Genomic DNA, 71,298 nt, shown 5'->3' with positions numbered 1-71,298 from the left:
TGTCATGAGTCATAGCAAAGGTTCTGCCAGAAGCAGTGTCAGGAGTCAGGCCATGGGTCAGGACTGGAGTCAGTCAGTGATCCATGCCATGGGTAAATTTGGACTCAGGGAACGGTGTCAAGGACCAAGGTGGAGTCAGATATCAGGATCAAGGGTCAAACCAGAGTCAGGTAATTATGCCAGGGTCAAGCTGCACTCAGGGTCCAGTCCAGCAGCAGATCAGGAGTTCACTCAGTTGCTCAGACAACTTCCTGACTCCTTCTGGCTTAAGCAGTACATCCAAATGTTTGCTCCAATTAGGAGCTTCTTAGGTGGCGCCTCTGCTGGGCCAGAGTTCTACTTGCCCCCTCCCAAACTGGTTCCCGATTGCTGCTGGGTTGCAGCTGTGGTCTGGCACTTGTAGATCCAGGTTCAAGACCCTCCATCCTTCACTTCCTGACACTTTAGTATCCCTTGTGATTACTAGGGAGAGGATTTTCTTACAGCTTTCCATTTGGCCACAATAGCTCTTCAAGGGATGTTTCCATATTAGACATGGTTAGGACACCATGTTATCAATGGCCTCTGAGGCTCCATTTACACAGCTTGTGGCAGGGAGCCTCTGAGCCCAGGACAACAGACTTGAGCTCATGGGGCTTATGCTACTGCACTAATAATAGCTGTGCAGACACTACAGCTAGGGCTGAAGCTCGGGCTCTGAAACCTAGGGCAGGAGTAGGGTGGACTTCAGAGCCTGAGCTCCAGCCAGAGCTGCAGTGTAGAAGCACAGATTACACAGCCCGTTTTTAGTGCTTTACTGCATGTCACGTGAGCTTGAGTCTGTCAACCTGGGCCTGGAGGTTCACTGCTGATGGCTGTGTAGATGTGCCCTGAGAATTCAGGTCCCAAGCAGCAGGAGGCACTACACTGACAGAGATGTCAAGGGAGAAAAGTAATCAAATGATCCAAAAATGCAGTAAATGACTGCAGACTGCAACCGACAGTGCTGCCCAGGGTATGGTCAGCTCAGTTTGGGGGAAGTTTTGTGAAAGCCACAAGGGGTAGAATTTAATTCATTCATTCAAATGCATCTCAGATTCTACAGATGATGGTGTTGTCCTTCTCCAGGGAGAGAAATTTTCTCTCTCTCTCTCTCTCACAGACACACACAATTCCACGATCATGAAGAAACACAAGCTCACATTCACCTAGCCACAATGAAATCTACCAACAAACAAACCTCCTACTCCCATGAAACAACAGGTGAAAAACTGTGGCCACCTACCAGATACTCCTGGCTTCTCTTTTCTTCACTCACTTTAAATCCCTGGAGCTTTTGTCGCTCTTCCCTCAGAGTCTTCAAATGGGCCCAGATTTTTTGCTGAATAAACAGAGATGATTTGCTGGTTTCATTTTAAAGGTGGTGTGTGTGTGTGTGTGTGTGTGTAGCGTGTTCTTTTCACCCAAAACACAAGATTCTGTAGATGACTATCAGTTCTACTAGAGCTGTGTGTGATTGAGTGCACCCCGTATATGCACCCTTTGCATGATTGTAATAATCTTTGTACAAAAATGCCTTCTGAGGTATCATTTGAAAACTAACTCACTGGTCAATATCATGGTAGAATCTATGTCACAACACTGTAAAGTTGTGAGATCCCTCCCGTATGATGTTAAACTCACATAGCCCCAATTAGGCTCAATTGGTCAAGCAGGTCTTAAACAAAGGGATGTGTGGTTACCTCAATTTGCATACAAACTGTAAACAAAGTCCTCAGATAGCGGGAGTGAAAAGAAAGGAGACAAAGAAAATCTGCATCTCAACACTCCCAGATGAGACAAAGCAGCATGAAGCATCTCCTTCTATCCACCTAAGAAGACAAAAGAAATAGCTGTTGGGCTTTGCGGGAGGGATCCTGAACTGAAAAGGTTGGTCAATTGGAAGGACACGGTACAGACTTTACTTTGAATCAAGTATAGTTTGTTAAGTTAGGCACTAGGAAGCATTTTATCTTTATTTTTCTTGTAACCATTTCTGACTTTTATGCCTCATTACTTGCACTCAAGATCCTGTCTTCTTCTATAATAAACTTCTTTTATTCTTTAATTGAAACTAATCCAATGTTGTTAAATTAAACCGTCTGAGTAACTCTATTTAATGTGAAAAGTTATTGTGTATTGTTCGCTCAAAGGGACAATGGACTTTGTATATCTGGACTGTCCAGGGGAGGGCTTCATAGTAAGAGACCTACATTTTGGGGGGAAATCCTAGACTGGGAGTGTTTTGGGGACACCCTTCAGTGGTAACCAAAGCAGGTGAGAGCCAGACTGTGGCTGGCTGGCTGCAGATACACACATACACTCAGGGGCACCTGCGTGCTGATAGGCTGGCTGTGAGCAGCCCACCTAACACAGCAAGGCATTGTAAGGCACCCAAGGGTGCAGGACAGGAGTGACACAACACCTCATTGGTTGGGATTGCACCCCAGAATGTCATAGTATGACATCAAAGACACCAAGGAAATGACACATTACTCATGGAGACTGGGAGTGTTTTATATTCAGACTGTTTGGAATGTTTTAGTCCAGTTTCTCAGTTGAGTTAAACCAGCAGGAAACTGGTTTCACCCGGTGGTGGGTCAATAAACCTGTTTTTGAGGCAGTTTAGCAAACAAAGTGATACAAGTCCCAGCAGTCACCAGGGTTAGAAATATGGTCTGGGATTCTCAAAGGATCGCAACTCCCATTGAATTTCAGCCCTGAACCTCTGCGGATTGCACTAGTTGGACAGAAGTGGCCTGGGCACATGTGGAAACCCCATGAGATGGCTTGATTTGTGTTAAGGACAGCTGAGGTTTACCTTAGTGCTGTCATAAACCCTTTTGGTGGCAATGCCTTCTGGGTAGCTACCCCACAGTCCATAGCAAAGGTTCCAGAAGATGTGGATTCTGGGAGATTTCAAAAGGCTGCATGAGGGGACCAGTGGAACCCCTTTGGCTGGTCCTTGACCACATACACAACAAAACAGTTCAGACTGACACTGGTCAGCACCACCCAGTGGTTAGTTTTGCTGCAATGCACTCTAATCCAAATGGTATTTGGCATGGACCTCTGCTGTCTGGAGCCCTTCTCTGTGTGATGCCTGGTGCTTGGGTCCACCCAGACAACTACTGTAGTGGAGGATGGCATCTGAGTTTAACCAGTCATGGAGCCACATGAGAATTCAGAATCCCATGGGAAACCCCAGCTCCCTGCTGGGCTTGGGGCCTTTATCAAGGAATCTTTTCCTCTTAATCGGCAGGCCTCCTCACTGCTCAGTGCTGCTGGGGTAGCATGCCCTAGGGGTTAGGATGCCGGATTAGACCTTAGGAGACTTGGGTTCTCTTCAACTGAGTTGCTGGGTGACCATAGGCAAGATACTTCTTCTCCTTGTGCCTCTGTTTTTCCTCCTACCCTTTGTCTGTTATGTCTGTAAACTGTTCAGTGCAGAGATTGTTTCTCCCTATGTTTTGTGCAGGCCCTAGCAGAATGGAGGTCAGATCTCATTTTGGGTCTGTACAGGCTGCTGGGATGCAAACATAATAATAAATACCTCACTAAAAATCAGTAATAACAACAACAGCTCATAACTTCCCCTTCTCCAGTCTGAAGGCGACACTCTCACATAGAGTGGCCTGCAGCTCAAGTGATTTAAACTTCACTGATCATTTAACCGCTTCTGTTCTGTAGAAAGATTTGTTATTTCACCAGTGGGAGTTGGTTTGGAAAAGGATTAAGCTTCTCAGGTAAAAATTTCCCACATCAGACAAATTTAAAATCTTCATTTTTTGTCTTTCTTCACAGAGTGGAGTATCATTTATTTTTGGAGCATCTTTCATGCAATGAAGGCTATACACAACTGAATGATGCAGTTGCATCTGTGTCAGGGAACTTGTGATAACATTAAATTGTAATTAAAATCCAAATGTATTACTCATTGGATTGGACAGCAATTTCCTACCTTGTACTCCTGGGCATTCTCCTCTATGGGAACCACAGCGTGAGCTCTGTGGGCCCAGGATCTGTTGCACACAGGGCCAGCCTTAGCAAGAGCGGGGCCCGATTCCTGGAGGCGGGGCAAGCCCCGCCCCCAGGAATCGGGCCCTGCTCGGGCTGGGGTCGCGGGGTTTGGGTCTGGGCCGGAGCCGCTGGGGCCGGGGCCAGGCCGGAGTTGCTCGGCCTGGGGCCAAGCCGGCACGCCGGGCCTGAGCCAGAGCCACCGGGGCCTGAGCCAGAGCCGCCGGGGCCTGAGCCAGAGGTGTTTGGGCCGGGCCGGCGCCCCGGGGCCCGAGCCGGGGCCGGGGGTGCTCGGCCGGGGCTGGAGCCGTGGGGCTGTGCTGGGGGTGCTCGGCAGGAACTGAGGCCGCTGTCCCGTGCCGGGCTGGAGCCAGAGCCGCCAGGGCCACTCGGCCAGGGCTGGACTGGGCCGCGCTATGCCGCGCCTCCCAGGAGCCCTCCTTGCGCCCCCCCTTACCTGTTGCTGCCACCACCTGCCCCTTTTCAGACTTCCCGCGAACATCTGATTCGCGGGAAGCAGGGGAGGGGGAGGAACAGGGGGCAGAGCATTCAGGGGAGGGGAGGAGGGGGAAGTGAGCTGGGGGCGGAGTGGAGAGCTGCGGGGCCCTCTTAGGTGCGGGGCCCAATTCAGCCGAATCGGCTGAATCGGCTTAAAGCCGGCCCTGGTTGCACATCACACAGATGGGGGTTTGATCCTCTTCACAGAACAGTTTCAGAGCCTTCTTGTTTTCCCCATACATTGTGTACCCTTCCTGCTCCTTTTCCTCCCTGTGAACTCAGCCATTTGGCTATTTTTAGGACATTTGCCAACTGCCTGCTGGGCCTGAGGTTTCTCTGTTGTACAGTTTCTCTGCACTGAGGGCAGGAGATGGCTGTATTGGATCCCTCTCAGAACTGGCTGATGCTGGCTCAGCAGAAATTGTGCCCACACTGCAGAGTGACAGGTTCTGTGAAATACTCCAGACAGATGGGACAAGTAGCTTCATCCTGGAGACTTTCCACAGGGTTCTTTGTGGCCATAACTCCTTCTGAACAGTGTAACAAGGTAAGTTTCAATTTCACCTGAGCTTAGAAATACGCCCCTCCTGCATCTACAACTGCGTGTTTCCCTTCCTGGAACTGACTCATGCTGTTTGCTGAGCTGGAATGATCCCATTTTAATTCCAGCCCTGGAGGTTTTTGAGAAAGTTGTATCACTAGGGATCCGGCCCTGCAATCAGCCCTGTTTGCTTGTGTGGAGGGTCACTGGAGTTTTTACTTGGGCATCAGTGTCTGCCAGCTGTGGAACAGGCAGGGTCTGGGAGCCGTTGCCTCATCACTTTTAAAAGTGGTGTGCAATTTTTCTCGCTGCTGTTTTTGTCATCACGGAAGGTTGATTCTTCTTTATCGTTTCTCTCCTTTTCAAGTGAACTATTTTTCATTGTCATTACTCTCCTTTTCATGTGAGCCATGTCCTTTATCATCACTCTCTTTTACCCCACCAGGAAAACTGGACGATTCTCCATCACTTTCCTCACATTTTCATTTCTTATCTTCTGGTAAATCTCCTAATTCCTTAGTAATAGGACTTCCATCATTTACGCTTCATTTCTCAATTTCTTCTGCCATGGGACAATCGCTACTGCCTAAAGCTGGTCTGTCTTGTTCTGTTTCAGATATTGTCCCATCAGATTTGCCCCATGCTGCAAATTAGATTGCAATTGAGCTTTTTGCTTCCTTTACCGAGCTCCTGAAGGCTTCTTTGGGGACATCTTTTATTTTCTAGGGTGAAAACAGACAGTGTTAGGGAGAGCAAAAGTCTATGTTCCGCAGTCTTAGAAAGTCATCATACATTATGTGTTAAATATGTGTTAGAGTTGTGAGCTGGGCACTTTATAGGCCATGGCGCAACGCCTGCTGCTGGGGAATTGGTGGTTTTATGGTTTCATGAAATAGAAATTTTTACACATTTATTTTTTTATTTTCTATGGCTTATTTAATTCACAGCATGGTTAAGACTTTATAATCTGTAGATTATGGTTTGTGGTGCAATAAACCGCAGGTGTTCCATATCATAAACATTTGTCACACGTTGTGATGGCTGGTCACACCCTGGCAAGTCTGGAGGTGAAGAGAGACAACCCAGGTCTCTCCCCAGCACAGCTGAACACGTCCTGCTGTACAGGGTTACAGCTGAACACGTCCTGCTGTACAGGGTTACATACAGCACATGACCCAGAGAACAGGATGAATAGTAGCAGTGAGATCCAGGCTCTCACCACAGTGACACACACACACACTCCTCATTGGTGCTGGGGTAATACAACCAGGTTTGGGAGCAAATCCCACAACCCTCTTCAAACATCACAGCTGGGAAATCAAAGGGAAACAACCAAAGAGAACATTTTATAGGCTTCATTTACTTTAAGTGTCAGGCTTAAAAGTATCTGAGAGGAAACGTTAGTAACCAGAACATATGGGGAAATGTCCACATATCTGAAGAATGGTTCACCTGAAAGGAACTAAAATGGCACCAAAGAATTACAGAGTTCCTGTTCATTGAAAATCAATGGGCGTGTGAGGGAAGAAGGTTAATGTGGCTCAGAGGGGGGTTAAGTAACCTGATAGGCTAGCCCAAGGGAGAGCTAGGCAATGACCTGCTAGTTCCATGATGTTCTATGGAATGGGGTGGGATGGGGGCTGTCAGGTTTCCTGTTCTTTTTCTACACACCTGCTCAGGTGTGTAGAGCTCACAGGAGTCTGAGTCTGGGGCCACCTCAGGCAACAACAAGGAGGACATTTTTGATTAGGAAGAGGAGGAGGAGAATGGGAGACAGGCTAGCGGTGGATCCATTCTTCTCAACAGCCAGGAGCTGTTTTTAACCCTGGAGCCCAGCTGGGTGCAGGACAGAGTGGTTACCAAGTGTGACGCTGGGGAAGGCACCTCTAGTGCGTACACATTTCCAATCAAAGTGTAGGGGTTACATGCTCTTAAACTTTATGTTTAACCTGAACAAAAAATTAGGTGCAGTGGATATCTGCTTCCCTTTGGCTGCTCCAGCAATCGAAAGGGTGCTCTGCAGAAAAGACTGTTTATGTGCACAGGGATGGCCTGGAGATCTCTATGAAACTTTCATGGAGGTACTCTGCAATCCTTTGCAGAAGGTTTCTGTGAAGGGCTGCCTTATTTCTTCCACCAGTCAGTGCTTGTTTCCTGGGACCAGAAATAGTGTTCTATCATGTTCAGCTGATGCGCAACTGCCAGCAGCAACCGGGAATTGTTTCATTCTATGGCTTACAGCAGGGCTGTTGTGTGACATCGCAATGTTCCATGCTGTGGCTCCCATCTTGGCTCTTGTGAGCAACAAGGGTGATGTCATGGTGGGAGTCTGCTATAGACCAGCAGACCAGGGAGATGAGGTGGACGAGGCTTTCTTCTGGCAACTAACAGAAGTTACTAGATCACTGGCCCTGGTTCTCATGGGGGACTTCAATCACCCCGATATCTGCTGTGAGAGCAATACAGCGGTGCACAGACAATCCAGGAAGTTTTTGAAAAGTGTAGGGGACAATTTCCTGGTGTAAGTGCTGGAGGAACCAACTAGGAGCAGAGCTCTTCTTGACCTGCTGCTCACAAACAGGGAAGAATTAGTAGGGGGAAGCAAAAGTGGATGGGAACCTGGCAGGCAGTGACCATGAGATGATCGAGTTCAGGATCCTGACACAAGGAAGAAAGGAGAGCAGCAAAATAGGGACCCTGGACTTCAGAAAAGCAGACTTTGACTGGGGTCTCCAGGCAATGGAAAGGGCTGGGATCAGCCCTATGGGAGCAGGGATTCTCATGTCTGTTTTCACTTAACCCATAAGATCAAGAGTCGCACGCAGAGGCCCTTGGAAAGACAATGGAAAGACTCAAGGGCTGTGAGTGAGACACCCCCATCCCAGAGCAGCAGGACCCACCGTTCCTGAACCCTATGGGCTCAGTGGGAAGGATCTCCCATGGAGGAGCCAGAAATCAGCGAGATCCCACAACAGTAAAATGCCCTTTGGACATTTGTGATGATCACATTGTATTGTGATATTTATTTTCTCTCTTCTGGTTGCATGTTTGCTCAGTTCTCCCCTCACTACCAATGACAGACCCCCATGCACCTATCTAGCCTCTCATCCCCTGTTCACCTGCCTATGCTCAGCGATCACTTTCCTCCCACTACCTTCCCTCCCCACCCCTCACCTTCCCTAGTGTACACTGAGGGCATGTCTACACTACAAAGTTAAGTTAGTTAATGTAAGTCGACATAAAGTCTCCGCATTAATTAAGTTGATTGTGCATGTCCACACCACACTCATTGTCTCTGTGGGGTGAGTCCTCACTGGCAGCGCTTGCACTGATGCACAGAGCAGTGCACCATGAGTAGCTATCCCACAGTCAACTAGTCACAGGGTGTTTTGGGAAGGGCTTTCAATGCCTCATGGGACCAAAACATTGTAACAGGGAGGAATGGGAACATGGCTTTGGTCTCCCATGATGCACTTTCTTCCCTCCTTTGATTTCAATGGCAAACAACCCATGTTTTTTCACACCTATTTCCGAAAGCCTGGTTTAGCCGCACATATGCCATAGCCCCATGTATGGACTCTGCTCAGTGTGCGCTCTTGTGAGCATTACAAAAACCATGCATCTTATCCTGCAGTATTTCCAGAATCATAGAATAGCAGGGTTGGAAGGGACCTCAGGAGGTCATCTAGTCCAACCACCTGCTCAAAGCAGGACCAATCCCCAACTAAATCATCCCAGCCAGGATTTCGTCAAGCCTGACCTTAAAAACCTCTAAGGAAGGAGATTCCACCACCTCCCTAGGTAACCTATTCCAGTGCTTCACCACCCTCCTAGGGAAAAAGTTTTTCCTAATATCCAAATGGGCTAGTCCTGTAGAAATTACCCATAGTTTCAGGTTGGCTTATACAGCCTGTGCCAAAATGCGTGCTGTCACGGCTTACATGCTCCATAGCCCAGCTAGCTAAATTATAACTAGTTTGGACATCTACTTGAGCTGCAGTCACACCCTGTGATTGCAGCATAGATGTACCCTTTGTCTTCACTATAGAGAGTTAGAGCAATTAAACAATATAACCAACATTTATTTTTCAGTCATAAATGGACATGGAGTTCTCTCTCCCTGCCTCTTTCTCTCTCCACTGTCACTGGGGTTTCTTCCATTTCCTGAAGTTTAAATTCTGTGAGCCATTCCATGGGGTTGTCTCTGAAATTTACATTTTCTGTATCCTTTAATGGGTTTTGAGATTGGTCAAACTGTGATTTGTGTGTTTCAGGAATTCACACACTGACTGCCCATGTACTGTACTGTCCTTGTGGTGGGATCTAGGGTATTTCTAAATCTGTCTCACCTCCAGGAATTCACTTACTGGCTTCTGATCCTTCCCCTCTATCTCACTGATCAGGTCACTGAGACAGGAAATCTCCCCAGAGAATTCAGTGACTTTTTCATTCTGTATCTTCATAATCTCCTTGTCCAGCTTTTCCAGCTGGACCAGCAGGAGTCGCTCTTGTTCCTCCAGGATCTGTTGCAGTTGCTGAAATTCAGATACAATCTTCTGTCTCTCATCTTGTGTCTTTTTCTGTAAGAAAAAAAAAATATAGAAAGGGCTAGTCAAGGATGTGAATAGAAACTGAGGTCCTTTCATGGAGATATCCTATCTCCTAGAACTGGAAGGGACCTTTAAAGGTCATCAAGTCCAGCCCCCTGCCTTCACTAGCAGGACCAAGTACTGATTTTGCCCTAGATCCCTAAGTGACCCTTTCAAGGATTGAACTCACAACCCTGGGTTTAGTAGGCCAATGGTTAAACCACTGAGCTATCCCTTATTAATGGAGGGTGAACTATGCAGGAGGGAGAATTTCTTTGCAAATTCTAAGACATCTAACACCTGCCTGTGACCTGTGGTTACTAGAAAGATAATTTTCTCACACCTTCCCATTTGGCCCCTATATCTCTTAAAAGGATATTCCCCATGTCTGACATGGTTAGGATATTGCATTACCAATGGCCTTTAAAAATGCAGATCCAAAGCAGCCAGAGTCAGGACTCAGCCCTAGAACTCAGTTACATTTTTTGCAGTAAACTTTTATGCAAGGAAAATGGAGATTTGTTGTGTCTGAAATATTTCATGAATTCCTGTAAATTTTCACCGAATGTTTTGCATAAATAAATTAATAAATACAACAGAGGGTCCTGTGGCACCTTTAAGACTAACAGAAGTATTGGGAGCATAAGCTTTCGTGGGTAAGAACCTCACGTCTTCAGATGCAAGTAATGGAAATTTCCAGAGGCAGGTATAAATGAGTATGGTGATAATGAGGTTAGTTCAATCAGGGAGGGTGAGGTGCTCTGCTAGCAGTTGAGGTGTGAATACCAAGGGAGGAGAAACTGCTTCTGTAGTTGGAAAGCCATTCACAGTCTTTGTTTAATCCTGATCTGATGGTGTCAAATTTGCAAATGAACTGGAGCTCAGCAGTTTCTCTTTGGAATCTGGTCCTGAAGTTTTTTTGCTGTAAGATGGCTACCTTTACATCTGCATCTGCTCCAACCCCTCAGACAGAGACCAACACCTACAAGATCTTCACCAAGCATTCTCAAAACTACGATACCCACACAAGGAAATAAAGAAACAAATCAACAGAGCCAGACGTGTACCCAGAAGCCTCCTGCTACAAGACAGGCCCAAAAAAGAAACCAACAGAACTCCACTGGCCATCACCTACAGTCCTCAGCTTAAACCTCTCCAACGCATCATCAGTGATCTACAACCCATCCTGGACAATGATCCCTCACTTTCACAGACCTTGGGAGGCAGGCCAATCCTTGCCCACAGACAACCCGCCAACCTTAAGCATATTCTCACCAGCAACCACGCACCGCACCATAACAACTCTATCTCAGGAACCAATCCATGCAACAAACCTCGATGCCAACTCTGCCCACATATCTACACCAGCAACACCATCACAGGACCTAACCAGATCAGCTACAACATCACCGGCTCATTCACCTGCACGTCCACCAATGTTATATATGCCATCATATGCCAGCAATGCCCCTCTGCTATGTACATTGGCCAAACTGGACAGTCACTACGCAAGAGGATAAATGGACACAAGTCAGATATCAGGAATGGCAATATACAAAAACCTGTAGGAGAACACTTCAACCTCCCTGGCCACACAATAGCAGATGTAAAGGTAGCCATCTTACAGCAAAAAAACTTCAGGACCAGATTCCAAAGAGAAACTGCTGAGCTCCAGTTCATTTGCAAATTTGACACCATCAGATCAGGATTAAACAAAGACTGTGAATGGCTTTCCAACTACAGAAGCAGTTTCTCCTCCCTTGGTGTTCACACCTCAACTGCTAGCAGAGCACCTCACCCTCCCTGATTGAACTAACCTCGTTATCTCCATATTGATTTATACCTGCCTCTGGAGATTTCCATTACTTGCATCTGAAGAAGTGAGGTTCTTACCAACGAAAGCTTATGCTCCCAATACTTCTGTTAGTCTTAAAGGTGCCACAGGACACTCTGTTGCTTTTTACAGATTCAGACTAACACGGCTACCCCTCTGATACTTAATAAATACAAAATCCTGAAAACAAATCAGGAAAATGTTTTTATTTTTCAATCTGAAATTCATTTTTGTTAAAAATAGTTCTCTTATCTCTACTCAACTTAAATCCAAGGAGCTTTTCTCTCTCTTTTCTCAGAATCTTCAGATAGATCTGGATCTATCCTGATTCGACAGAAATGATGGGATGGTTTGATTTTTATTTTTAGGTGTGAGAGTGCATCTCAGTTTAACCCCCCATGGAACAACATGGGAATTCACAGTCTCAAGAAGAAACTTCATCTCATTGCTGCGCTTGGAACGTTTCTCAAGGAGTCTTTCCCTTCTAACAGACTTCATCACTGCTAGGTGCTGCTAGGGCCACAACAGCATGGTCTCATGGTTTGGGCACTGGTGTGGGCCTTGAGAGACCTTTGTGCTATTTCCCACCCTGCCGCTGTCCTGCTTTGTGACCTTAGGCAATTAACTTCCCCACTCTGGGCCTCAGTTTCCCCTCCTGCTCTGCATTTTATTTCTCAGATTAGCCTATAAATTGGATTAGCCCTGCTCAGAGCAGGGATTATCCCGCACAGTGTTTCATGCAGGGTCCAGCAGAATCAAGGTCAGATCTCATCTGAGGTCTATAATGGCTACTGGGATGCAAATAACAACAATGATAATAAATGCTACAATACAAATCAGTAATGACAACACCAGTTTTTTAACCTGATGTTCTCCAGCCTGAAGGCAACACTCTTACATAGGCAGGCCTGCAGGTACTGTGATTTAAACCTCACTGATCATTTAACAGCATCTGTTCCATAGATTGTTCCCTTAATTTGCCAGAGGGGACTGTGTTTGAAAAGGATTCAGATTCTCAGGTAAAAGTTTCCCACATTAGAAATCTCTCAAGTCTTCATTGTTTGTGCTTCCTGCTACCCAGCCATCTTATTTACTGTTTATAGCATCTCCCATACAATGAAGGCCTTACAGAGCTGAACGATGCAGTCACACCTGTGACAGGAAACTTGCACCTATCATAAAAATTCAAAGTCGTTACTCATTGAACTTGATAGCAATTCCTACCTTGTACTCCTGGGCATCCTCCTCTATGGGAACCACTGTGTGAGCTCAGTGAGCCTGGAACAGATGGCAAACCACACAGATGGGGGTTCAATCCTCTTCACAGAACATTGTCAGAGTCTCCTGGTGTTCCACACACACCTTCTCCCCCCCTGATCCCTTTGCTGCCTGGAAACTCGGCCATTTGGCTATTTCTAGGACATTCACCAGCTGCCTGTTTGGCTTGAGGTTTTTCTGTTGTACAGCTTGTCTGCACTGAGGGCAGGTGATGCCTGTATCCGATTCTCCCCAGTACTGGGTGACGCAGGCTCTGCAGAAATTGTGCCCACACTCTAGAGTCACAGGTTCTGTGAAATACTCCAGACAGATGGGACAAGTAATTTCATCCTGGAGCCTTTCCACAGAGGACCCTGCAGCCATGGCTCCCTCTGGACAGTGTAATGGGGTAAGGTTCACTTTCCTGAGCTCAGCAATAAGCCCCACCTGTAGCAGCATCTGGGTGTTTCCCTTCCTTGAACTGACTTGTGCTGTTTGCTGAACTGGAACAAGCCCCCTGGTAACATTACAGCCCTGGAGGCTTTTGTGAAAACAATACCACTAAGCTAGGCTCTGGTCCTGCAACCAGCCCCATTTCCCTGGCAGCCAGGCCCAGGCAGGGAGCAGAGGGAGCAGGCCGCCACCTCCAGAGGCAGGCTCTCTACATAAAGGCAGTGACCCAGAGTGGCCAGCCTCACCTGTGAGAGGCTTCTCTGTCTTGCCCACTCCACTCCACATTTGGGCCCGGCTGCCAGGAAGAGAGGCTGAGCGAGCCAGGAACATGCCAGGGGCAGGCGCAGCAGGAGACGGACAGGGACCCCCACCGCAGGTAACTTTGGCAGGGAGAGCACAGCAGCCCTGGGCTGGGTGCAGGGTAGCTGGGGAAGGTGCTGGGAGAAGGTTCCCTCTGCTCAGCCTGAGTTAGGGACATTGCCCAACACTGTAGCATTTAATTTCACAAAGGGGAACTACACAAAAATGAGGTTAGTTAAACAGAAATTAAAAGGTACAGCGCCAAAAGTGAAATGCCTGCAAGCTGCATGGAAACTTTTTAAAGACACCATAATAAAGGCTCAACTTAAATTTATACCATAAATTAAAAAACATAGTAAGAGAACAGAAAAAGTGCCACCGTTGCTAAACAACATAGTAAAAGAAGCAGTCAGAGGCATTGTTTAAAAAGTGGAAGTTAGATTCTAGTGAGGAAAATAGAAAGGAGCATAAACTCTGGCAAATGAAGTGTAAAAATATAATTAGGAAAGCCAAAAAAAGGATTTGAAGAACAGCTAGCCGAAGACTCAAAAAGTAATAGCAATTTTTTTTTAAGTACATCAGAGGCAGGAAGTCTGCTAAACAACCAGTGGTGCCACTGGACGATTGAGGTGCTAAAGGAGCACTCAAGGACAATAAGGCCATTGTGGAGAAACTAAGGCCTTGGCTACACTTGCAGCTGTACAGCGCTGTGAGGTAAACCTGTCTTCATGCAGCTGAGTAGGGAAAAGCGCTGCAGTCTGTCCACACTGACAGCTGCCAGCGCAGTGGTGTGGCCACACTTGTAACATTTGCAGCTGTGTTGGGAGCGGTGCATTATGGGCAGCTATCCCAGCATTCATGTAGCTGCAACGTGCTTTTCAAAACGGGGCGGTGGGGTTGTTATACCAATAGAATAAAAACCAGCAGGATCTTATTAAGAGGGATAAGGCAAAGATGCCACATTTATTGTAAATATACTGATAAAGCAAAAGATAAAAGTAAACAACGTTGTTTGACTACTTATTTCTTATACATACACACATACATATATATATATATATAGAGAGAGAGAGAGAGAGAGATATTCATTCACACAATCATTCATTCAAGTTCTGTATAGGTGTTATAGTTACCAGCCTAGAAGTTGCTCATGCCAAGTTACTGGCCAGGTATCTTGGTCATGAGGATGGAGCCGAGTCTGTGTCAGGTGCACCTGATGCTCCTGGAGTCTGGCAGCAGAACCAGAGACTCAAAGTCATCAGTCTTTAGAGTCCATTCTTATAGGAATTAGTTCCTATGTTAGTCTATGGGAGCTGTTTCATCCTGCTGTTGCTGACTCAATCAGCAGATGGCACATTCCTGTCCAAAGTGGCACATTCCTGGTGGCTCCACACTGTCCAAAGTTTGTGTTTCTCATCCTTCCAGGTGATGGGGTGGGTCCCAGTTTACCCTCCGGGGGTTTCTGGTCATCCACGTGACACATTCTTCGGCCGATGGATACTCCTTTTCTAGGCTGGCACCTCCCTAACCATCCATGTATATCAAGCATTCATCAGCATACATTCCATCCCTTAACCATATTTTAATTTACTGTCTCCACTACTTTCAGAGTGTGTGCTAATTCATTTGAGACTCCCGGCCCTTTAATCACAGAGGGTGGGAGTCTGTCCTAGGAGCCATTGAATGAAGTGAAAGTCACTTAACAGCTTATAGTGTTTGTTTACATTGTATCAATTACTTCAAGAACAAAGTCAGTTAACTTGTTTGTAAGTTTTACATAGTAGTAAAATATCTTTCACAGGATAGATATAATCAATGGTTTCTACAGACAGTAGCTTACAAGTTTTAACAGAAGACCCAAGAGATTTTTGTACTTGGTGAAACTGTTGGATTTTAAAGTGTGGGGGCCAAATTATGAGGGGGTCACTGTCACTTGGGGGAATCACTGTTAGTACCTTCTTTAATATCCCTACAGGGTGGATTGTGACAGGGAGTGTGGGGGGAGAAAGCGTGCTTTTTGGAGCATGTCATCTCTCTATTTTGCAAGTTCCGAACTCCCGGCCCCCTGCTCATTCATTCACTCACTCAAAGCAAGCTGCAATCTGTTTGCTTTTCTCTGTGGTACGAGCTTTGAAACCGGCACTTCCGCATTCCTGCAGCCGGTCACAACAATGGAGAGGATTGGCCACTTGACAAGGTAATTAGTACAACGCTGCAAGCGTTTACACTCACACCCGGGAGTCGTGGCCACTCCGCTGCAGCTGTTATTCCTCTCAGAGATGTGGAGTAACTGCAGCGGTGTACCCAGGGAGATACAGAGCTATAAGTGCCCTGCCAGTGTGGATGGGGAGTGAGTTACAGCGCTGGGGGAGGCTTTACAGTGCTGTAACTTGCAAATGTAGCCAAGGCCTAAATGAATTCTTTGCATTGGTCTTCATGGCTGAGGATGTGAGGGAGATTCCCAAACCTGAACCATTCTTTTTAGGTGACAAATCTGAGGAACTGTCCCAGATTGAGGTGTCAATAGAGGAGGTTTTGGAACAAATTGATAAACTAAACAGTAATAAGTCACCAGGATCAGATGGTATTCACCCAAGAGTTCTGAAGGAACTCAAATGTGAAATTGCAGAACTACTAACTGTCATTTAAATCATTTAAATCAGCTTCTGTACCAAATGACTGGAGGATAGCTAATGTGATGCCGGCTCCAGAGGTGATCCCAGCAATTACAGGCCTCATGGAAAAATACAGGTACCAAGATGGAATTTAGTGTCATGTGGTCTGCTCACATGCCCTTGCATGTCTTGCTGAGTCATAGCAGCCATTACTCATAGGCTGGCTAAAATGTTCCCCGGTGAGGACAAACCTTTTCCATGGTCCATTGTCTTTGTTGATGAGCTATTTGCCCTGTCTAGCTTCTTCATTGCTGTACCCGAAAGGCTAATTGTGGGTGTTACCCAGAGTAAGCACATTTGAAATACAGACACATAGTTAATATTAATAACTTCAGATACAAAATGAAACATGCATACAAATAGAATAATCATATTCAGCAAATAATAACTTTTCCATAGACACCTCACATGACACATTTTGTACAAGATGCATCATGTCATAATCATATCATGATACCACTATGATGAATATGGGGTACTGTGTAACACTTGCATCCCATGCCTCTCCTGCTGAGGTGTCCATGGGTGCCCAAGAGTTCCAGGGAGAAACTGTGTTGTTGTGAGACCCCGCTAGCATGGAGGCACGTGCTTCCCAGCCCCCAGGAGCCAGCGGGCTTGGATGCCCTGGCCCAGGGAGGTGGTGTTGGAACATTCCTCCCAGAGGCAACACATGGGGTGGTGACGTGCCCCCCCCCCCCCAGTATCAGCAGGTATGTCGTCTCTGCAGGAGACTGTGTAAATGTGAGTCCTCCAGGGTCATAGAGATGAACCAAGAGACTGTATAGAGAGGAGTCCTCCAAGCTCTCTCATACACAGATAACTGAAGCTAGGGAAGCCCATTTTCTTCATTCCCAGTGGTATGTGTTCTGTACTCTAAGTGTAAGTGCTATAATTTGGGGGAAGAAAAATCTTTTTTTCACAGATATCGGAAGCTGGAAACCTGCTTTAAATGCATGCGCTACCAACACCTACAGAATCATTACTTTGTCTGTTTTGTATATTTAGATTTGAAGCTCTTTCCCTTAGGAGCTGTCTCTCATGATGTGTATGCTGAATACAATACCGAGCACAATAGGGCCTTACTTTTGGGTGTAGCCTCTAGCTGCTACTGTATTAATATTAATTTTTATCAATTTTGATATTAATAAGACAATTACTGTGTAGTCAGACAAGAATGAAATGGGGTAAATTGTGGTATGAGGAACAGGCCGAATATCAGCAGAGAAAAACTCCCCAGTCTAGCGATCTAAATTCCCAATCCTGCAAAATTTCACTGTATTACTGCCAAAGGCCCCATTGATTTCAATGGGCCTGAGATAGAATGAGGCAGAGAGTAAGGTTGTGACAACAGGGGTCTTGAGCTGAACCCATTCCAGAGATCAGAATATCTCTCTCTCTCTCTGTACATTTCCTGCTAATTCGCTTAGAGGCCAGTGGTCTGATTCTCCTCTCACAACAACTTCACATTGTTGTAGACAGTTCATGAGGTTCCAATGGGATTATTTGTGTTTTACATCAGGGTGAGGGAGAGGAGAATGACCCTGTGAACCCAGTCATACTACTCCTGATTTGTGCTGGGGTCAGGGAGAGGGGGACAAGATTTCAGCAAGTTTTAGCTCAAAGGGAAGTTTGACTAGCTTATTACAGGGCAGGGATACGGTTGTATGAGTGACCTCACTGTGCATTTCCATTCCACACCATGTTTGTATTGTTTTTAACTTTAACCTTAACTCTGGAGTTGGTAGCCATTTAATGCAAAACAAAGGACACTGAGAATTGGAGAAACTAAATTCTACTTTATTATTTCAAAGGAGGAACAAAGACAGACTCCCTTCCTCACCCACAGCCCAGCCCAGTTCAGTCCCAGCCCAACACATTGCTGGACCCGACTCCCTCATGCACCAGCACCAGCACCATTTACAAACTGGTTGGAAAGTGCAGAGAAGCCATGAGAGATGCAGGGACCCAGTCACAAAAGCAAACACTCCAAAAGCAGAAAACCCAAATTGCTGAGGTTGGAGGGATGCAGGTGGGGTGAGTGGGGCAGAGACAGCCTCTCTTGTCTCAACACAGGACACTGCAGTAGATTCAGTGTGGAGGGATGACCAACTGGGTTTAGGGCTCCTCATATCTCTCTGGCCTCAATGATTGGGGTCGGCCTGGCTTCAAGGCTGGCCAGGTCTGTTGACATCCCCAGCTCACTTCTTGCCTGCACTCCACTTCATCATCTCAGCAATCGGGAGATGCTGTCCCCCTGTCCCCATCATTCTTTGCGGGGTGTCATTCATGACCCTTTAGAGGTCAGGGGCAGCTTCACACGACACTCATATATTCTCGTCTCTTTCTGGCTCTGATACAGGGGGTTCACAGTTCTCAGCCTCGGTTGTCTGTCTCTGAAGAGCAAACCCAGCAGCTTCCCAGCTCTGATCATCCACCCCCCATCCTGACTGTTTCTCACATCACTGCAGGGATCAGGCAATAAACTTCTTTCCCTGTTTCAGTCTCTGTCTCTTGGAGTGTGAATCTTGCTCTCATCCTCAGTGTTTATGCTGAGAGATATTGATCATTGTCATTGTTCCAACACACAAAAGATCTCATGAAAAAAGGGTTAAGTTAAAATAAAATATTAAAAAAAAAAAAAAAGGCTCTTCTGGCAATGATCATTTGTCTCATGAAGTCATCAACAAATCTGAGCTACATCGTGTCAAATTAAACTAATATTTAAGTATGTAACCAAACGGCCTTCACAAAGAGAGAAAATCCCACAATACAGGATGGGATATAAAACACTTTCACATTCATAAAGTGAAACCTCAGAGAATCTTTTAAGACTCAAAATCAGGAAAATAAACGCACCCATGTTCTTCTGAAGTGGCTAAACCTGCTTTACTTTTCGCCTCATTATTTGGGTGTATTAGTTACAAAAGTTATAGTATCATTATGCTAAAGGAAAGAGAAAGAAAGACAAAAAATTCCCAAACTTCCCATCTGCAAATGATCTGGACTAGCCTAGAAAAATCCCAGAAGCAATTTTACCAATAGATGGAAACAGTGCTATAAGATTGGACAGGTCAAACTGTGCTTTGAGGGTCATTGGGATTTCCCTGCCCATTCCCGGGTCTGTGACACTTTCTTCTCCAGCCCTCAGGAATCTGATTTAGGATCATAGAAATCAAACTGTGATTCGTAAGCATGGAGAACCAAGGCCACTGTGGTAAGGTGAAGGGGTAGAATGGGGAGAGGATAAAACTCTCTATTGCTTGGACAGAGGTTAATGTGTCAAGGGTGGACTGATGGTGATGGGGAGGGAATCCCTGCAAGTCACCCCATCACCCTCCAATAGCACAGAAGCTAGAACAACATTTACTGTCACTGCTCTGATTTTTTAGCACCTAGTTAATTCTGGTCCATAAGGTAGAAAATGTACAAACAATAAATGGTTTTCACCTCGGCCTGCAGTAATGTGAGAATATCTGGGAATGAGACAATCCCCAAAAGGGGAACTCAGGGACAAGCCATCACTCTGCTAATGGGGGGATAAAATGCTCAGGGTCAGTTTATACTAGGAATCTGATGGAGGGTCACAGAGATTCACTGGCTAATCCTGACCACATTTCCTACCATAGAGAGAACCTCAGAGGCTGATGCTGTGGGGGCAGAAGTGGGATCTCTGGGCCTCCTACAAAAGGCCCCGTGGAAATCAGTCCCTCTCATTGGTGCTTCCTGAATGCAGAGGGGACAGGGAGAAGGTAAAGAGGGAATGAATGATCAGAGGCAGCACCTCTCCACCCCTGTGATCTCCCTCTCTTCTTATCCCATGATCCTCAAACACACGACAGTCCCAGAACCCAGCTTGCTCTGCTTCCTAGTTCCAGCAGATCCAACCATTCAATCCCCAGTTTCCTGCACACAATGATCCTCCTGGTCCCTCAATATTTGATCCCACAGAACCCAGCACTCTGGGGAATTTGGGGAGGGAAGAAGTCTTTCTGGACAGCCCCCTTCCAGGAAACAGCTCCAGGTAATTGGAGTAGCCCAGTCCAGGGGCTGGTGGAAGATGAGGGGGTGGGACAGGTGTCTAGAGGGAAAGTGGGGCCTGGCCCAAATGTCCTTCTCTTAATCTCCATGGAAGGGGGATCCCATCTAGGAAGGATGGGAGATGGGGAAACTTCAGCCAGGCCGAGGGAGTGTCTGGAGAAGTTTTTCTCTCTTCCTTCCCCTACCTGTGGCCCATCAGCTCTGCAACCAAGGCTGCAGCAGGGAGATGGGGCTGATTGGGGCTTCCCATCCTCTGCCTTGGGTTTGCTTAGACCAGTCTAATATGGTGTTAGCTACACTAGGAGAATTTTCCACACAGGGAACATCTCAGAGGTTTCTTCCCTGTGTGGATTTGCTGATGCCTGATACTATTGGAGCAACCAATTTCCCCCACAATTTCCCCCCACTTTCAAGGTCTCTCTGTTGTGTGGATCACTGATATGTGAACTCAGGTTGAATCTTTTCCCACAGTCAAGCTGTCACTCAGTAAGAGACTTAAGGTGGCAATCTTGCAACAGAAAAGCTTCAAAAACAGACTCCAACGAGAAACTGCTGAACTTGAATTAATATGCAAACTAGATACCATCAATTTAGGCTTGAATAGAGACTGGGAATGGCTGAGCCATCACACACATTGAATATATTTCCCCATGTTAAGTATCCTCACACCTTCCTGTCAAACTGCCTGAAATGGGCCATCCTGATTATCACTACAAAAGTTTTTTTCCCCCCTGCTAATAATTGCTCATCTTAATTAATTAGCCTCTTAGAGTTGGTATGGCAATTCCCACCTTTTCATGTTCTCTGTATGTGTATATATATATATCTCCTTACTGTGCATCCGATGAAGTGGGCTGTAGCCCATGAAAGCTTATGCTCAAATAAAATTGTTAGTCTCTAAGGTGCCACAAGTACTCCTGTTCTTTAAGCTATTTCTAGGGTCTCACCCTTGTGGATTCTCTGATGTTTAGTAAGTTCTGAGCGCCTACTGAAGCTTTTCCCACAGTCAAGGCATTTATGAAGGGTATAACCTGTGTGGATTCTCTGATGTATAATAAGGTTTGATCGCTGATTGAAACTTTTCCCACACTCCAAGCATTTATGGGGGGTCTCTCCTGTGTGGCTTGCCTGATGTCTAATAAGGTCTGTTCTCTCAGTGAAACATTTCCCACAGTGGAGGCATTTATCAGGTTTATCTCCAGTATGAATTTTCTGGTGTCTAATAAGGTGTGAACTCTGAATGAAACTTTTCCCACACTCAAGGCATTTATAGGGTCTCTCCTCCGTGTGTGTCCTCCAATGTCTAGTGAGGTATGAGCTGTGGCTAAAGTTTTTCCCACAGTCCAAGCACTTATGGGGTCTCTCTCCAGTGTGGGTTGTCTGATGTGTAACAAGGCTTGATTTCTGAATGAAACATTTCCCACAGTCCAGGCATTTATATGGCCTTTCTCCCGTGTGGATTCTCTGATGTTTAGTAAGATTTGATTTGTGACTGAAACTTTTTCCACAGTCCAAACATTTATAGGGCTTCTCTGCTGTGTGGATTCTCTGATGCACAATAAGGCCTGAATTGTGAGCAAAACTTTTCCCACAATCCAAGCATTTATGAGGTTTCTCTCCTGTGTGTATTGTCTGATGTGAAATAAGGTTTGTTCTCTGAATGAAACTTTTTCCACAGTCCAAGCACTTATGAGGTCTCTCTCCTGTGTGGATTGCTTGATGTGTAACAAGAGCTGATCTCTGTGTGAAACTTTTCCCACACTCCAAGCACCTATGGGGGCTCTCTCCTGTGTGGATTGTCTGATGTCTAATAAGGTTTGGTCTCTCAATGAAACTTTTCCTACAGTGGAGGCATTGATGAAGTTTATCTCCAGTATGAATTCTCTGATGTCTAATAAGGTGCGAGTTCCGAATGAAACTTTTCCCACACTCGAGACATTTATAGGGTCTCTCTCCCAAGTGGGTCCCCCAATGCCTAATGAGGTATGAGCTGTGGCTAAAGCTTTTCCCACAGTCTAAGCACTTATGGGGTTTTTCTCCAGTGTGGATTGTCTGATGTGTAACAAGGGTTGACTTCTGAATGAAACATTTCCCACAGTCTGGGCATTTATATGGTCTTTCTCCCGTGTGGATTCTCCGATGTTTAGTGAGATTTGAGCTGTTACTGAAGCTTTTCCCACAGTCCAAGCATATATAAGGTCTCTCTCCAGTGTGGGTCCTCCAGTGTGCAGTGAGGTATGAGCTGTGGCTAAAGCTCTTCCCGCACTCAAAGCATTTATGGGGTTTCTCTCCCATATGGATTGTCTGATGTGTAAGAAGGCGTGATCTCAGAATGAATTGTTTCCCACATTTGAGGTACTGGTTGGGTTTCTCTTTCTTGTGATTTGTCTGCTGGGCTGTGGTTTCCTCAGGATCCTTGCATCCTCCCACATATTTAATAGATTTAGCCACTTTCTTGGTAGGCTGGTTTCTGAATAGCCTCTCTGACAAGTGCTGATTTCCAGAGGCTTTTCCTTGTTCCAAGCACTGAGAGAAATTCCCTAAAGCTCTTCTCCCAAAGGTCCTCTGTGGTTCCACTTTCCCAGGAAATTCCTGATATTGATGATCCTCCTCTTTCTCACTCTCTCGCTTATCACCTGCTGGGAGAGAGACAGACAATCCAGGCAGAAGTCATTGTCTGTGGTGGGGAGAAAGAGGAACAGCACAAAGGGAAAATCCAACACAATAAATTTTCAAAGAATGTACAATTGGATTCTGCCTCCACATCCCATCCAAACACTCACAGGGAAGGAAACGCCTGCAGCTGGCAGGATGGGTGGAAAGCCATGAATGATATATACTGACTACAGCCCTGACCTGGGTGAGATGAGGCAGAACTGAGGTGCCTGCTGACACCACATTTTTGGGATTCTCAATGTTTTCCCTCAATCGCCAGATGGTTTCAGTATCAGTTTTACCAACTCCTTACCTATGTGGGTATCTCTCAGAATCTCCCTTTCCTGGCAGGCCTGGAGATCGGATACCCATGGCTCTTCCCATCGTTCCAGCCGGGTGATCAGGTCAGGTTTGGGAATGGGAAATCCTGCTCGGGGGTGAAAAGAGACAAGATCAGGGTGCATGGAAGATTGGTAGAGTATTTGTCACAAAGGACATTCCTGGAGTTGAACCTGTGCCTGTGCTATGCTGGGGGAACATGGAATCCAAGAGGATGGGAATGTGGTCACTGAGCCCCCTTGGGAAAGGCAGATGTCTGGGGAGGTGAGAGGAATTGTTACACCCTCACTAGGAGTTTGCAGGATCTGTGCACTCTGGGGGCCTTGCTGACACACACACAACTCTGGAGTTAAACCCCTGTCTATTTCTAAACCTGCAAAGCCCAGACCCCTCCTCATGGCTGGAGCTAGTCCCAAGAAGGGAGGTGAACAGGATGTGACACTGCACCGCATATTCTTCATAGCGATATTATTATAAGATAATTATAGCGTAATTATTATTCCTTTTTTGCAAGACGGGTCATGTAAGATGTTATTGGAAAAGTTATGATTTGCTGAATATGAATATCCAATTTGTATGCAAGTATAATTTTTGTATCTAAAGTTATGATTATTGCCTCAGGATCTGTAATTCAAATGGGCTTACTCTGGAAAACACCCACAGCCAGCCTTTCAGGTACAACAATGAAGAAGCCAGACGGGGCTGATGGTCCATCAGCAAAGACAATGGACTGTGGAATAGCTTAAGCTTTCTGTGGGCGTTTTGGCCAGTCAATTAGCAGTGGCTGCTATAACTCTACAAGGACATGTGACCAGACCACTTGTCTCTGGACTCCATTTTGGGATGTCAGTATTTTTCCACAAACCAGTCTGGGAACCAAGTTTTGAAACAAAGGGTTCCCACCGCATGCTAAAGCTATCCAAGGCAGGGAGTGAATTCATCTGTTGTTCTTCACTCCCCATACAAGAAGACTCCTGGAAACACCTGAGGAACAAAGACTGAACTGGGGGAAGTGCTGGATCCAGGCTGAAGGGATTTCTAGCCTGTGTATAAAGACCTGAGAAACCCAAGCTGTAAAGCTATCACAGCTTGTGCCTTAAGAATCTATAAGTCTGCCTGTACCATCAGTTAGGGTGAGAATCTGCTAACATATCCAATGTAAGCTTAGTTTGTGTTTTGTTTATTTGCTAGGTAACCTGCTTTGATCTGTTTGCTATCACTTATAATCACTTAAAGTCTATCTTTTGTAGCTAATACACTGGTTTTATGTTTTAATCTAAACCGAGTGTGCCTTTAAGTGAAGTGTCTGGGGAAAAAAATCTTAGCTTGATTTAACACAAGTTTCTTGCATTTCCTCCCCACACTGAGGGGGCAGGCGAACTCTATGACCTTACCCTGTGCAGCGTAATATGGTATAATTTTGGGTTCATACTCCAGAGGGGGTGCATGCCTGGGGAGCTGGGAGTTATCCTGGTTGTAGCATTCCTGTTGTTGGTTCATGCAGGGGCTGGACAGAGAGCCTGCATGTAACTGCAGCAGGGTGTGTCCCTGCCTGTGTGGATGCTGGTGGAAGTGTAGGACTGGGAGTGGGTTTGCAGCTTGTCACAGAAGCACAGTTTGAGAGGGAGCCCAAGCCTTGTGGGTCAGAGGGCTCAGTGGTACCCCAGTTCCAGGTGGCACTCCAGGGGGAACCAGTCACACAGGGATTCTGTGTGTGCCTTAGAAATAATACAGACAGAACAATACATGACTTCTGGCCCCTTGAAAGCTGAAGGGGTGGGGATGAGATAGAATGTCCATTAGGTTTTGACACCCCTATCTCATTGGAGGGTGTAAGGAGATGAAAGTCTCTCTCACACAGCAGCTGTGGATTATAGGGTTGGTTCACCTCCAGTCAGGGCCGGCTCTGGCTTTTTTGCCACCCCAAGCAAAAAAAACCAAAAAAACTGCGGGGTTGGGGGGAGCGCGGAGCGGCGAAGCAAAAAAAAAAAAAAACACACACACACAAAACACCTGCGGGGTGGCCGGAGTGGCAAAGCAGGAAAAAAGAAAAAAAGAAAACCCGTGGGGCGGCCGGAGCAGCAAAGCACACACACACACACACATAAAAAAAACACCTGCGGGGTGGCCGGAGCAGCAAAGCAGGAAAAAAAAAAAACCTGCGGGGCGGCCGGAGTGGCAAAGCACACACACAGACACACTACAGCCTTGGATACACTTGCAGATGTACAGCGCTGTGAGTTAAACCTGACATCGTGCAGCTGAGTAGGGAAAGCACTGCAGTCTGTCCACATGGACAGCTGCCCAGTGCACTGTCGTGGCCACATTTGCAGCAATTGCAGCGCTATTGGGAGCCGTGCATTATGGGCAGCTATCCCACAGAGCACCTTTTCCCATTCTGGCGCCGTGGGTTGTGGGAAGGGGGCGTAGGTGCGGGGGATTCTGGGTCCTGTCCCAATGCCCCGTGATGCATCGCTTCGCATCCCAGAAATCCCTTTGTTTCCGTCCACCTTTGGCGCCTTCTTTCAACGGTTTCTGTGCAGCGTGATCTGTCTGCGGGAAATGGAGTCCGAACTGTTGAGGCGTATGCTGACGACTCTCGCCAGCACGTCCCGTTTGGCTGTTGAACTATTCCTTAAGATCCAAAGTGACAGTGAGAGTGAGGGTGAGGAGTCAGACAATGATATCGAGCTGCGTAACGCGTGCGACATGAAATTGCTTGTGGCATTCACGGACACGCTCAGCACCGTGGAACGCCACTTTTGGGCTCGGGAAACAAGCACCGAGTGGTGGGATCACATCGTCATGGAAGTCTGCGATGACGAGCAGTGACTGCACAACTTTCGGATGAGAAAAGCCACTTTCATAGGACTGTGTCAGGAGCTTGCCCCGACCCTGCAGCGCAAGGACACGAGATTGAGAGCTCCCCTGCCAGTGGAGAAGTGGGTGGCTATTGCAATTTGGAAGCTGGCAACTCCAGACAGCTACCGGTCGGTCACAAACCAGTTTGGAGTGGGAAAGTCAACCGTTGGAATAGTGTTGATGCAAGTTTGCAAGGCCATTAATCGCATCCTACTCAGAAGAACCGTGACTCTGGGTAACGTGCAGGAAATAGTGGATGGCTTTGCACAAATGGCGTTCCCTAACTGTGGAGGGGCGATAGATGGTACGCACATTCCTATTCTGGCACCACCCCACCTAGAATCCGGGTACATTAATCGGAAGGGGTATTTCTCTATGGTTCTCCAGGTGCTTGTGGATCACCGTGGGCGTTTCATTGACATTAACACAGGCTGGCCCGGAAAGGTGCATGACGCACGCATCTTTCGGAACACTTGGCTGTTCAGGAAGATGCAGGCCGGGACTTTTTTCCCAGAGCGGAAGATCACGGTAGGGGAAGTTGAAATGCCCATTGTGATCCTTGGAGATCCCGCTTACCCATTAATGCTGTGGCTCATGAAACCCTACACAGGGAGCCTTGAAAGCAGCAAGGAATGGTTTAACTACAGCCTGAGCCGGTGCTGAATGACTGTGGAGTGTGCCTTTGGCCGTTTAAAGGCCCACTGGCGATCTCTGTAGGGGAAGCTGGACTTGGCCGAAAACAGCATCCCCGCGGTTATATCCGCGTGCTGTGCCCTCCATAATATTTGTGAAGGGAAGGGTGAAAGTTCACTCAGGCATGGACCTCTGAGGTTCAACACCTGGAGGCTGAATTTGCACAGCCAGAGAGCAGGGCTATTACAGGGGCCCAGTGCGGGGCTGCAAGGATTAGGGATGCCTTGAGGGAGCACTTTGAGGCTGAAACCCAGCAGTGATATCTGGTGCGCCGCACGGATGTGAAGCGCAGTAGTTCCAATCTTTAGGAATCAGTGTTTGCTAAGCAGACAAGCAGACTTGCAGTGCCTGTTTATTTCCTGGGCTAAGAGTCTTTTACTTTATGCAATAATAAAGAATGTTTTCAAAGCCAAAAAATCCATTTATTGAAAAGAAAAATATATTATTTATTGAAAAGAAACAAGGGGGTGGAGTGGGGAACAGTACAATCGCAGATTCGGGTATGTCCTGTCTGGTGTGCTGTGCAGGGAGTGCTGCACTTCAGGACAGCTATACTGCATGGTGATGGGGGTTGAGTGCAGAGGGTAAGGGTCGTGGTTTTCAGGGCTGGGTGGTGAAGATACTGGTGTTGGAGGCAGCAGGTGGTGTGAAGAACACGGAAGTTGGGGAAAGTGGGTTGGAGGTGACAGTGGGGCACAACGGAAAGAGTTTTGGGATAAGGGCTGTACGGTGGGGTGGCGTTTGTGTTTGCGGTACTGCTCCTCTTTCTGCATGGCTACCAGCTCCTGGATAGCGTCTGCTTGGCGCTCCAGGATGCTTAGGAGCCTATCAGTGCTTTACTGCTGGTGCGCGGTGCTTTGCTGCCGGTGCGCTGCATTTTCCTGGCGGATCCTGCTTTCTCTCTCCCTCCAGTTCTGTGCTTTCTCATTCTCTTTAATAGATTGCTGCATCACTTCTTGCAGCATGTCTTCTTTGCTTTTTTGCGGTCTCTTCCTGAGTCTTTGCAGTCTCTGAGCAGGCGATAAGAGGGATGGCTGAGGTCTCAAGGTTGATGCAGCTGTATAGGCAAAATGCAACATTTAACAGAGGCAGCATTGTTTATACCTGACAGAGTAATGATTCCCCCCGCACTTAAGGAGTAGACAAGAACACAGGGTCTACACAATAGCATAATTTTCCCATCCGAAACAGAGCACACATGTTCCACGGGAGCCTCAAAATGGTGAGTAAGGGGGACTGATTGTTTCAGGGCTGCACTGTCCTCTGGGTTTCTGTGCCTTGGGGAGAGCCAACAGCTTCAGGGGGCACCTACACTGAACACTGTCCCAACATTTTCCACAGGAGTTCGTCCTGGACGATATCTTGCTGCTGAGGGTGACCTGGGAAGCAAGGGAGGGTCTTCTACTGCAATGCGGCTTCCGCCCTGGCCCATATGCAGCTTGCCTGTGTGCAGCAATGGTCCCCTCGCCCCTCGCGGCACAGTGGCACGGACACGTTAGCCTGGCTGGGACAAGGACCACGGTGGCTCTCCCGATAAACCTGCACAAGCACATTGCACACATTCTGCATGAGACATTCGAGGAGATTATCAAGGCCGATTACCGCAATGTGATAAACCACATTAATGCACTATTCTGCATCTAGGCATGCATGCCTAATCCTCCTCTCCCAAAGAGCCCGCACCGAAAAAATTCCTTCCCGAAAAAAAAAAAACGCTTACCGGGAACCTGCTCTTTTGTTTCTCCTTCACCAAGTACCGGCCGCTGCGACTGGCTACCTTTCTCCTGGCTTGAGAAGAGCTCCTGGCTGCATGGCTCCAGGGATTCCAGGGTGTCTCCATCCGGCCCACCACCATCACTCCCGTTTTCCTCCTCCTCCTCTTCCTCCCCCCCCACCGGCTCTGAAGTGTCCATGGTGGTGCTCGGAGTGGAGGTGGGGTTAACCCCAAGTATTGCATCCAGCTCTTTGTAGAATCGGCAGGTCGCAGGGGGAGCACCAGAGTGGCCGTTTGCGTCGCGGGCTTTGCGGTAGGCACTCCGCAGCTCCTTCACTTTAATTCTGCACTGGAGGGCGTCCCGGTCATGGCCCCTTTCCATCATGTCCTTTGATACCTTTCCAAAGGTATCGTAATTCCTACGGCTGGAGCGCAGCTGGGACTGTACTGCTTCCTCCCCCCAAACACTGATGAGGTCCAGCAACTTGCCATTGCTCCATGCTGGGGCTCGCTTGGCGCGTGGAGGCATAGTCACCTGGAAAGATTCGCTGATAGCACTCCACGCCACGCTGGGCTGAGCAAACAGGAAGGGGATTTTTAAAATTCCCGGGGAATGTAATGGGTGGGTCACATGATTGGTTACCTGAGGCCAGGGCAGTAGCGTTTGAACGGATGACCAGAGTGGCTAGAACAGGCATTGTGGGATACTGCCGAATAATTCTGGAGGCCATTCACAGCGCATTGGGCGGCCACACTGGCGCTGCAGTGGCAGCGCAATACTTGCTATTCCTCTCGGAGAGGTGGAGTACATGCAGCGCTGCAACCACGGAGATACAGCGCTGCAAATGCCTTGCCAGTGTGGACGGGGAGTGAGTTACAGCGCTGGGGGACCCTTTCCAGCGCTGTAACTCGCAAGCGTAGCCAAGGCCAAAAACACCTGCAGGGCAGCCGGAGTGGTAAAGCGCGCACACACGCGCACACACACACAAAAAACACCTGTGGGGTGGCCGGAGCGGCAAAGCAGGGGGAAAAAAAAAAACCCTGCAGGGCGGCCGAAGCCAGGATGCAGGAAGACTCCCTGTGCTGCAGACATGCAGCGGAGTGCACGCCCGGTCTATCGGGGGGCGGGAGGGAGCGGGGGGGAGAGAGAGAAGTGGGGCAGCCAGGGCTTCAGCGGGGCGCTCGCCATGCGGCCCCTCCCACTGCGCCGCCTGCCTCCTACAGGGCGGCCAGAGCAGCAAACGAAAAAGAAAAAGAAAAAAAAAAAAAAAAAAAAAAAAAAAAAAGGGCAGCCGGAATGCCGCCCCTTGGAATCTGCCACCTCAAGCACGAGCTTGCTCAACTGGTGCCTGGAGCTGGCCCTTCCTCCAGTCTATCTCTCCAAAGATGCACCTGACAGATTTGGAAATGCAGACCCCATGGCTTCTAATAACAGAGAGGCCAGGAAAGCCTTACCCAGTGAGGTCACATTATCATAATTCTCCTCCATGACTTCCCTGTACAGGGCTCTCTGACCAGGGTCCAGCAGGGCCCCCTGCCCCTCGGTGAAATACACAGCCACGTCCTCGAAAGTCACCAGCATCTGAAACAACAAATTTTCCCTACTCAGCACCTGCTGACACAGCCACAATCCCACTATTCATGGGAAGGAAGAAAGGAAGGAAGCAAGCAAGCCAGCTCACCGGGGGTGGGGGGGGGGGGGGGGGGGGGGGAACAGAGGAGCAGAATCTCACCCCCACCCTCAGGGCCGGCTCCAGGCACCAGCTTGTCAAGCAGGTGGTTGGGGCGGCCACTCCGGAGAGGAGCGGCACGTCCAGCTATTCGGCAGCAATTCGACAGACGGTCCCTCATTCCGGCTCAGAGCGAAGGACCTCCCACCGAATTGCTGCCGCAGATCGCGATCGCGGCTTTTTTTTTTTTTTTTTGGCTGCTTGGGGCAGCCAAAACCCTGGAGTCGGCCCTGCCCATCCTGCTCAGAGCAGCCAGGAAGCTTCAGGGAGTGGCAAGAAAGTGAGAGCTCCATGTCCCTCCCAGCAGACAGAGGAGGGCAGCGTCTTCTCATTTACCACAAACCTACTAGGCACAGGCTGATGTAGGAAGCAGAGCTCTGGGCAGGGGACAGAGACAGGAATCCCAGCACCCTCCCTTTGTATTCCCCGCAGTCTCTACCTAGTTGGTTCAGGCTCCAGCACTGTGGTCTGTTTTCCCAGCCCTGTCCAGGGGGGTGGGGCTGAGGAGACGGTTCCTGTTTCAGAAATGGGGGAATGTTCGCCTCCCAATAAGCCTGTTCATAAATCAGGCCTTAGCCTGAGCAAGTCTCAGTGGGTTTTTCTGACCCTATCCTCCTCCCTACCTGACCCTGTGTATTTTTTTTTGGCCTTCCTAATTATATGTTTATACTTCATTTGCCAGAGTTTATGCTCCTTTCTATTTTCCTCAATAGGATTTAACTTCCACTTTTTAAAGGATGTCTTTTTGCCTCTCACCGCTTCTTTTACTTTGTTGTTTAGCCATGGTGGCACTTTTTATTGTGTCTTTTTAATTTGGGGTACACATTTAAGTTGAGCCTCTATTATGGTATCTTTAAAAAGTGTCAATGCAGCTTTCAGGGATTTGACTTGTGGCACATACCTTTTAATTTCTGTTTAGCTAACTTCCTCATTTTTTGTATAGTTCCCCTTTCTGAAATTAAATGCTACCACGTGGGGTGCTGTGGTGTTTTCCCCCTCACAGAGATGTTAAATTTAATTATATTATGGTCACTATTACTAGGCGGTCCAACTATATTCACCTCTTGGACCAGATCCTCTGTTCCACTGAGGACTGTATCAAGAATTGCCTCTCCTCTTGTGGGTTCCAGGACTAGCTGCTCCAAGAAATAGTTATTCAAGGTGTCAAGAAACTTCATCTCTGCATCCCATCCTGAGGTGACATGTACCCAATCAATATGGGGATAGTTGAAATCCCCCATTATTATTGAGTTTTTTATTTTTGTAGCCTCTCATCTCCCTGAGCATTTCACAGACGCTATCACCATCCTGGTCAGGCGGTCCCTACTACTGTATTCTTGTTATTCAAGCATGGAATTACTAGATTCTATAATACAGTTTGGTTCATTTAAGATTTGTATTTCATTTGATTCTACGCTTTCTTTCACATATAATGCCACTCCCCCACAACACAACCTGTTCTGATCTTCCGATATATTTTGTACCCTGTATTACTGTGTCTCATTGATTATCCTCATTCTATCAAGTTTCTGTGATACCTCCTATATCAATATCCTCATTTAATACCAGGCACTCAAGTTCACTCATCTTATTATTTAGACTTCTAGCATTTGCACATAAGCACTTAAAACAATTGTCACTTTTTAGCTGTCTGCCATGACATGGTGTAATTGAATGGGCCTTTTTTTTCCATTTGACTGTTTCTCATCAGATCCTTCCCATATTTTATCATCCTCCATCCTCTCCTCCTTCCTAGGACATAGGGAATCTCCATTAATAGATCCTCCCCTAAGGGATGTCTCTGTCTGAACCACGTGCTCCTCCACACCTGTCAGCTTTCCCCCAGCTCTTGGTTTAAAAACTGCTCTATGACCTTTTTAATTGTAAGTGCCAGCAATCTGGTTCTATTTTGGTTTAGGTGGCGCATATCCTTCCTGTATAGGTTCCCCCTTTCCCAAAAGGTTCCTTACTTCCTAATAAATCTAAACCCCTCTTCCCTAAACCATCGTCTTATCCACACATTGAGTCCCTGTAGTTTTGCCTGTCTACCTGGCCCTGTGCATGGAACTGGAAGAATTTCAGAGAACACTACCATGGAGGTCCTGTACTTCAATCTCTTACCTAGCAACCTGAATTTGGCATCCAGGACCTCTCTCCTATCCTTCCCTATGTCATTGGTACCTACATGTACCACGACCACCGGCTCCGCCCCAGAACTACACATAAGTCTGTCTAGATGTCTTGAGAGAGACACGGTGGGCAAGGTAATATCTTTTACTGGACCAACTTCTGCTGGGGAAAGAGATACGCATTTGAGCTACATAGAGCTCTTCTTCAGGTCTGGGAAATGTACTCAGAGTGTCACAACAAATACAAAATGTTTAGCATTAGTAGGTAACACATATTTCAAGGGACCATTCAAGGAGAAATTGGTCCAATAAAAGATATTATCTCACCCACCTTGTATTTTTAATATACTGGGACTGACATGGCTTCAGCAACACTGTATTAAATATGAAATGGCAGAACTACTAACTGTGGTATGAATCTTTTGCTAAAATCAGCATCTGTAGCAGAAGACTGGACGATAGCTAACATAATCTCCAGAGGCAACCCTGGCAATTACAGGCCAGTAAAACTAACTTCAGTACCAAACAAATTGGTTGAAAGTATAGTAAAGAACAGAAATATCAGAAACATATATAAACATTATATGCTGGAGAACAGTCAACATAGCTTCTTTAGGCCAGAGAGAGGCAGACACTAGCCTCTTCTCTGTCTGGTGGCAGCAGCTAATGACTGAGTATCCCTGGTCTCCTCCTGCAGTCCCAGGGACAGCCAGGCAGATGTGATCTCATTCGCCCATTCGGATCTATCCCCTGCTGTTCTGGCAGTGACTCTGAGCCCTGAATCCTGCTCAGAAATCCAAGAGAGGCCCTGGTCCGTCCTGCCACTCCAGACAGTCCCAGTCAGGAACCAGAGCCCAGAAATCATGAGTTTGGCTTAAGAAAATAATGTAATCGTGTGTCTGTTGGGGGCAAGTTCCGTGGGGATATTTGCCTTATAGCTTTGGAGCCCTTAGGGCTTAGTCCCCTGCGGCCCCCCCCCCAGCGTGACCATTTCCTCTAAAAACAAAATCCCGCGCTGGCTGCTGGGCGGGGCAGCCCCCCCTCCCCGCCCTGTGTGCTGGGGGAGCTGCCATTGAGATCCATCTCTCAGGATCGCTCTCCTTTATCACTAGCCGCTCTCCCCATTCAGCCTCCGCTTGCACCGCCGTTCTCCCTCCAGCCTCACCCCCATCCCCACATATTCCTTCTATCCCAGCCCTGTTCCTTCCCGCCCCAGGATTCTCCTCCCGCACCCCGAGTCTCCGGCATTGCCTCATCCTCCCTGCAGCGCAACCACTGCCCCCCCTACTCCCATTCCGCCCCCTGCATCCCTGTTCAGCCCCTTCTACCCCCTCACACATCCCATTTCATCCCTCAATCCCCTCCTGCCCACACACCCCCTGCCCCTCTTCAGCCCCTTCCGGCTCCCACCCCCCCTTTATCCTCCCACGAGTCGCTGTCCCAGCCCTCCCCAGGGCGCGCGCTGGCTTCACCCGCCCTGCAAACAATGGGAGCTGGCGGCAGCTTTCCTGGGCACGGGGCAGGAATCGCAGCCAGCTCCGCTGGGAGCAGCCTGGGGGCAAACCCTCCCCCTGCAGCCAAGTTGGCACCAGGGGGCACCGCTCCCTGCGGGGATGGGCAGGTCTCTCTTACCTTCCCTCCAAGCGGTGCCCTCCCTGGGAGCAGGGGCTGGGGCCCGGAAAGGGGGGTCCTGGCCAGGCTGGGGTCTCTGCACCGGGAGAGGCTCCTGGGGAGCACCGGGAATGTTACTGCTCGAGATTCACCTCTCCCGGCTGCAGCCAGGGCTCCGGGGTCCCAGCAGCAGCGGCCGGGGCTCAGGGATCTTGTAAGGAGCGTGGGCTCCTCACAACGCCCCAGTCACTGCAGCAAGCGCGATTCACTTCCTGCTGCCCAGCCTGAGTGACCCTAGCGATCGCTCCCAGAGCCGCATCCCAGCTTCTCCTGGGTCCTAGCGAGCAAGGCATTGCACTGCAGTCCCCCTGCCCTAGACCCTGCCTCCTGGGTCCCATGTCCCCTGGGCACAGGCAGCTTCTCTCAGCATAAAGGGGGCATCATACATAGAAGCCACTGTGTCAATGAGCAGAAAGGAGACGTCAAGATCCCAGGATGAGGGGAGAAGGGGCATTTCCATGGAGATTGGGCATTGTTCCATGGAGTCCCCAGTATTAACAGGGACACATGGGGGTCCTGGTCCTAGACAGGCTGCCCAGGATCGGGAGCAGCAGGAGACAGGTTTCTCGGTAACACTGACTCTGTGTGTGAGTCACTCTGATCACAGACTGGCACAGGGAGCAGTTTGTCAGAGACGGTCTCTTGTCTCCACACCAGACTCACTTGCCTGGGCCAGAATTACAAGCTCCGCTCCCCTAACTCGGGCCATGTAGCTGTCAGTGCTTTGCCATCAGGTTCCTCTGATTATTGATAGGGCTGGATTAACCCATCACTGGGTAATAGGCAACACCCCACCATTTCTGCCCCCTGCCAGTTCCCCTCTCCTGGCTGGCTCCCCCATGTGGGCACTGAGAGCAGCTCCCCATGCTGCCCCTGAATCTTGGCAATGAAGCACCAGCTGGTCTGGTTTTGGGGCTGGTGCTCTGAGCACTCTGGATAGGCCCGAATGTCCCACCATGGTTGCGAGAAGGGGAGGGAGGGGAGCATCTGGGGCCAAAATTGAGCCAGTGGCATTGTGCCATGTGAGTTGAAACACCAAATTTAGCCTCCCCCCACCCGTAATGGGGCCCAGGCCTGAGACAAACCAGAGTGGGCAGTGGGACAGCCACATGAGAGACAGGCCAGGGAAAACATAGTGTGAGGCACGTGCTGGTGCTTAGGTATGAAATAGGGATCTGTGCACCTAGCCTGAGGCAGCTGGGAGCATGCCCAGTACCAGATTTGTAGGCTCTTGGATGATTTAAATGACAGAAATTTAGGTGCCTAGGATCTTTAGACACCATCAGAGTTAGGCAACAGCTGAGTGGCGGGGAGGGGTGGGGGGGCAGTTGAGGATTGATGGCATCTAAATGTCAGATTCAGGTACCTAAAGTGAAAGTAGCAGCTGGGAACCTAAATCTTTTTGTGCATCTAGCCCCTGGTGCCTAACCTGCTTTGGTAACCCCACTAGTCCCCTATCTGCATCCTCAGGTACCTAATACCTTAAAAAAATACAACCCTAAGTCATTTTGGGAAAGATGCTTTTGAAAAACTTACGCAAAAGCTAATGGGCTTTAAAAATCAGTTTAATATAATCTGGACCCACAAGCACTAAAATACCTTAATTGGAATAGTATAGGGCTTTGAATGGTATCACTACAAGGCAGGGTCTGACAGTCAGTGCTAAATGTCTGAACAGACCCAATGTTAATGATTATTGCTAAAGCCAGGAACAGATTGACTTTGCTCAGAAAATGTGTTCTGCACTCTAGGGGTAAGTGCTGTAATTCTGGGGGAGAACAATCTGGTTTTTAGACATAACAGAAGGTGAATGAAGTGCAGAGCCTCATTCTCTCAGCAATTGAGAGATGCTGCCCCCTCCCCCCATCATTCCTATTGGGACGTCACTCGTAGCCCTATAGATTTCAGGATTGCTCCTGATATGTACAAAATCATTACATTGGCTGATCTGCATTTTGAAACTGTAAACTCTTTCCCTGAGGAGCTGTCTCCCATGATATGTATAAGCAGTACCTAGCACAATACGGCCGTAGTCTTCTGTGGAATGTCTAGCTGCTGCTGTATTACAAATAATCATGATATTAACTGAGATACAATTATGTTGCAATGAGACAAGAATGAATTTGGATGAAAGTGTGATATGAGGAACAGGCCGAGTATCAACAGAGAGAGACTTCCAAACCTACCAATCTAAACTCCCAGTGTGGCAAGACCTTATTTACAGGTTTAATTTTACTACTACCTATAGCCCCATTGATTTAAATGGGTCTCAGCTAGAATTAACCAGGTGGTAAGGTTGAGAGAGTGGGGATCTTGGGCTGAAACCCAGCTCAGAGACCAGAATCACTTTAGCCATATTATACATATATAAATTTGTGAGTATAGTGGCTGCAGTTGAGGGTATGATAGGGCAGAGGTGAGATTGTATGGGAAATGTCACTGTGTATTTCCGTATCAGACCATGTTAGCATTGCTTTTACTGTTAACCTCCACTCTGAATCTGCTGGGTAGTTAATGCAAAACAAACTACACTTGGGAGTGTGAGAAACTGAATTCTACTTTATTATTCCAAAGGATGGACAGACTCCTTTCCCCAGCCCAGCTCAGCATGGTACTTTACATCCCCAACCCAGCACATTGCTGCGCCCAAATCCCTCATACAGCAGCAACAGAGCAACAGTTACAAACTGGTAGAAAAGTGCAGAGAATCCAGGAGAGATGCTGGGACCCAGGCACAAAGCAAACACTCCGAGAGCAGGGAATCCAAGGAACTGAGATTAGAGGGGTACAGTGTGGGGTGAGTGGGGTAGACTGTTTGTCATCCCCATGCAGGACACTGGTAGATGGGGAGGGGATGACCAGCTGGGCTGTCAGGCTCCCCATCTCTCTCTGGCCTCTATGATGGGGGTCAGTCTCAATTCAAGGCTGGCTCAGACTAGTTGGCTTCTCCATCTTGTCTCTGCCCAGCCTCGTCCTCTCAACAATCGGGAGACGCTGTCCCCTCCCCTCATATTTCATCTAGAGACATAATTTGTAGCCCTTTAGATTTCAGGGATGGCTTCACCCAGCACTCACAGGGCAATTCCTGTCTCTCTCTGGCATTGGCACAGCAAGTTCACAGTTCTCAGCATCAGCTCTCTGGCTCTCAAGAGAAAAGTCTGCAGTTTCCCAGCTCTGTTTCCCCACTCTCTCCCACTCCTGACTGCATCTCACATCTCTGCAGGGATCAGGCAGTAACTCCATGTCCCATTCAGTCTCAGCCTCTCAGAGTGTTAATCTAGCACTCAGCCTCGGTATTCATGCTGAAAGATATTGATAATTTTCATTGTTCAAATACACAAAAATCTCATGACAAAGGGTTAAGAAAGGTTAAAATAAAATAAAAAAGACTCTTCTGGCAAATGATCATTTGTCTCGTAAAGTCCTCAATAAAACTGGGCTACATCCTATCAAACTAAACTAATATCAAACTATGTAACCAAACAGCCTTCAGGAAGAGAGAAAAGCCAACACTACAAGATGGGGCTACAAAACACTTTCAGGTTCATAAAGTGAAAACCCACAGAATCATAACTCCCAAAAGAAGGAAAACAAATGTATCCGTTTTCCTCTGAACTGGCTAAATCTGCTGTACTCAGCACCTCCTCATTATTTGGTTGTGTCATTTAGAAAAGTTTTAGTATTGTCCTAATGCAAAAAAGAAACAAAAACAAACCAAAGCTAAAATCTATCTATCTACAAATGTTCTGGACTTGGCTGGAAAAAGCCAGAAGACACTTTACCAATAGATGGAAACAGGGATTTAAGCTCAAACAGAGCGTTCGGGTTCATTTGAATTCCCCCTCCAAGTATGGGACACTTTCATCTCTAGCCCTCAGGAGTCTGTGTCAGGATCAAAAAAATCAAAGTGCGATTCCAAAGCATGGAGAGTAAAGAACATTGTGGCAAGTGCCACGCTGGGAGGTGGAGGGTAGAATGGGAAGACGATAAACTCTCCAAGGCTCGGACACAGGTTGCTGTGTTGGGGTGGAGCATGACAGTGAAGGAGGGAGGAGGGAATCCCTCCAACTCATCCAATCACCCTCAAAAAACACAGAATCCAAACACCACATTTTCCTATCTCTGCTCCAGCAATTTTAGAATCTATTTAATTCTGGTCTCTAAGGGAGTCAATGTACAAAAAATAAATGTTTTTGGCATAACCTGGAGCAATGTGAGACTATGTGGGAATGAGACAATCTCTCCCCAAAGGGGGAACTCAATGACTCTAACAATCACTCTGCTAATCGGGGGAATCAGAATATATAAAATGGTTGGGGTCAGTCTAGACTAGGAAAAGTGGGGGAGGGTCAGGGGAGATTTGCTAGCTAATCCCAACCACTTTTCCTACCACAGACAGACCCTCAGAAGCTGATGCTGTGCAGGCAGAAGTGGGATCTCGAAGCCTTTACACCTCCCACAAAAGACGGTGTGGAAATCAGTCTCTCTTAGTGGTGCTTTCTGAATGCGGAGGGGGCAGGGAAAAGGGGCAGAGGGGGTGAGTGATAAGAGGCAGCACCTCTCTTCCCTGTACTCTCCTTTCTTATCCCATGATCCCTAACACTTGATTTCCTCAGCACCCACTTTTTCCCACATCCACCAGACCCAACCATTTAATCCCCCAGTTTCTTCCCCCAAACCCATCCCTCCTGGTCCCTTCACATTTGCTCCCCCAGAACCCAGCACCTCAGGGGATTTAGAGAGGGGAAGAGCTGCTAGCCCCCAGGGACACTCACCCTACTGGGACCAGCTCTAAGTAAGTGAGGGAGCCCATCCAGGGGTTCCTGAAAAATGGGGGGTGGGGCAGGTGTCCCGAGTGAATGACGAGCCTGGCCCAAGTATCCCTCTCCTAGTCTCCATGGAAGGGACATCGCATCTTGGAAGGGAAGGGAGAGGGAGGAAATTCATCCAGGCTGAATAAGCTTCTGGAGGAGTTTCATTCTCCCTTCCCCCGCAGGTTAGCAGGAGGCAGAAAGGCCCATCAGTTCAGCAGCCAGGCCTGCAGCAGGGAGGACGTCGATTTGCTTAGACCAGGCAAAATCAGGCTCATTGATCATCTCCGGGTCAGCGTCTGCTGGAACCTGCCCCCAGAGATGGGCAGCTGGATACATGGGAGCCAAATGTCACTGCTGTGTGTGGGAATTAGGAAATGGAGTTTTCACTGTGGCCAGCCCTAGTTAGGGCACTGAGAGAATTTCTCTCCTGTGTGGAGGAGTCTCTGATGTCCAGTGTGATGTTAGCTCCAATGGAAGCATTTTCCATGCTAAGGACATCTGAGAGGCTCTTCCCTGGGTGGATCTGCTAATGCTTGATGCCGTGTGAGCAACAAATGAAGCTTCCCCCACATTCAAGCTCTTTCTTGTGTGAATTATCAGATGGGGAGTCATGTGTGAGCTCAGACTGTATCTCTTTCTGCGGTTATTGAAGCTTTTGCCACGATCCAAATATTTATGTATTCTCCATTGTGTGGTTTGTCTGATGTGAAGCAGGGTTTGATCTTTGAATGAAACTTTTTCCACTGTCATGCTAAGTTCAGTGTAAGCTGCGCGGCCATGCAGCTGTGCAGCAGCCTATTTAACACCGTGATGGCACTGAGGGAACCCTCCCGGCCAGGACCTGCCGTGGCCAGGGGAGGGGCAGCCCGAATGCAGCCCAGGCCTGACCTGCCACAGTCAGGGAGAGACACTTTCCCCCTCAGCCCAGGTACTGCTGTGGGGAGAGAGAGCTGGGGGAGTCCTCTCTCCCCACTGTAGCCCCAGAGCACCCCCTGTACCCCAAATTCCTCATACCTGACCCCACCCCAGAGCCCACACCCCAGCTGGAGCCCTCACCCCCTGCACTCTAACCCTCTTCCCCAGCCCAGAGCCCTTCATCCCAGGCCACACCCCAGAGCCCACAGCCCCAGCTGGAGCCCTCACACCCTCGCACCTCAACCATCTGTCCTAGCCCTGAGCCCCCTCCCACACTCCGAACCCCTCAACCCCACCCCGCCACATGACTTTCGTTTTGTGCACTAATATGAAGGTGATGTGTCACACAACACCTCCATATTGGTGCACATAAAATTAATTCCGCACATGTGTGGGAAAAATTAGAGGGTACACAGCTGTCAAGGCATTTATAGATTCTGTCCCATGTGGATTCTCCAATATATGGCAAGGTATGAGCTGGAACTGAAGCTTTTCCCATCATCCAAGCATTTATTCCATTTCTCTCCCGTGTGGGTTCTCTGATGTGTAATGAGTTGTGATCTGTCACTAAAGCTTTTCCTGCACTCAAGGCATTTATAGTGTCTCTCTCCCATGTGCAGTCTCCAATGAGTATTAAGACTTGAGCTCTGACTTAAGCTTTTCCCACAATCCAAGCATTTATAGGGTCTCTACCCCATGTTTATAGGGTCTCTCCCCCATGGGTAATACTAATAAGATTCCGACAGTAGCTTTTCCCACACTCACTGCATTTATAGGGTTTATTTTCCTTGTGATTTGTCTGTTGGGCTGCGGTTTCTTTGGGATCCTTGCCTCCTTCACTACATTCAATTGATTCATCCACTTTCTTCCTTGTGCGGTTTCCCAGCTTCCTCTCTGATCTGTGCCAATTATTCCAGCCTTTTCTCTGTTCCAAGCACTGGGGACAAAAATGTTCAGCTCTTCTCCAAAAGGTCACCTGGAGTTCCACTTGCTCAGGATCTTCCTGCTGTGGATTTGCCTCCTCGTTCTCACTCATTGTCTCGTATCAGAGGGGTAGCCGTGTTAGTCTGAATCTGTAAAAAGCAACAGAGGGTCCTGTGGCACCTTAGAGACTAACAGAAGTATTGGGAGCATAAGCTTTCGTGGGTAAGAACCTCATGTCTTCAGATGTAAGTAATGGAAATCTCTAGAGGCAGGTATAAATCAGTGTGGAGATAACGAGGTTAGTTCAATCAGGGAGGGTGAGGTGCTCTGCTAGCAGTTGAGGTGTGAACACCAAGGGAGGAGAAACTGCTTCTATAGTTGGATAGCCATTCACAGTCTTTGTTTAATCCTGATCTGATGGTGTCAAATTTGCAAATGAACTGGAGCTCAGCAGTTTCTCTTTGGAGTCTGGTCCTGAAGTTTTTTTGTTGTAAGATGGCTACCTTTACATCTGCTATTGTGTGGCCAGGGAGGTTGAAGTGTTCTCCTACAGGTTTTTGTATATTGCCATTCCTGATATCTGAGACTCATTGTCTCATCACCTTCTGAGGGAGAGAGAGAATCCAGGCAGGAGTCATTGCCTGGACTGGTCAAAAGGACAGAAAGGGGAATAGCAATGAGAGAAAACAAAGCGCAATAACCGTTGGAAGAATGAAAAATTGGATTCTATGTCCACATCCCATCCAAACACTCACAGGGAAGTGAAGATGAGGAGAAAACTCCTGGCAGCTAACAGGGTGGGTGAGAAACCATGAGCGATATCTCCCATGATGTCATGAAACCTGCTGACCACAGCCTGACCTGAGTGAGATGAGGCAGAACTGAGGGGGCTCATACCACATCTTAGAGATTATAAACTTTTCCTTCATTTGCTGATACTTTTTGTGTCAGTGTCACTGACTCCTCACCTGCGTGGCTGCCTCTTGGGATCTTCCTTTCCTCAGAGGCTTGGAAATGCGGGATCCACAGCTCTTTCCCTGCTTCCAGCCAGGCGATCAGATCAGGCTTGGGAATGGGAGTCCTGCTCAGGGATGAAATCAGGTATGATCAGAGTGCACTGAGGATTGGTGGAGTATTTGTCACAAAGGACACCATCTTGAGTTTAAACTGACCCCATGACTTTCTTGGGGGTTGTGGGATCTGAAATGATGAGAACATGGTCACTGAGCCCCCTTGGGAGAGGCCGATGTCTGGGGGAGGGGGAGTTGTCCCACCCTCACTAGGAGTTCTCAGGATCTGTGGGTTCTGGGGGACTTTCTGAGGCACACACAGGTCTGGTGTTAAACCCCTACCTATATCTGAACACCCCAGAGCCCTCCCCAGACATGGAGTTAGTCATATGAAGGGAGGTGCACAGTGTGTGAGTGAGAATTAATGCAGATAGGATAATACACTGCTTCTGCCTCCAGGAAAGCTGGAGAGATGCGGATAAATTAGCATGTCCATTAGATTCATTTCAGAGTAGCAGCCATGTTAGTCTGTATCCGCAAAAAGAACAGGAGTACTTGTGGCACCTTAGAGACTAACAAATTTATTTGAGCATAAGCTTTCATGGGCTAGAACCCATTTCATCAGATGCATAGAATGGAACATATAGTAAGAAGATATATATGTATATATACATATATACACACACACACACACACACCTGCTCATAAATCATCCCCTTGCCTGAGCATGTCCCAGCATGTTTAACACAGCCACTCCCCGTCCCTGGCTCACTCTGTGTATTTCCGGCCCTCCCTCTCTACAACAACCTTCCCCAGCAGCTCCCCAAAACATCCCCTACCTAAGATGGCTCCAGCACAGCCATTCCCCTTCCCTGTCCCCTAGGAAGTAGAGATGATCTGGAGCAAAACAGGGTCATTATTCTGCAGCCTGTCAGGGTGAGGAGGACAATTGGGGAAGTTTCTGAATTAGTGTTAATCCATTTCACACCCCAATTCCCCCGAAGCTCTTTCCCTGCAGACAGACACTCTAGATTCCGCCATGCTGGGAAAACGCTCAGTTACCTTATTACAACACAGACCTGACCCCTCCCACAGGGACCAAACCCACAAGACACTTTAAACCCCATACGAACACAGTCTCTGAGCCAAATGCTAGAAAAGAGCAGAATCGAAGAAGCCACTTCGGTGGATCCCCCCTGACACTGTCCCCAGGCCAGCACATTCGCCCAGCAGCATGGAGAATAAGCAGAAGCAGGAACTGGCTTTTACTTTCTCTGCTCCTCACCTTTTTCCCAAGTAAGTCAATCTGCCCCGGGGTGCTGCAGGAAATGGAGCTGGGCAGGGCTGGGAGCCGGGAACCTCCCTCCCCACTTATTGCTCCTGCGGCTCCATTCAGTCTCTCCTGTCTCCTTTCTGCATGGAAGAGCTGGTTACTGTCCTGCCATTCCTGTGGGTGTTTCCTCTCCAATAACTACTGTCACTGCTAACAGGATTGTGGGCCTGGGTGTGTCGGAGGCAGCAGCTCTGGGACTCACAGAGAGCTGGAAGCAGAGATGGGGTGAGGAGGGGCCGTTTGAGCAGTTACTTTTCTGTCTGTCCCCAGCACTTTCTCCAAGTTCTCTATCATCACCTGGAGTCTTCAGCTCAGGAGCTTGTCGTGGCAGAGCCCAGGGCAGACCTAGACCACTGATTCCAGTCACAGGAGAAAGTCCCCCCCTCGCCTGGACATAGAGGGGGCATTAATGATGGTCTATCCCACCACAGACCCTGCTGGGCAGCAGCAGCTGCTAAGCCCATGTTCCCAGATCACAACAGAGGCAGCAGCATCTACCCCAGGAAGCCCAGCTACTCTAGGGTTGCAGTATCCTGAGCACAAGGAGAGACTGATACCAGCCTCCTCTGCCTTAGCAATTACCAGAGCCCTCTACTGGGGGCAGCTAATGACGGAGCCTCCATGTGCTGCCCTTGCAGGCCCCAGGGACAGTCAGGCCAGTGCTGATCTCATTTGCCCATCTAGTCTCACACTGGAACCAGAGAACCACTTCAAACTGGGATTTTGTACTTAAACTGGAACAGAACCTGAACCCTAATTTTGTTTTACTGACTGAACCCGAACTGAACAGAAAAAACAAACAAAATAAGTTTCATTTAGACTCCTTACCTGCTGTTGCTTACAGTGACTCTGGTTTGATGCAGAATCCTGCACAGAAATCAGAGCAGGACTCTCTTCAGTTCTGTCAACCCCAAACATTTAACATCAGGAGTCAGACCCCCAAATAATTAGATTGTCTTAAGAAAATCAAAGACTAAATTGTGAGCAGTGTGTGTGTGGTGGGAGAGGGGGAGTATTTGCCTTGTACAGTCTGAGCCCTTAGAGGGAAGTCCCCTGCCCACCCCCAATGCTTGTTTGACCATTTTTAGGGGGAAAAGATTCACCACTGGCTGCTAGGTGTGGCAGCCCCTTCTCCCTCTCCTACCCCATGGGCTGGGGGAGCTGCCATTGTATCTTTCACCATCCCTCTCCCTTTTCCTACTCTCTGGCTCTCCCTTCCCCAGACGGTCTCCGCTTGCTCTCATATTCTCCCTCCAGCCATCCCACAGCCCTTTCTCCTCACATCCCCCCTTTTCCTTCTTTTTATCCCCCCACTCAGAGTTTCCCTCTATTCCAGCTCTGTTCCCCTGAGCTCCAGAATTCTCCCCCTGCCCCCTGATTCCTGGGTATTCCCTCAGCTTCCTTTTTGCGGCCCCACATCCCCATGGCCCCATCCCACCCCTGCATCCAAGTTCCCCCCCCCACACACACACATCCCTGTTCACCCCTCAATGCCCTCTGACTCTCAGAGCCCCCTCCCTCTCTTCATCCCCCTTCAGGCTCCCACTCCCCTCTGGCTCCCCACCTGTCGCTGTCCCACCCCCAATCCCTCACACTCACTGCAAACAATGGGAGTTGGCAGCCAACTTTCCTCTGCCAATGCAGGGAATTGCAGCCAGCACAGCTGGGAGCAACCTGGGGCATCCCCCTGCCCCTGCAGACAGGCTGCACCAGGAGCAGCACTTTCTGGGGAGGGGGACAGGTGTCACCTTCTCTCCATGTGGGGCACTGCCTGGGAGCAGGGCTCTGGGTCCCAGTAAGGGGGAACGGGACAGGCTGGGGTCTCTGCATTGGGAGACAAGTATCAGAGGGGTAGCCGTGTTAGTCTGAATCTGTAAAAAGCAACAGAGGGTCCTGTGGCACCTTTGAGACTAACAGAAGTACTGGGAGCATAAGCTTTCGTGGGTAAGAACCTCACTTGCAGATGTCTTGCATCTGAAGAAGTGAGGTTCTTACCCACGAAAGCTTATGCTCCCAGTACTTCTGTTAGTCTCAAAGGTGCCACAGGACCCTCTGTTGCTTTTTGCATTGGGAGAGTCTCTCAGGGAGTAGCGGGAATGTTCCTCCCCCGCCTGCAGCCAGGGCTCTGGGGTCCTCAGCGGCAGCAGCCGAGGCCCTGGGGTCTCCCAAAAAAGGTGGGTTGCACCGCAACAGAGACACTGCAGGCGCGACTGCAATTCACTCCTGCTGTCAGGCTGAGTGACCCTGGGGATTGCTCCACCCAGCACCTCCTGGGTCCTAGCAAAATGGATAGCACTGGGTCTGGCCTGTGTCTGTCTGTTATTGTTATCATTTATTTTGTTGTCACCCCTAGGTAGGGTTACCCTAAATCCGTATTTTCTGGACATGTCTGGCTTTTTGGTTCTTAAATCGCCATCTGGGAGGAATTTTTAAATATCTAAAAATGTCCAGGATTTTGCCATTATTATTTTTCCCCAAAGAAGAGTTGATCATTCAAGAAAGAGAGTGAATGTCAATCATTTAAGAAAGAAAGTGAATGTTGCTCACTCGAGAGAGTGCCCGCTTTTCCCCCCTAGCTCCCAGCGCTTGCGCCGCGAAATAGCTCAGGGGAGGAGGCGTGTCTGGGGCGGGGATTTGGGGAAGGGGTCCAATGGGGCAGGGAGGGGGCGGAGTTGGGGCGGGGACTTTGGGGAAGGGGTTGGAATGGGGGCACGGAAGGGGCGGGGAAGGGGTGGAGTTGGGGCAGGGCCGGGAGCGGGGGGCACGAGCACTCACCGGCGCTGGGGAAAGTTGGCACCTAGCCCTATGGTTCCAGACAGGTATGATCATTTTTCCATAGTGGCGATAGTGCAACATCGACAATTTCAGTGTCTTTTCTGAGTTTGTAGAGTGCACGGTAGTGTTTCCTCAAGAGCTCTTTATCTGATATTTTATTTCACTACCCCCAAACACAATGCCAAAATTAAAGTGTAAATTCACTGCAGAACTAAAGACGAAATTCCCGTGTTTTCGAAGTGGTAGAAAACAATGGGAAGCTGAGTGCTTGGTATGTAGACCTGGTACTTACGTCTCTGTGAAAAATAAAGGCGCTAATGATTTACAAACTCATATGGACTCAGACAAGTACAAAAAAGCAGTTTGGGGAGAGAGCTCATCAACAAAATTGACAGATTATTTTGTAAAACCAGGCAGCAAATCAGAGGCTGCTGTTACTGCAGCAGAGGGTGCTTTTGCATTTCATGCCGTTAAGCATCATAATAGCGTTAAATCAATGGATTGCACATCTGTCTTGTTGAAGAAGACATTCCCTGATTCTGAAGTAGCATGGAAATTTTCAAGTGCTAGAACCAAGACAGAAGCAATTATCTCTGTGCTTGCACTGCATTCTGTTGATGTTGTTCTGAAAACGTTTGAAGAAAATGACATAGCTTACTGTGGAGTTGCTGCAGATGGAAGCAATCACAGTTCAGTGAAAATATTTCCAGTAATTATTCAGTATTTCAACTGGAAGAATGGCGGTTTGCAGTCAAAATTGATTAAGGTCCAGAACACACCTAATGAGACTGCTGACACAATTGCTCATTACATAAAAGAAACGCTTGAAAAAAATGGTTTGTTCGAGAAGTGTATTGCATTTACAGGTGACAACTGCAATACAATGTTTGGAGGAGTCCGGCGTGATGAAGATGGAAAGAATGTGTTTGCAAACTTAAAAAACTTGTTGCAGAAGAGAACATTAATTGGTGTGGATTGCCCAGCACACATTTTGAACAGCTGTGTTCACCATGCAACAGAAAGAATGAACGTTGACATTGAGAACATTATTTTTAAAATTTACCAGTACTTTCATATCTACACTGTCCGAACTGAGTGGCTGAAGGAGTACTGTGAGTTTGTTGATGTTGAATACAGAAAGCTGCTTTCTCATAGCAAGACACGATGACTGTCATTATTTCCAGGCATTACAAGGCTGATACAGATGTTTCTGGCCTTGAAGTCATTCTTTCTGTCACAGGACAAACCACCCACCGTGCTTGAGACATTTTTTGAGTATGAATTAAGTGAGATTTACCTCTGGCACATGCATTCACTCATGAGTGTATTCCAAACTTACATCCAAGAAATCAAAAGGGAAAGCAATTCTGTCGTGGAAGTGCTGAAAAGTTTGAACTCGGTTCACACTACCCTTCTTGAATGCAAGACTCACCACTTTATGTCCCTGAAAGTTAAGGGACTACTGGCACAAAAGTGCATGGAAGGAATTGATAAAGAGTGTGACAAATTCTGTGCTGAAGTAGATAATATGTACAGCAGATGCTTAGAATATTTGGAGAAGTGGCTTAGACCCCTGGAAAACTTCTCTTGTTTCAGGTGGATTACCCTGTGTGAGACACCGAATTGGAGTGATGTGGAACCTTGTATCAAGTACCTGATCGATAAGGGGGTGAAAATTGATGACGTGAAGTGTTTTGATCAGGTCAGCAACTTGAAGAAGTTTACAGAAAGTTGCAACAGTGATGAAGAGTTCAGTAATTATTTGCTAGCACACCAGAAGTGGACCAAATATTTTGAGAAATCTAAAAACATTGAGTGTCATTCAGAACTGTTAAAGATTGCACAATTCTTCTTTGCTATTCCTTCTCACAATGCAAATGTAGAGTGAATTTTTTCACTGATGCAAAGCCAGTGGACAAAGGAAAGGAACAACTTGAATGTTGAGTCGCTGAAAGGAATTCTACTTGTACAGTACAACTTCAGACAAACTTCTTGCAAAGACTTTCATGCCTTCTTAAAGAGCAATCAACCACTGCTGAGAAAAATGCGATCTACAGAAAAGTATGTGTGGCCACATGAGGAGAAAGAAAACTGAAGAACTGGTGAAAGGAAAGGATTCACTACATATAAAGAAGTACAGTAAACTTTAAATAATTAAACTTCACTTTTGAGGCCATATCACTTTTTCTTTTATATATTCAAAATAGATGACATGTAGCGCACAGCATATATAACAGTATAATAACACATTAATACAACGCGAGTTGGTAGATACTGGTGCAAATATACACACACCCCTCCCTATGGAGTGTCCTCTTTTTTGAATGTTCAAATACGATAACTCTACCCCCAGGCCCACCAACAGGTGTTTGTATGTCTGTGTGTAAAGGGGTCAATTGCCCAGGGACCCGGTGATTTAAAAGGGCCCCAGCAGATGGGAGAGAGATGTATTTTTTAAATAAAAATTAAGATAAAAAAAGTTAACTAGATCAAGCAACACCACAACTTACACATAGTGGGTTCTAATGTATTATCCATAGGATAAAAAGTAGCATCATCAACCTCAGCCATCCCTTTCTAGGTGGCCATTGACTGTTCTGCCCTGGGGCCCAGAATTGCTGTTGGCAGGTCTGGATTCCCCCAGTATGTTCTGTCTGTGTAATAGTGCCTGATTTTGCACAGGCTAGTTTGGCAGCTTTGAAAAGTTGTGAAGTTGTTTGAGTGAATAATGTTACTGGCTATCCTATGAGACATGCGGTGTTGGGCAACTCAGTCAAGCTGCCAGTCATTTCCCTTTTTATATTTTTATTACGTGTTCAGTTTCTTTCTTTATGCAAATTAATCAATCAAATAAATAAATACATACATAAAGGATTATTGTTTCTTTCTTTATGAAAATTAATCAAATAAATAAATAAAAAGGATTACACTGCAGCCACCTGCCCCAGACCCTCCCTCTCCGGGGAACCACATCCCCCTAGGAACAGGCAGCTCCTCTCAGCATTAAGGAGGCATTATGCATAGAATGCACTCTGTCAATGGGGGGGACAGAGAGGAGACGTCCCGCTTGGACATCTATAGAGACTTGGGACATGGAGGTGATGGATTTCTGGTCCTACAGATGCTGCCCGGAACCCAGAGAGGCAGGGGACATTTTTCCCAGTGAGTGACACTGTCTGATTCACTCTGAAGAGATTGATCCAGGGAGCAGTTTGCAAGATGTGGTCTCTTTTTCCCACAGCTGTTCACTGTCTGCTAGCCCTGGGCTGAGCTGCAAGGTCTGCTCCCTTAGTTCGGGCCATGGAGTTATCAGTGCTATGTCACCAGGTTCCTCTGGTTATTTGTAGGGTCAAATTAACTCATCACTGGGCTGTAGGGAAAAATCCCTCCAGTTCTCCCCCCCGTTTCCCCACAAGGCTACCTGCTGTGCCTCCCCCTGCCAGTGTAACTTCGCCTGCACAATTTGCCTCTGGTCCCAGTTATTAAAATTTGTGTATCCTCTCCTTTGCTGCCCTGTCACAATTTGCTGCTTTTGCCTTTCCCCATCCTACAGTCCAAGGGCAGTAAGTTTTGATGGATGGAGGCATTCCCACCATAATTTGCTGCCTCTCACCTTCCCCATCCTCTACCTTTCCCTATCTCCTAGTCCAGAGGTAGAAAGTTGTGATGGATATGGGGTATCCTAGCCTATAGGGCTAGCCAGCTTGCTTGCCTAAATATCTTTTCTTATGGGTTTCTTATTTTCTTATGAGTTTGACTATTTATTTTATTATAATAGATTTATAGATTTAATTAGAGTATGTTTGGCTGTAACACAAGGGAACTACAGGCCACATCCTGTGTGTTGAGCTAAGGCAAAGTTAATGTACATATGTTTGGGACCTTTCACCTAGATAGGTGGTGATGAGCTAAAGCATAAGGTCCATATATGGTTGTGACCTTTAACATAGATACATAAAGAATGCGTTGAAGCAGGGTGGTATACGGGGGGCTACCTAAGTGCATACCCTCTTTAAACTTAACAGGTACACCACAACTTGGAACTTGCAAATAACTGAAATAACTGGGTAGGACAGAAATAACAAATGTGAGAATGAGCTAATATCATTAATATGTATGTATATGTCATCAATAAATATAAACATACCAGTCTATGGAGTAAGTGTACCCTAACATTTCTGTGGGTGAGAAAACTGAGTTTGTACAGAGAAGGAGGGCTACCTTCTACCATGCCAAAGAAGCTTCTTTGTTCTTAGTTTATTACCCTTTGGTTTATTAGTCTGTTAGTTCTGAATTGTAAGTTTTAAGTCAGTTAGTTCAGTAAAACTCTCAGTTAGCTTCTTCAGTCTTCTATAGCTCTCAGCTCTCTAGCTTCTCCTAAGCTCTGCACTTCCCACTCAAGAACTGAGGAACCTGGACCTGAACTCTCTTAGCATGCCAGAGGCAAGGCTGGTTCTTTGTCTCTTATCACCAGGTTATCAAGGAAGGCTCTGAGTATATTAATCAAAAGCTTTATAGTGCATAATATCACACGTATCTCTAGAACAATATTATTGCCTTTGTAACTCTGATTATTTTACCATTTAATTACTGTTTGATTACTATTCCATTTATCTCAATAAAAGTCTTTAAATCTACATTTGTCTCAATGTGAGTGTCCTTGTCATACATCCCAAGGGTCCTTGCAACTCTGCGTAGCCTGATTCTGGGACAAGAATCTTATTATCTTCTGATCAGTTCAACTGGCGAGCCTATAACTCATATTATCTAACTAATAATATTAACCTCCTAAAATCAGGCAACAGTATGCCTGTCACAATTTGCTACCACTACCTTTACCCATCAATACAGTATTGCCAATTTTGGGAGATCAAAAATCATGAGTCCGACCCCCAAAAATCATGAGAATGGCCCAAAAAACTTAACATTTTAATAAAATATTATATTGTGTTTTTAGGTCAGTCTCTTGATGCTTGAACTCCCCCTGCCTGACCTCAGGGTGTGTGCATGTGACAATTAATGTCTCCCACGTACTGGGTAAGGTGATTTTGGCCCCTGCTTCAGGAGCTCTTGGCCCCACATCTGCCCATCTACTGCCAAGCAATTAATCCTGTCCCCCATCAGTTCTGTTCCCACCCAATTCCACTCAATTCAGCCCCCCCAGTTCAATCCCCCATCCCCCATCATCACCACCCCATCGAACCCCACCGCACTCAATGCATCCTCCCAGCACTCATCCCATCTGCTCAGAACCCACCATCAATGCAGTTCCCTCACCCGACTCACTTCAGCCCCCCTGCAACCCCCAGCTTCATCTCTGCTCCTTAGGGTTCTTCAGCATCCCTAGGGTGGGGGGCTGCAGTAGGGTCCCCTCTTCCACTTCCCAGGGGAGCAACCACCTGGGGCTCATAGCTGGAGCTCACAGCTGCCTTGCTCACGGTAGCTGACAGGATTTCTAAGCCTCACTTTTAGAACTCTCAAATGTCAGGATTTTTTTTTCAGTTGATTCAATTGCTTATTTGATGGTTGGCCCCTCTGCCCCCTTCTTTCTGTCTCAACTGAAGTTCTCTCTTCCCCCCACTTGTTAGCTTGGTAGCTTTGTTTACCTGATATGTGTGTGAATTATCAGTGTCTTTCCAAGTATTGTGGCAGTAACTGCCCAGTGAAGAAAGCACATTTCTTTGTTTACTGTGGGTCACTCCTGTTTGACTGGAAACCCATTTTAAGAATGTGCCACAGGTGAAAAAAAATCCTGACATTTGAGAGTTCTATCATAAGATCCTCTGTGAGGCTTAATTTAACTTAGAAATCGTGAGTCTGGTGATCAGTTCAGGAGAGTTGGCATGTATGCTCTGCGCGGTCTGGATTGCACCCCAGGATGTGACAGCCTTAACTGAAGAGGGATTTTTATCTTTCACAGGAAATCTAAATATTATTATTTCCAAGTCTGCAGGTCACAACTCAGCCCAGACAAGGCTCCAGAGAAGCCCCAGAAAATTGATTTCAAACTTTTAAAGGTTCCAACACCACAAACAGAGAAGGAAAAGGAAGAATTTGTGGCACAGAGAAAATGTAACTAGTGCCACATACAATTTGTTTGAGGAAGTCAGGGTGTTTTGCCCAGACTAATTAAGTCAGAGCAGAGAGGATGACGCAGAGAGAGGGGAGAGTGTTTATTTTCCTCCCACTGCCCTCTACCAGTCAGGATGGGTTTCAGCGGCAGAGGACCTCCCTGAGAGTGGATTTGACCAATCGTGGGGCGGGGGGAGTTCCAAGGCGGAGTGACCCGCCCAGAAGAGGGTCGTGTGACCCCTCTAAGAGCTCCCCTATTACCCTCTTCCAATCAGAGCGCAGCATCATCCCCAGAAGTCCCAGCGTCACATGGAAGAGGCCATTTCATTCCAAGAACGCATGTTTTAGAAATCATGGAAGGCTGAGAGGAAACATGGCCTCCTTCTCCACCCCCGTGAGAACTTCAGGCTTTGTTTTAGCTCTGAGGGCCTTCAACCACCTGTAGAGGAAGCGCTACATCAGCGACAGTTCCGAGGAGGAGGGAGCGCTATGGTGAGCCCTTTGGCCCAGCCATTGATGGATATGCTGGAACCCAACCCCCAAACCCAACCACTTGTGAGGAAGACCACCCCTATGGAGGAAGGTGACCACGGCTCATGGGAGTCACCAGTGGACAAGGTGAATGGAAGAGAAGTCACTGAGGTAAATGAACAATTAAGAAGTGAGGGTCAAGGATGGGGTGTAATGGGGTTAGGAACTGACCCGTGGTTGCGTAAATCTGAAAATAAGCAGTGGGGGCTTACAGTTGTTTCTTTTCTGAAAATCTTTTGACAGCTCAACGATGCCTTTTTAGAGGATCTGGAGGCCCTGGACAGCATTGCATCAGACAATGAAGATGAACTGGGCCCATCTTGTTTTTGCTCAATGCTGGTACAAATTGTTGACAAGGACACCGAGGATGACGGTTATATGGATTTAAGGAAGAGGCTTGGCATGGAACTGAGACAGTGCCACGTTGTGAGTGTTAAAACGTCATGTATTCTATTGTACGTATTGCTGTTTATGCTGTCTTTAATCACTGCCTTAGGGAAAAGCTTTTTGAAGATTGTGAGGCCTGTGTCATAGACACGCCAGCCCAACAGCACTATGACTGACTGAGTTGGACTTCAGAAGATATAAACTGCAAGCTTCGGGACCTGTGCACTGACATGTGTTTGGAAAGCTTATTAAACACTGTTATTGACATAGATTATGCTTTGCAATGTCTGTGCCTAACCCAAGAAAATTTAGCACAAAGGATGACCTTGGTAAATGCTGTGCAATTCGGTCGAGACCCTGGCAGTATTTTAAAGGAAATGACCAAACCGGAAGATGCCTGCTTACAGCATTATATTGACCGTCTGGTCCGCATAGAAAGTTACAGAGCCCTGCTTAAGAAAAAGACTATTTGTAAGAAATCTAAAAGGATTAAGTTAGAGAATGGTGCAGGGACAAACATGCGATATAAAACTTGGTAGCTGTAAATAAAAGTATCGATTGAAAAGGACTTTGTGACTATCTGTTTCTGTTAGAAGGTCTGTGTGGCCCTTAAGTGAGATAAAAGTTTTGATGGAGCATCTTGGTTTGTTTTCAAGGGCTGTATGTCTTTTAAATTAAAAAAAAAAAGTTCATAAGAAACTAGCTCTTATGTCTTTCTGTAAAAGAGACCCTTTTACAGCACAACAGCTGAAATGCGTGTAGTAGAATCTTGTGGGGACCCCCCCAAAAAATATGTTTAAAATAAAAGCCCACCCCCCGAAAAAGGTGTCTATATAAAACAGGGATGTTTGAGACATGTATTTGACTACAATAGAGCTGACTCACCCTGTTGAGCTGATGGTTTAACCACACCCCCACTGAATAGCCAGGGTGACTCTATTGAGTCTGTAGATCTAGATATGATTACCCACCCTTGTTTCCATCAGGGTTAAATGTATTTGTGATCAGTAATTAAGTGTGATGGGTGAACACCCACAGTAAGGGAGGTGGGTAGGTGGGGATGGTGAGCTCTGATTAATATTAAATGAAATATAACCCCAGGAGTTCATAGATGCTATGGGACAGTTTTAATATAACCTAGGAGTTGGTTAACGCTATGGGTCACTCTTTCTAGCAACTCAAAATCATTAAAATAATATATTTACAAAAATAAACACGGGTCTAACCCAAAACTGAAGTGTTTCAAGGGTTCACAAACCTCCACCATACTTTTATAGAACAAGTATCTGCGGTACAAACATTTAAAGCTAGGGGTAGTTGTAGGGTGTTTACTATGGTTGTGATAAATCCATTTTATTTCCAAACAACCCAAAACTTTAAAGCTTAAGCCATTGATGGATATGTTGGAATCCAACCCCGAAACCCAACTGCTTGTGAGGAAGATCAACTCTTTGGAGGAAGGCGACCCCAGCTCATGGGAGTCACCGGTGGACAAGGTGAATGGAAAAGACCCAAATACACATGGTTCTGGGTTTGTGAATTTGTGTTGTGACAGACCCAGACCAGTGGGGTACAGGAGTCTGGTCCTATTGGGATCCAAGAAGTGGGCAGGTGAAGCTAAAGGATCCCCCCCAGCCTAATGGGGGGTCCACAGGATCTGGAGACCAAAAAATTACAGGGGACAACTAATAAAAGAACAGGGACAGGAGTGAGGCCAAAGGGTCAAATGAAGGGAACCAGACGGGGACACCGAGCAGAGAACCCCGGACAGTGCCCACTGCTCCTCGAAGGTGTCAAGGGTGCCAATGGACACCGCCCAGAGGAACTCTGCCCGGATATGTGAAAGAACGGAGGACCTGAAATATGCTCCACAGTCACAGAAGACTCCATCGGCCAACCTCCTCACTCTGTTTTATAGATGGCCAGTTTCGCTAGGGCCAGGAGGAGGTTGACCAGGAGGTCCCGCGACTTTGTGGGGCGACTGATAGGGAGCGCATAAATAAAAAGGTGAGAAGATTTTGGTTGCACTTTTCTCAATAAAATATCCGTGAAGAGCCGGAATAGGGGCTGCAGCCTGGCGCACTCCAGGTAAACATGCGCCAGGGTCTCCCTCACGCAGCAAAAGGGGCAGGTGTCTGGGATAGGGGTAAACCATGCCAAGTACACGCCCGTGCTCATGGCTCCGTGAAGGAGCCACCAACTGATGTCCCTGGTGCGCTTTGGGATCAGAGCAGAATAAAGGCTGGCCCATCGGGGCTCCTCACCCTCCAGAGGTGGCAGAAGGTCCCGCCACTTCGTATCGGGGCAGGATGCGAGGGTGAGGATATGAAGAACATGGAGCATGAGTGTGTATAGATGTTTCCTTGGCACGGTCCGGAACAGAATCAGCTGCAGATCGTGCAGCCGGCTCATGGCGAATGGACGGGGAGGGGGCTGGTTGGGTCCACGGGGCAGGGGCCTGATGAAAAAATCTGGAGGGCTTGGAGTGGAGGGTGGGCGGGGCGTGCCATCTCGCAGGACCTGGTCGAGATAGTCCTGAGCAGCGGGCGGCAAAGCAGCCCTCACCTCCTGAAGTACACTCCGGGGAGTACGAGGATTGGAGAGCCCCATGCGCTGAGCGAGCATCAGGGGATCCAGCCAGTCTCCCCGGTTGTAGTCCAGGAGGTCTCCGGCTTTGGTGACTTCTGCTAGGACCAACCTCTGGCGCACCATGGAGGACTCCACCACCTGCACACGAAGCTGGGGGTTGTGTAGCAGGGGCTCCGCAAGGAGATCTGCCTCCACGGTGGCCACCACGGACCTGGTCACTGAAAACAGTTTCCAGGTCCGGAGAAGGTTCTGGTAGAAGACCGGCAGCTCGGAGAGGCCTCGCGGAAGACCTCTCGGATGGAGACAAAGGAGCTGCCAGTCATATCGGAGCCCTCGGAAGCGGCGCAGGAAGGCGTGCGCCAATACGCTCCATGCCGGACTACCTGCACCATAAAGGAGCCTCTGCAGGGCCTGGAGGCGGAAGACGTGGACCTGAGCGTGCAGACACTTCAGGCCCTGCCCTCCCTCCTCCAGGGGTAGATGGAGAACCCCGGCAGAGATCCAGTGCAGTCCTGACCAAAAGAACTCCAGAATCAATGTCCGGAGGGTGGTCAGGAAGCCCGGGGCTGGGACCAGGGTGTTGAGCCGGTACCAGAGCATGGACAGGACTAGTTGATTGAGCACCAGTGCTCTCCCTCGAAGGGAGAGACACCGGAGCAGTCCTGTCCATTTCCGGAGCCGCTCCGACACTCTGCCCTCTAAACCTAGCCAGTTCTCCGGCGGAGACGGATGCGTGGCAGAAAGGTAAACGCCGAGATAGAGCAGCGGACCCGTGCTCCACCGGATGGCCTGAAGTGCGGGTGGGAGGGAGCTCACCTGCCACCCGTCCCCTACCACCAGGCCAGAGCTCTTGACCCAGTTGACCTGGGCGGAGGAGGCCGCCGAATAGATGGTCTGGCAAGCCTCCACCCGCACCAAGTCACCCGGGTCCTGGACCACGAGGAGCACATCATCAGTGTACGCCGACAGGACCAGCCGCAGCTCCGGTTCCCGCAGCACCAACCCTGCCAACCTCCTACAGAGGAGACAGAGGAAGGGCTCGATCGCCAGAGCATACAGCTGGCCCGAGAGGGGGCACCCTTGACGTACTCCTCGCCCGAAGATGACCGGTTCAGTCAGGGTCCAATTGAGCCTGACCAAACTCTCTGCGGAGGCATACAGCACCTGGAGAAAACCCACAAACTGGGGCCCGAAGCCAAATGCTCGCAGAGTTCCCAGGAGATACCCGTGGTCCACCCTGTCGAACGCCTTCTCCTGATCCAGGGACAGGAGGGCGAACGACAGACCATCCCTACACCCGAGTTCCAAGAGGTCCCGGACCAGATACAAGTTGTCGAAGATGGTGCGGCCCGGGACGGTGTAGGTCTGGTCTGGGTGGATCACGTCTGCCAGCACGGACCCTAGCCGCAGCAAGATGGCCTTCGCTATGATTTTATAGTCCGTGCTGAGTAGTGAGATGGGACGCCAATTCCATAAATCACGGAGGTCCCCCTTCTTCAGCAATAAGGTGAGCACGGCTCGCCTGCACGAAAGAGGGAGGACCCCGCCCTGCAAGGACTCGGCCCAGATGGTGACAAGGTCCGGGCCGAGGACATCCCAAAACACGCGGTAGAACTCCACGGTTAGCCCGTCCATGCCCGGAGATTTATTGGTGGGCATGCGGCGGAGGGCTTCCGAGAACTCGGCCAGAGTGAGAGGCAGCTCCAGCCGGTCTCGGTCGTCCACGCTGACTGTCGGGAGTTCATCCCAGAGCATTCTGCAAGCGTTAGGATCGGTCGGATCCGGGGAGAAAAGGCCTGCGTAGAAGGCCCTGGCCCTCCCGCACATTTCCGCCGGATCCGTGAGGGGGGTGCCGTCCTCTGCTAGAAGGCAGGTGACGTGCTTCTTAGCCCCCCCTTTTTCTCCAGGGCGTAGAAGAAGCGGGAACCGCGATCCATCTCCCGAAGGAGGCGGATGCGGGATCGAACAAAGGCACCTCGGGCCCGATGGTCCTTGAGGATCCGCAGCTCTTCCCGCTTCTCCCGGCACGCTCCGCAGAGGGATGGATCACCAGGGCTGGCGGCCAGACGCCTCTCCAGCTCTAAGACCTCCCGTTCCAACTGCCCTATCGCCGCATCCCTCCGTCGGCTGGCGCCCCGGGTGTAGTCACGGCAGAAGAGCCGGGCGCGCACCTTCCCCAGGTCCCACCACCGCCGCGCCGAGGGAAAGACACGCCGCTGCCTTCGCCAGGACAGCCAGAACTCCCGGAAGGACGCCACGAAGCCTACATCCTCCAACAAGCTATTATTAAAGTGCCAATAGGCCTGCCCCGGCCTCTCCGCGCAGAGAGAGGCTGTCACGGTGGCTAGATGGTGATCTGAAAAAAGGGCCGGCCGGACGCTGGAGGATTGGGCCCGGGAAAGATGGAAGCGTGACATATAGATGCGGTCCAACCGGGAGTGGTACAACCGATGGACCTCCACCCGGACAAAAGTGAATGTCGAAATGTCATCCGGGTGGTGGTCGCGCCAGACGTCCACCAGGGAGTGATGTTCGACGATCTCCCGGAGGACATCCGCGGCGGCCGGGTGCTGCTCGGTCCCTGAGCGGTCCCGTTCCTCAAGGGTGGCGTTAAAGTCCCGGCCCAGGACCAGGCACTCGCGAGGATCCAAGGTGCCGAGGAAGGCGGACACCTGCTGATAAAAACACAACCTCTCCGGGCCCAATGTTGGGGCGTAAACGTTGATGAGATTAACCACAAGCCCCTCCATGCGGACCCGGAGGTGCAGCAGGCGGCCCGGCACAGCCTCGGCGACCCCCAGCACCTCGGGCCGTAGGTCGGGAGAGAACAGGGTTGCCACTCCAGCCGTACGAACTGTGAGGTGGCTAAAATAGACCCTGTCCCCCCACTCCAGCTGCCAGCTAGCTTAAGCGGCCGGATCCGTATGGGTCTCCTGCAGGAAAATCACAGAGTACCCCCCCTCCCAAAGGAAGGAGAGCACCTGGCTCCTGCGGAGACCCATCCTACAGCCCCGGGTGTTTAATGTTGCGAAGATGATCGTTGCCATGAGGAGGGCTGGGGGGGATCCTCGCTAGCAGAGACACCCACGGCCTCCGTTGGGCTGCGCAACAATCCGTGACCTACCCCATAAGCGATTAAGGAGTCACGGAAGAGGCGGACCCGTTGGTAGGCCGCGACGGCCTGCCTCCTGGTCCTCTTACCCTCCCCCATGAGGGCCCTCGCGGCCCGGAGGATCTGATGGAAATCCCCCCATCGCTGGAGTGCAAGCTGTACCTTGTTGCGGGAGCCACGGACGTCCTCAAGGAAGTCCCGTAGCTCCTCTCTCAGCGTATGGGGGGGGTGGGGTCACTGATCTATGGCTTTCCCCCAGTGGGGCCCCTGTCACAGCCCCGTGGCCCACCGAGACGGGCAAGCAGGGGGCAGACCTTTGACGTGGCGTCCGATGGGCCAACGCCACGTGGCCCGCCTCAGACCCTGGCTCAATGGGGGGCGGCGGAGGGAAAATAGCAGCCCCGGTGGGTCGGGACAGGGAAAAACAAAGGCCGCTCCTCAGGGGTCATCCTCTGGGATATAGAAGGAGACGGTCCCAGGGGCGGCAATAGCATCACGGGAAGTGGAGGGGACAGGGACGGGGTCGGTGTCAGGGGCAGGGTCGGAGTCAGAAATAGGGACAGGGGAAGGGGCGATAGTGGGATCGGGGGCCCCAGCAGCCAGGCCACTGGGTGGGGGGGGGTGGCACCCTGCAAATGGGCTCAGGGATTTGCGGGGAGGGAGGTGGGCCTTCCACGATGCCGGGTTCGTGCGCCAAGGCAGATGGTAAGGCCACGGCATCCGTAGGTGGAGAATCAACGATGGGACCCCGACCCAGGAAGAAGGTCGGCTGCCCCTCAGCCACAAGGGAGTCCCCTGGCGACTCGGGTCCCGGTTACATGGCACTGGCCGTCGCCTCAAGAGGCTCGGCAGTCGCTAGCGAGGTGCCATCTGCGGCCGGGTTACTGGAAGAGTCCAGGGGCTCCTCGGAGGTGGGAGCAGAAGCAGTGGGTAAGGGGACGGAACACGGGGAAAGGGGGGCCGAGGCGAGGTCGCTCAGATCGAGGCCCGCTGGCAGAGGGTCGTCCTCCCCCTGCGTAACCGGGGTCAGACCCAGGGCCTCGATCTCCTCATAAATGGAAGGGAGATCACCTTCCACCACCCCAGGGCTCTCCCTTCCTGCACCCGAAGCGACGCTCGCCGTGGTGCGTGCAGGGGCTTCAGATTGTAAGGGGGCGAGAGGGGCTCCATCAGGGGTTTCCATAGGAAGGGACACCGCAGGAGGGGTAGTGATTTCCTTCGATGCTGCCACGTCTTCCCTAGCCGGCAATGGTGGACAAAACCCACCCGGGGGCAAAGCGGAAGGCTCAGCATCGGTTCCCCCCTTCCTGGTCTTCCGGGGGGCTACCGCATCAGACGGAAGGAGCGGAGCTCAAGCCTTCCGCTTGCCCCGCTTCCCCTGTACTAAGGACCAGCCCTCCATGGCATCATCCGGGGACTGGCTAACAGGAGTTGGGTCAGGGAGCAAGAGCAAAGGCTTAGGGACTCGGGGAGGCAATGGTGGGGCAGCATGTAGGAGGGAGGATTCTCTCTGGGGCATGCCCTCTTCTATGCCCGGCGATATCCCTACCTCACCCTCCTCCACAGGCCCCGCCAGATCGCAGGCGGCAGAGGCGGGGCCCTCTCGCTCGTCTAGGCGCACTGGGGGAAGATACCCCTTGGGCCCGAGCGGGAGCATTGGTGGGCCGGAAAGGAGGAGGGGCGGCTTCGGGCGCCGGGCAGCTAGAGGCGCCGGCGATGACAGGGCCGGTGCCCTGCCGGGGCTCGGGGGTCCTGGATGTCCCTCTGTGCTGGGCCAAGGGGCAGTCCCTCCGGACGTGTCCCATCGCCTGGCAGAGGTAGCACCGGGCCTCCCGCGTTGAATAATGTACCCGGTAGCGGGCCACCTGGTAGGGGACCAAGAAGGACCCCTCGAGCGCCTCACCATCACATGCCGCCGGCGGCAGTTGTAACTGTACCTGCCGGCGGAACGAGAGGTCGTGATGGAGGGCGGGGTCTTTGCAGCCCAATGGGAGAGGGCTGATCACAGAGATCGGCCTCCCCAGGGTAGAGAGGGCGGGTAACAGGGCGGCATTTGGAAGGAAGGGAGGGACAGAAGTCAGGACCAGTCGGGCGCCCAGGTCTTCTAGAGGCTCCAGGGGGACATACACACCCCCCACCGCCAGGCCCTTCTCCACTGCCTCCTAGGCGGCGGCCTCCGATGCTAGGAAGAAGACGACCTTTCCGTACATCTTGGAGGCCGCCACAATGGCCGTGGGCCCCACCACCCTCGCCAACGCCCGCACGTAGGTCTCCACGTGGGGCGAGGTGGGTACCAGGAGGCAACGGACGCCGTGCTTCCTGGTCAAGGTGGGGAAGAGGCCCCGGCCACTATAGATGGTAGCAGAGGCGGTGGATGGGGGAGATGACGTAGCGGCAGGCGAGGGGGCCGCCACCACCTGGGTGTATGCCCTGGGAGCTGGGGGTGGGACACCCATAGAGCTGGTGGAGGGAACAGCAGGGAGGGACGCCGCGGCCTGTTGCGGGGCCGCGGCAGTGGGGGCACCCCCTGCCATGGAGGGCCTGGCTTTTTTAGTGGGGCCTTTACCCTTCTTCGTGCCCTGGCCCTTCCTGCCGGTTGGGGGGACTCCCCCAGAGTCAGAGGGGGCGAGGGACGTGGTAGCAGCGGAGGTTACCTCGTTACCCACCGCTGCTGGCGCTCCAGCAGGGATGGTAGTAGGTGGCTCTGCAGTGGCGGTTGAGGTAGAGGCTAGGGGGGGATGATGGTGGGGCGGGTGGAGGAGGGGCAGCAAGGTCTGCCTGAGGGGTCTCACTCTCCTCGTCCCCTGCCATAATAAGGATGGGGGGAGAATAAACACTGGAGGGGGGGTAGGGAAAGGGGAAGCAGGTCGGCCACTCCTCCCCGCTAGGGCGCCAAAAAGGGGGGTGGTGGATGGGGGGGGTTATCAAGGGCTAGGGGTCAGTCACTGACTCAGGGAAGGTTTCCGGCTCCTCTTGTTGCACCAAGGAAGGGAGGAAATAACAGCATTGGGGGGTGCAGTGAGATAGAATTAAACTAAAACGGGGAGTGGCACAAGCGCATAGGAGGGGACATGGGCGCACGAGGGGAGGCGCTAATCAGGGCAAGGGGACCGCAGGGGGAAGGGAGCAACCAGGCGGGAAATGGGGCAGAGGAACCACGGGGCTAGCTTCGGAGGCTGGGGCGGGTCAAACAAAGGCTGCGGAGGGAAAGGGCGGGACAGACAAAGAAACTGGAGCTAGCGAGGGGCTGGGGCAAGGGGGAGGGGCAAAATGCAGCAAGGGGCAAATGGGTAGGCAGCAGGGGCAAAGCTGGGGGCTTGTTGCAGTGGGGAGGGGGTCAGTCAAAAAAAGGTGGGGTACATGCACCCACGTGCGCTTGCAACAAAAAGAAAGTTTTTGGAAGCTGACTGCTGTATCAGGCCCAATGGTGGCAACAGGGCATGGCAAGCAATGGGGAGCAGCTGAGTCCCAGAGGCAGGAGCCCAAGGCAGATGGTGAGTAACCAGTGGGGGTGGTGGAGGGGGCAGCGATGATGGTGGTGGGGGTCAGGGGGGACACAGATGGACCAGGGGGGAGGCTCCACACCACACCCCCTGTGTCCCACAAACACAGTCTAGACCCCCACCACAAGAGCACAGTTCAAAAGTTACTCAGTCCATGAGAACCCCCTCCACAGTGGTCTGTTCCTACATGCTTCCCAGCTGGCAAATGGTCTTCTCCTCGGGGCTCCAGCAGCTCCCAGCAGCAAACACAGCAGCTTTAGGCAGCAGTCTGGTGGCCAGCAGGAAGGACCCCTCTCAGGTGGTGGTCAATGGTGGTGGTGTCTTCAGCAGCAGGAGCAATAGCTGGCTCCCTCCCTCCTCTCCTCCGGGGAGTGGGCCAGCAGCCCCCCCCTCCAAGGGGCTGTAACTGGAGCAGCAACAACCAAGGAGGGGCGGGGGGGGTCTAGCAGCCAGCCAGCCAACAAGCAGGTAGCAGAGATGCAGGGGTGGGGGGTTAGCCCAGCCAGGAGAGTAGCTGGAGCAGCAGCAACAGACAGCAGTTGTAGGGAAAACCCAGGGCCTAGAAGTAGGAGGAGCAGCTCTCTACCCACCTCCCTCCAGGCCAGTGAGGTACAGGAGTTTGTTCAAAGGCAAACATACCGGCCACTGGCTGAACAGTTGTCTGTTCTCTGAGCACTAGGGGCTGCACTAGAGTAATCAGGAACCTGCTAGAACCAGTTAAGGCAGGCAGGCTAATTAGGACACCTGGAGCCAGTTAAGAAGAAGCTGCTAGAATCAATTAAGGCAGGCTAATGAGGGCACCTGGGCTTTAAAAAGGAGCTGGGAGCAAGAAGCACAAGGAGCCGAGAGTGAGTGGGTGTGCTGCTGGAGGACTGAAGAGCATAAGCGTTATCAGACACCAGGAGGAAGGTCCTGTGATGAGACTAAGGAAGGTGTTTGGAGGAAGCCATGGGGAAGTAGCCCAGGGAGTTGTCGCTGTCATGCAGCTGTTACAGGAGGCACTATAGACAGCTGCAGTCCACAGGGCCCTGGGCTGGAACCCAGAGTAGAGGGTGGGCCTGGGTTCCCCCCAAACCTCCCAATTGACCCGGACTGTGGGTTCTTCCAGAAGGGAAGGTCTCTGGGCTGTTCCCCAACCCACATGGTGAATCTCTGAGGCAAGAAAATCCGCCAATAAGCGCAGGACCCACCAAGATAGAGGAGGAACTTTGTCACAGTGTTTTCCCTCACATTCACAACCCTTAAAGCGCATGCTCTGGGTTTGTGAATGTGTGTGTTTTCCCTCACAGTTTTCTCAGGGATTGGTGTGCTGCTTATTGTTGAGGAATTGGAGTTGTGTTTGCGTGGCTGCTTTTTACCAAAGTCTTTTGTTTTGTCCTTGGGCTTGACATATACGAGCTTTAGACTGCCCTGATGCTTCGTCTGCACTCTTGTGCAGTTTTGCATTGGCGCTGTTGTTGTTAAAGATCTCAGAGCAGATTTCTGGTTCTTTGGTGGTCCCTTCCATGGAGACTAGGAAGACACCTGGGCCAGGCCCCAACTTCAACTCTAGACACCTGTCCCCATTGCCCGTCTTCCACCAGCCCCTGGGCTGGGCTCCCCCACTTACTTGGAGTTATTCTCTGAAGAATGAATGTCCCTGAACCTGGTAACTCTCCCCCTCCCCAAAGCGCTGGGTTCTGGGGGAATCAAACATTAAGGGACCAGGAGGTATGATATTGGACAGGGAACTGGGGGAATGAATGGCTGGGGCTGGTAGAAATGGGAATAAGAGGGAGCTGGGTGCTGGGGCTATCAGCTGTTTGAGGATAGACTAAGGCCTTGGTTACACTTGCGAGTTACAGCACTGTAAAGGCTCCCCCAGCACTGTAATTCACTCCCTGTCCACACTGGCAAGGCATTTGCAGCGCTGTATCTCCGTGGTTGCAGCGCTGCATGTACTCCACCTCTCCGAGAGAAATAGCAAGTATTGTGCTGCCACTGCAGTGCCAGTGTGGCCACCCAATGCGCTGTGAATGGCCTCCAGAATTATTCGGCAGTATCCCACAATGCCTGTCCTAGCCACTCTGGTCATCCGTTCAAACTCTACTACCCTGGCCTCAGGTAACCAACCATGTGACCCACCCATTACATTCCCCGGGAATTTTAAAAATCCCCTTCCTGTTTGCTCAGCCCGGCGTGGTGTGCAGTGCTATCAGCGAATCTTTCCAGGTGACCATGCCTCCACGCGCCAAGCGAGCCCCAGCATGGAGCAATGGCGAGTTGCTGGACCTCATCTGTGTTTGGGGGGAGGAAGCTGTACAGTCCCAGCTGCACTCCAGCTGTAGGAATTACGATACTTTTGGGAAGGTATCAAAGAACATGATGGAAAGGGGCCATGACTGGGACGCCCTGCAGTGCAGGATTAAAGTGAAGGAGCTGCAGAGTGCCTACCGCAAAGCCCGTGACACAAACAGCTGCTCGGGTGCTTCCCTCGCGACCTGCCAATTCTACAAAGAGCTGGATGCGATACTTGGGGTTAACTCCACCTCCACTCCGAGCACCACCATGGACACTTCAGAGCTGGTGGGGGGGGGGGAGGAGGAAGAGGAGGAGGAAAACGGGAGTGATGGTGGTGGGCCGGATGGAGACACCCCGGAATCCCTGGAGCCATGTAGCCAGGAGCTCTTCTCGAGCCAGGAGGAAGGTAGTCAGTCGCAGCGGCCGGTACTTAGTGGAGGACAAACAGAAGAGCAGGTTCCCGGTAAGCGGGTTTTTTTTCGGGAAGGAATTTCTTCGGTGCGTGCTCTTTGGGAGAGGAGGATTAGGCATGCATGCCTAGATGCGGAATAGTGCATTGATGTGGTTTATCACATCGCGGTAATCGGCCTCGGTAAACTCCTCGAATGTCTCATCTAGAATGTGTGCAATGTGCTTGCGCAGGTTTATCAGGAGAGCCACCGTGGTCCTTGTCCCAGCCAGGCTAACGTGTCCGCGCCACTGTGCTGCGAGGGGTGGGGGGACCATTGCTGCACATAGGCAAGCTGCATATGGGCCAGGGCAGAAGCCGCATTGCAGTAGAAGACCCTCCTTTGCTTCCCAGGTCACCCTCAGCAGCGAGATATCGTCCAGGACAAACTCCTGTGGAAAATGTTGGGACAGTGTTCAGTGTAGGTGCCCCCTGAAGCTGTTGGCTCTCCCCAAGGCACAGAAACCCAGAGGACAGTGCAGCCCTGAAACAATCAGTCCCCCTTACTCACCATTTTGAGGCTCCCGTGCAGGGCCAGCTCTAGGTTTTTTGCCGCCCCAAGCAAAAAAATTTTGGCTGCCCCCCTGTCCCAGCGCTGGGCTCCTCGCCGCACCCCCCTGCTGCGCCAACCCTGGGCTCTCCCCCACCACCCGCACCCCCCTGCTGCCCCAGCCCTGGGCTCTCCCCCACACACATACCCTGCCGACCCAGCTCTAAGCTCCCCCCTACCTCCCCACCATTGCTCCCCCCCCCCCCCCCCCCTCCCCCCCCAGCCCTGGGTCCTCCCCCCCCCCCCGCCCTGCAGCCTCCTTCCACCGCAGCCCTGGGTCACTGGTAACTCGCTCCCAGGGCGGGTCATTCAGCAGGAATTTTGGATGTGCACAGAACATCGACAGGATTGGTTCCCATATGGTTACAGAACTGCAGTAAAGTGGAACAATTTTCAGCTTGTGTGATTGGAGGATATCTGGATGCATATTATAAGACTGTCCTACATAAATGAGGAAAAGTTGAGGTGCCTTTATTATTATTTTGTTCCACTCTTTCTTTCTATGGGGAATTTGCCAATGCAATATCACTGTCTTCCTTTTACACAAACAAACAAACAAAAAGGCAATGGCTGTTGAAAATAGCAATTCCAGTCCTAATAACCACTGGGAAGCATTCCTTGCTCAATTTTATCCTACTTTTTCTACAGCAAGTTACAGTGGATCAGTATATTTGATTAGGGAGAAATGAAGTAGCAGCTGCCCAAACTGAGCTTGAGCACTCCTGAATTTTGAGGTATTCAAATCTGGAAGGCAAGTGCTGGAGGCGGGCTGTGGCTCCACAGGGGAGCATGGCAGCATGTATGCAGCAGTGTGTCTGGCACTGTGCGAAGTCAGACACGCTGGTCTGAGTGGCACGGTAAGGGGGCTGAGGGGTTGGAGAAGGGGTAGGGAGTTCGGGGGGGGCAGTCAAGGGACAAGGAGAAGGGGGGGTTAGATGGGTCAGGGGTTGGGGGGGCAGTCAGGGGACAAGCAGCGGTTGGATAGGCATGGGAGTCCCAGGGGTTTCTCAGGGGACAGGTAGGGGATGGGGTCCTAGGGGGTAAGTTGGCGGGGGGTCTCAGGAGGGAGCAGTTGGTGACAAGGAGAAGGGAGGCTTAGATGGGGGTGGGGTCCCGGGAGGGGGTAATCAGGGGACAAGGACCATTGGGGCTTAGATGGGGGTGGGGTCCTGGGGGGCAGTTGGGGCAGGGGTCCCAGGAGGGGGTGATCAGGGGACAGGGAGCAGGGGGGTTGGATGGGTTGGGGTTTCTGTGGGGGGTAGTCGGAGGGAGTGGATGGGGACAGAGTGGGGCTGCTACCCTCCCTCCCCATGGAGTGTCCTATTTTTTGAAAGTTAAAATATGGAATCCCTACTCACAGTGCAGCTCTCCATTCAACGCAGGCTGCAGCATGAGGTCTCAGCTTCCTCACTCCCTCCCCCTCTTTCCTGTTGGTAGTGGCCAAGGGAATGCTGGGAAATGTAGTTCTTTCCCTGCTCCAGGGCTGGCTCTATAGGCAGGGAGCTAAGCAAGGAACTACAGCTCCCAGGGCCCCTGTTGGTTCTCAGCTCCCATGCTGGATCCCTGCCGCCCCTGCAAATGGGCTGCCCCAAGCACGTGCTTGCTTTGCTGGTACCTAGAGCCGCCCCTGCTCCCGTGGGATATGTGTGCTCTGTTTCGGACGGGAAAATTATGCTATTGTGTAGACCCTGTGTGTTTTCTACTCCTTAAGTGCGGGGGGAATCAATACTCTGTCTGGTATAAACAATGCTGCCTCTGTTAAATGTTGCATTTTGCCTATACAGCTGCATCAACCTTGAGACCTCAGCCGTCCCTCTTATCGCCTGCTCAGAGACTGCAAAGACTCAGGAAGAGACCGCGAAAAAGCAAAGAAGACATGCTGCAAGAAGTGATGCGGCAATCTATTAAAGAGAATGAGAAAGCACAGGACTGGATGGAGAGAGAAAGCAGGATCCGCCAGGAAAACGCAGTGCACCAGCAGCAAAGCACCGCGCACCAGCAGCAAAGCACTGATAGGCTCATAAGCATCCTGGAGCGCCAAGCAGATGCTATCCAGGAGCTGGTAGCCATGCAGAAAGAGGAGCAGTACTGCAAACGCCACCCCCTCCCCCTACAGTCCTTGTCCCAAAACTCTTTCCGTTGTGCCCCACTGTCACATCCAACCCACTTTCCCCAACTTCCGTGTTCTTCACGCCACCCGCTGCCTCCAACACCAGTATCTTCACCACCCAGCCCTGAAAACCACGACCCTTACCCTCTGCACTCAATCTCCATCACCATGCAGTATAGCTGTCCTGAAGAAATTTTTTTTCTTTTCAATAAATAGATTCTTTGGGTTTGAAAACATTCTTTATTATTGCATAAAGTAAAAGACTCCTTAGCCCAGGAAATAAACAGGCACTGCAAATCTGCTTGTCTGCTTAGCAAACACTGATTCCTAAAGATTGGAACTACTGCACTTCACTCCCGTGCAGGGCACCAGATATCACTGCTGGTTTTCAGCCTCAAAGTGCTCCCTCAAGGCATCCCTAATCCTTGCAGCCCCGCGCTAGGCCCCTGTAATAGCCCTGCTCTCTGGCTGTGCAAATTCAGCCTCCAGGTGTTGAACCTCAGAGGTCCATGCCTGAGTGAAGATTTCACCCTTCCCTTCACAAATATTATGGAGGGCACAGCACGCGGATATAACCGCGGGGATGCTGTTTTCGGCCAAGTCCAGCTTCTCATACAGAGATCGCCAGTGGGCCTTTAAACGGCCAAAGGCACACTCCACAGTCATTCTGCACCGGCTCAGGCTGCAGTTGAACCGTTCCTTGCTGCTGTCAAGGCTCCCTGTGTAGGCTTTCATGAGCCACGGCATTAATGGGTAAGCGGGATCTCCAAGGATCACAATGGGCATTTCAACTTCCCCTACCGTGATCTTCCGCTCTGGGAAAAAAGTCCCGGCCTGCATCTTCCTGAACAGCCAAGTGTTCCGAAAGATGCGTGCGTCATGCACCTTTCCAGGCCAGCCTGTGTTAATGTCAATGAAACACCCACGGTGATCCACAAGCGCCTGGAGAACCATAGAGAAATACCCCTTCCAATTAACGTACTCGGATCCTAGGTGGGGTGGTGCCAGAATAGGAATGTGCGTCCCATCTATTGCCCCTCCACAGTTAGGGAACCCCACTTGTGCAAAGCCATCCACTATTTCCTGCACGTTACCCAGAGTCATGGTTCTTTTGAGTAGGATGCGATTAATGGCTTTGCAAACTTGCATCAACACGATTCCAGCGGTCGACTTTCCCACTCCAAACTGGTTGGCAACTGACCGGTAGCTGTCTGGAGTTGCCACCTTCCAGATTGCAATAGCCACCCGCTTCTCCACTGGCAGGGCAGCTCTCAGTCTCATGTCCTTGCGCCGCAGGGTGGGGGCAAGCTCCTCACACAGTCCCATGAAAGTGGCTTTTCTCATCCGAAAGTTCTGCAGCCACTGCTCGTCATCCCAGACTTCCATGACGATGTGATCCCACCACTCGGTCCTTGTTTCCCGAGCCCAAAAGCGGCGTTCCACAGTGCTGAGCATGTCCGTGTATGCCACAAGCAATTTAGTGTCATACGCGTTACGCGGCTTGATAGCATCGTCGGACTCCTCACCCTCACTCTCACTTTGGATCTTAAGGAATAGTTCAACAGCCAAACGGGACGTGCTGGCGAGACTCGTCAGCATACGCTGCAGCAGTTCGGACTCCATTTCCCGCAGACAGATCGCACTGCACAGAAACCGTTGAAAGATGGCGCCAAAGGTGGACGGAAACAAAGGGATTTCTGGGATGCGAAGCGATGCATCACGGGGCATTGGGACAGGACCCAGAATCCCCTGCACCCACGCCCCCTTCCCACAACCCACGGCGCCAGAATGGGAAAAGGTGCTTTGAGGGATAGCTGCCCATAATGCACTGCTCCCAATAGCGCTGCAATTGCCGCAAATGTGGCCATGACTGTGCGCTGGGCAGCTGTCAGTGTGGACAGACTGCAGCGCTTTCCCTACTCAGCTGCACAAAGTCAGGTTTAACTCACAGCGCTGTACATCTGCAAGTGTAGCCAAGGCCTAATAGACTTTAAGGTCAGAAGGGACCATTATGATCATCTAGTCTGATCTCCTGCACAACGCAGGCCACAGAATCTCACCCACCCACTCCTGTAACAAACCCCTAACCCTTGCCTGAGTTATTGAAGTCCTCAAATCGTGGTTTAAAGACCTCAAGGTGCAGATAATCCTCCAGCAAGTGACCCGTGCCCCACGCTTCAGAGGAAGGCAAAAAACCTCCAGGGCCTCTGCCAATCTGCCTTGGAGGAAAAGTCCTTCCTGATCCCAAACATGGCGATCAGTTAAACCCTGAGCATGTGGGCAAGACTCACCAGCCAGCACACAGGAAAATTTCTCTGTAGTAACTCAGATCCCACCCCATCTAACATCCCATTACAGACCATTGGGCATATTTACCTGCTAATAATCAAAGAGCCTAATTTTGGCAATTAATTGATATCCCATCATACCATCCCCTCCATAAACTTATCAAGCTTAGTCTTGAAGCCAGATATGTCTTTTGCCTCCACTACTCCCCTTGGAAGGCTGTTCCAGAACTTCACGCCTCTAATGGTTAGAAACCTTCGTCTAATTTCAAGTCTAAACTTCCTAATGTCCAGTTTATATCCATTTGTTCTTGTGTCCACATTGGTACTAAGCTTAAATAATTCCTCTCCCTCCCTGATATTTATCCCTCTGATATATTTATAAAGAGCAATCATATCTCCCCTCAGCCTTCTTTTGGTTAGGCTAAACAAGCCAAGCTCTTTGAGTCTCCTTTCATAAGACAGGTTTTCCATTCCTCGTATCATCCTAGTAGCCCTTCTCTGTACCTGTTCCAGTTTGGATTCATCCTTCTTAAACATGGGAGAGCAGAACTGCACACAATATTCCAGATGAGGTCTCACCAGTGCCTTGTATAACAGTACTAACACCTCCTTATCTTTACTGGAAATACCTCGCCTGATGCATCCCAAGACCGCATTAGCTTTTTTCACGGCCATATCACATTGGCGGCTCATAGTCATCCTGTGATCAACCAATACTCCGAGGTCCTTTTCCTCCAGGGCCGGCTTTAGGAAGTGCCCAGCAGGGATGACTTAAAAAAAAAGCCACTTAAAAAGAACCCTTTCATTTCTTCCATGTATTATTTACTTTTCATGACTATATACATAATAACAAAATTATATATTAATTAGCTGATTTTCACTTTCATATTAGGAAAATAATTCATGTTTTGATAGTTGTACAACTGATTTTCTTCAATAATGTTTATTTTATTAAAAATTTTAAAACATTTCCTTATTAATATAAAATTGTGCCCTCCTCTCCCCCCCCCCCCCACGCCTCCCGGCCCACGGAAACAAATCCTGCTTCCCCAGCGCCACCCCGCCGAAACAGCTGTGGGCCGAAAAGGAAGGTTTGNTTTTATTAAAATTTATAAAATATTTCCTTATTAATATAAAATTGTGCCCCCCCCCCCCCCCCCCCCCAGCGCCTCCCGGCCCACGGAAACAAATCCTGCTTCCCCAGCGCCACCCCGCCGAAACAGCTGTGGGCCGAAAAGGAAGGTTTGGGGAGGGGGGTGACAAAGGGTGACCAGATCACAGCAGTAAAATAGGACCCGACCCCTCCCCGCTCGGCCCCACCATCACACCCCTCTTCACCCCCTAGCCTCCCGCTGGCTTACGGTGTCCCTCCTAGTCAGTCCCCCACCCACCACTTGCCTCCTTTCACCTTCTCCCTCCCCTGCCAGAAACCCCCATGCCCGCCCCTAGAACCCCTGCTGGCTCACTGCTTGCCTCTTTGCCCACCCACCACTTGCCCCCCCGCTCCCCGCTCGCCCCCCCCCCGCAAGTATAAAGCCTCATTCAAAGACCTAGGGGTCACTATGTTACTGCACACAGCAGTCAGTCAGTGCAGTTGAAGATAAATCTCTGCATTATGCATTTTTGTATAACTTTTATATGACT

At 49.7% G+C, this 71,298-nt stretch overlaps 1 protein-coding gene across 3 annotated transcripts; it reads right to left on the bottom strand.

Annotated features, from left to right (window-relative positions):
* Positions 1-21,037: 21,037 nt before the first annotated feature.
* On the bottom strand, positions 21,038-34,248 carry LOC117887142 (zinc finger protein 665-like). Of its 3 annotated transcripts, none has more exons than XM_034789420.1 (4): positions 33,975-34,248; positions 29,939-30,065; positions 23,189-23,302; positions 21,038-22,859 (listed from the first exon to the last, which is right to left on the bottom strand). In XM_034789420.1, the coding sequence occupies exons 2-4, from the start codon at positions 30,063-30,065 to the stop codon at positions 21,145-21,147; spliced, it is 1,956 nt and encodes a 651-aa protein (XP_034645311.1). In that variant the 5' UTR covers positions 33,975-34,248; the 3' UTR covers positions 21,038-21,144. The 3 variants fall into 3 exon arrangements, with proteins under 3 accessions (XP_034645311.1, XP_034645313.1, XP_034645312.1); XM_034789422.1 differs by having other exon boundaries at positions 21,038-22,856; XM_034789421.1 differs by having other exon boundaries at positions 34,106-34,248.
* Between the last annotated feature and the right edge of the window lie 37,050 nt (positions 34,249-71,298).

Source organism: Trachemys scripta, chromosome 14, assembly GCF_013100865.1.
Source record: "Trachemys scripta elegans isolate TJP31775 chromosome 14, CAS_Tse_1.0, whole genome shotgun sequence".
NCBI lineage: Eukaryota > Metazoa > Chordata > Testudines > Emydidae > Trachemys > Trachemys scripta.
The sequence above is the reverse complement of the archived record's forward strand: the minus strand, read 5'-3'. Positions and strand labels throughout refer to the sequence as shown.

What these genes read in the sequence shown, in the direction of transcription:
- LOC117887142 (XM_034789420.1), bottom strand. Translation starts at nt 30,065, where the DNA reads ATGCTGGTGACTTTCGAGGACGTGGCTGTGTATTTCACCGAGGGGCAG. An exon ending in TGATAATGTGACCTCACTGG is followed by an intron (nt 23,303 to 29,938) that starts GTAAGGCTTTCC and finishes ACCCCCGAGCAG; the next exon opens with GATTTCCCATTCCCAAACCT. An exon ending in TCTGAGAGATACCCACATAG is followed by an intron (nt 22,860 to 23,188) that starts GTAAGGAGTTGG and finishes TCTCTCTCCCAG; the next exon opens with CAGGTGATAAGCGAGAGAGT.